Source organism: Bombus terrestris, chromosome 1, assembly GCF_910591885.1.
Source record: "Bombus terrestris chromosome 1, iyBomTerr1.2, whole genome shotgun sequence".
In the NCBI taxonomy this organism is placed as follows: Eukaryota; Metazoa; Arthropoda; class Insecta; order Hymenoptera; family Apidae; genus Bombus; species Bombus terrestris.
Genome location: NC_063269.1, coordinates 14411224 through 14476513, shown reverse-complemented (window position 1 = coordinate 14476513; position 65290 = coordinate 14411224). Strand labels below are relative to the sequence as shown.

The 65290-nt window shown below is 42.1% G+C and overlaps 2 protein-coding genes across 7 annotated transcripts in view; one reads left to right on the top strand and one right to left on the bottom strand.

Moving 5' to 3' along the window:
- LOC100645113 (NK-tumor recognition protein) overlaps positions 1–2148 on the bottom strand; it is a 21116-nt gene extending 18968 nt beyond the window's left edge. For 4 of the 6 annotated variants that reach the window (XM_003393390.4, XM_012313063.3, XM_012313067.3 and 1 more), the window contains exons 1-5: positions 1853–2148; positions 1507–1623; positions 606–721; positions 415–538; positions 157–340 (exon numbers count right to left, since the gene is read on the bottom strand). In XM_003393390.4, the coding sequence (XP_003393438.1) occupies positions 157–340; positions 415–538; positions 606–721; positions 1507–1575 (493 nt within the window). In that variant the 5' untranslated portion in view covers positions 1576–1623; positions 1853–2148. Of the gene's footprint in view, positions 1–156; positions 341–397; positions 539–605; positions 722–1506; positions 1624–1852 lie in introns of those variants that run through there. The other 2 variants (XM_048409707.1, XM_048409846.1) reach the window with 2 other exon arrangements.
- A 26224-nt stretch (positions 2149–28372) lies between these two features.
- On the top strand, positions 28373–39718 carry LOC125385143. Its single transcript, XM_048406023.1, has 4 exons — positions 28373–29006; positions 30570–32363; positions 32478–33139; positions 39461–39718. Exons 1-4 carry the CDS (start codon positions 28373–28375, stop codon positions 39716–39718), a joined length of 3348 nt encoding a protein of 1115 aa, XP_048261980.1.
- Positions 39719–65290: the final 25572 nt, after the last annotated feature.

Sequence of the window (65290 nt, the reverse complement as noted above, 5' to 3'; positions counted from 1 at the left end):
TAGTTACTAATTATATAAAAAACATATTATTGGGTTGGCAACTAAGTGATTGCGGATTTTGTCATTAGGTGGTACTGATTGCTAATCCAGTATGTGTCAAATGAAATAAATTTATGCCTTTATTAGTGCTTTTTAAATCTGATGTAGTGTAATTACCCTGAGAAGATGAGAGACAAGATTCTTTCCCTAACTCCTCTTGTTTCATTATAAGCAAATTAGATTCTAAACTATGTATTGCTTGTTCATCCTGAATTATGCTTTCCGCAGTGCAAAAATTTTTTTTATCTGTACCATTCATGCTTAATCCTATAATATCCATGTATTCATCCATGTCTGAAGCCTAAAAAAGAATCATAAATGACAAATTCATTCATTAAAAATAGCAAATTTAACGAACCAAAGAATTAGCAAAACCTGTAAGTAACCAATGTGTTCTTGCCAATCTGTAAGAACTTTTGCAAAATCTTCTTTAATACTATCAATTTTAGAAAGTGTAGAAATTTCTGAATCTGACATTTCATCCACACTCTCATTATGTCTGAAATAACATAATATACAGTAATTAAATTTAAATTTTATGATTTTTATAAAAATATTATACTCACTCATGTTCTTTTTTCCATACATTAGTAGAATTTGTAATATCAAGATGAGTTTCCATATAATCAAAATCATTTTCAACCATATGTATCAATAGGTCTTGGGGTTTTTCCATTAAATTCTGTTGAAACATGATATATATTTATTTTATATATGTTTCAAATTTTAAAAGAAATATTTATACCTGAATTGTTTTAGTAATATTAAACTTTAAATTTATAGTGTATATAATTAATTTAGTATTAATTTAATAATTGTATAGCTTAAAGAAAAATGTTTACACACATTCAAAATTGGTAGGTTCTTTAAAATCACTAAAAATAAATTTTCATTATGTAATTATTTTAATATGTTACTTTGTTTTTCTTCTTTGTATTTGTTATATTATATTATTTGCTTTTAATATAAAAAGTATAAAAGTATAATAAAATAGCAGCAAAATAATAAATGCAGATCTTTTAAATATGTCTAATAATAATCAACTAAGATTATAACAATTATACAATATATATGATTATATCTAAAAACAATTATCCATAGTATTACTCACAATTTAAAATTTCATATAACTATCTGACTCTTTAAACGGATTATAAAATAAGAAAACGTCATATATAAATTATGTCCAAAATTAATTACACATGTCTATGTATATTTATACATCCATTTTTCAAAACTTATTTAATTATTTATGAATGTCATGCAATAATAACACACTAATTTAAATAAAATATATATGAAGTTAAATTACTAACAATAAAAATATAATGCATAATTTATACCTGATTAATATTCTATAGATGTTTATTATAACATAAAATCTTTATATAAATTTACATTGTTAAAACTCAAATAAAAAATTATGCTCATATGTACTATTTAACAAAAATTTAACACATTTATTACCTGTTCCAAAGATAATGAAAAGTCTGAAAATTGTTCTTCATCGTGAAAATTTAAAAATCCAGTCTCCATGACAACAATTTTCAATGATAAACTAAAAAATTATTGTACAGCAGCAGTCTGTAATTAAAGCATTAAAAAATACAAAAAGCAGAATATTTCATGTCTTGTTTCTAAACAACCACGCGTTTATTTGAGGTTATATTCGAACAAAGTGATTCTAATTTTGCTGTACATGTATTACAATCAATGTATAAAATAATGTATAACTATTTATTATAAACCAAATATTGAAAGTCATTAAAAATTAAATTCAAAGGGAGATAATATGGAATTTACAGTTAATTACCTTTTAGAAGTGTAAAAATATTAACTATCGACAGACATCAAACTGTCAAATGAAATAATATAGAATCCTTAGCGAAAAATTTAAACACGTATGTTAGAAATATTCTATAAAACTATAATTTGTTTGTTTAATATAATATTACGTCTTGATAAAAATTTAATTTGTAATGTCTTTGATGCTACACAATCATCCTGTTTTAATTATGTTATGAGTTTCTTTGTTAGGTTCGAATCACGCTTCTTCACGCGCGTAAGTACGTATACATGACATGGCACACACATCATAAGCGCACGTGTACCAAGTACCAAACACGACCATAAACTATAAGGAAGTATATAAAGCGCCACGCCTCCCAATTACAGAAATATTACTAAATAAAACTATTAATCAATCATTCTGGTCGATCGTTATTGATATAATTTAATTTAGTATAAAATATAATATCAACTATAAAACTGTTTCATATATATAAGTATTATCTTTATATAGTATATATAAGATGAATAACGTGTCGACTATATGTTGTCTACCAATCAGTAGATAGATAACTGTGTACGTATGAAATTTTCATATATAAATATAATTTTTTCATTTAATATTGTATGCTATAAGGTATTACAAATTTTACATATTTAAAATTTTGTACTTGCATAAAAAAAATTATTATATCACATGTGGCCGATACAGTATATAAATATGTGTATGCTTCTCCCGGTTTAATTATCATGTGCATTGACGCATTAATACATAGATACTGCACATGGCATAAGAAACTGAAATTTCCTCTCAGATCCCATAGTATTATTTCTATTTCATATGAAAATAAATACTGAAATGTAGAATGTATAGAATATAAAATGAATAATGCTTTAGAATAAAACATGATAATAAGGATACTAATTTTTTATAATATTACACGCAAATAAATTTTCTTTATTACATAAATGTGGATATGAATGAAATTGGAAAATATGTTTCTTTCTATAAAAATTTACTTAACAAGATAATTTTAATTGACATGAAATAAATGTCAGTATGAAGGTAGTAATAGTATGCAACAAGAGATGAGTAGGATAATTCCGAGTTGTTACCAGACTAGTGCTACACCATGAGGCATGAAGGTAGTAGCATACTGCCCTGTTTGGTTGCAGGTTAGCATAGACAAGAACCTATCGAGTCCCATGCTACAGGAACCTATTTAATTGTACAGTTCTACAGAAAAGTTCATATTTACTTTCCTTTCTGAAATATAAGTACGAGAATAACAAAATCGTGCAATAATTATACTGATTGAAAGTTATCTCAGGAAGAGAAATCAATTGTTTATTACATTTTTTTGAAGAAAAGGAAGTATTCCATTTTGAACAATAATTGATTAGCGGAATGATGCAGTAATTTCAATATATTTTCCATACAACATTTAGATTTAACATTAACTCTTGGTACTCGGCATATCAATTATACTGGCATGAATACTTTTTCATCGTCGTATGGAACTACATATTTTTTTTCTCTAGTAAGTACGATAGCATTTGTTGAGACAAATTTAATCATTTTGCATATCAGTTTATCTAGCGGCTATTAGGTTGTTGTAAACGCTGTAAACAAATATCAAATTATCAAACATTACCGAATCGTGGAAACTCACTTTAGTCGATACGTCTTAGCTAAAATATTGGAGCGGTAAACATCTATATGACAGATTCATTTCATTTTGTTTGGTGCTTTAATTTTTTAACTAAATTTCGTTTCCGTGTACCAATCTTTTTTAATTTGTTTTGTAGCTTCTGATAGCACACTATGAATAAAGACTATGACATATCACGTGTTACACCACATGTGACATAAATATTTAATAAAATACAGTTTTTAGTGTATTTTAGAGACGAAATTCAAGTCCAGAAACAGTCTCCGGATAAGAAACTAGTCTACATTGACAATTGTTGCCAGACATGCGTTCGCAGTCAATCGTTATACGTTGGTCCCATGTTCCATGTTATCCTCCTGTGAGAAAATGAGATCTCTGATCTTATGTTTGCTACTGGCGCAAGAAAAAGCGAAAGTAGAAAATTAAAAAATGTTTGTCGAAATGACATAAAGAATTGTTCAAAAATCGAACAAAGTCCAACTTCATTTTTTTAAAGGAACTATACAGTTTGTAATAAATATAACTAATTAATAGAATGTTATTTCTTATGTATTTATGTCGAAAAACTATTAGTGTCGAACAAACAAATTTTTGGAAGAGTTGAAAAACAAATAAAATCATAAAATTCTAGATTTCTGTTAAATATTAATAGCTAAACATATCTGTAGTATCGTGGGCAAAAGGCCCAAGACAGCGGCCGAACCGTATACAAAGTGGCGAGAGCCGTGTCGTCGGTCTTTTCAAGTGGACAGTTTTGTGGAAAGAGCCTGCGTGACCCTGGCCACGGGGTTTCGGGACATGTGTTCGATGGGACGAGAAAAGACAAAGAGACGCTAAGGGTAGAGTTAGTTGAGACGCCAGCGAGAACGAATGCAAAAGGCGTGCAGTATGAGTTGAGAAGCGAGAGCGTGCGAGTGCAGATGCCGAAGACGAGAGTTGTAGAGTTGCTAGCGTTGTAGAGAGATCGAGTTGTTAGTTATAGAGTTGCGAGAGTGATTTGAACGGAATAAGACTTTTGTGTTTTAGTTCAAGTTGAACATTTATCGTTCTCTGTCCAATTAATCTTTGTTATTTTTATTTATCTTAATAAATAGTATTAGGAGAATTTTACAAACCTAAATTATCCTAATCCTATCCCTTTTACGATACTACAATTTGGGGGCTCGTCCGGGATTGAAACCAGACAGAGAACGACACGTTTAACGGAACTAATTGTGCTGAAAAAAAAGAGTTGATAATGGCAAATTGTGAAGAGGAACAGTTTTCGACTGAAGAGGTTTCGACGCTGGAGGAGCTAAGAAATAAGCTTGCAAGTCTGAATCTGCCGATATCAGGTTCGAAGTCAGTGCTGATGGCCAGGCTGAACCGAGCGTATAAGGCTGGTCAATCAACTTCGAAGGAATCGAAGCGCGATGAGGAATCGGTAAATCAGCGAAACCTAAGGAGTGGGCAGAGAGCTGAGCGCGATCAGGATGGAGACGAAGACCTCGAGAAGCTGAGGACGAAGGAGTTGAGAGCGCGCCTCGCTAGCTTGGGGTTAAAGGTCACAGGGAGAAAATCTGAACTACGCGCACGGCTACAGGCGGCCCTGGAAGGAGACAACGTATCGTCGGAAGAAGAAAGCGACGACGAAAGTGACAATGAAGAAGATGAGAGAGACGTGATAAAACACGAGGGAGGTACGCGAGCGATGTGCTCGGACCGTGATGAATATCGCCAAAAGGCAGGTACCGTCTCGGTATTAAGCTTTAAAGACGTCGAAGACGCATTAGAATTGTTTAGCGGCGACAAAGGTGAAAACGTGGAGCGATGGTTCGAATCATTCGAAGAAGTCGCGGACACGTGTATGTGGTCCGACGGCCAGAAGGTAGTCTACGCGAGGAAGCTGCTGAGGGGATCGGCGAAAATATTCGCAAGCTTCGAGTGCCATGCCAGGACTTGGCATGAGCTGAAGAAGGGACTAATCAGAGAGTTCTCCAGAAAGTCCAACAGTAGGCAAGTACACAAAAAGCTTAGTGGGACGAGAAAGAAAAGCGACGAGGCGTGCTTGGCCTACATGTATCGCATGCTGGAAATAGCCAGTCATGCCGATATAGAGGAAGAAGTCAAAGTAGAGTACATCATAGACGGGATAATAGACGAAGAAGTCCATAAATCTATGCTGTATGGTGCTGCATCCATCAAGGAGCTAAGGAAGAGGCTAATCGCGTACGAGGAGCAGAAGAGCCGAAGGACGAAGTCGGTTGCGAAGCCGGCCAGAGTTGAGAGAAACAACAGTCCCAGTCAAGGTGGAAGTGCGAGAAAGACGCGTTGCTACAATTGCGGTGATGAAGAACATGTGTGTGCAGAGTGCCCGAACAAGTCGAAGGGACCTAAATGTTTCAAGTGTAGAGAGTACGGACACATCGCATCGAAGTGCGACAATCTGAGCGAGTCCATTAAAGAGGTTGGTAGTGTGTTTCGATTGTTACCGACGAAGCGTGGTAAAGACGTGAAGATCGGAAATTTCGAACTGAGCGCGCTGATAGACACCGGTAGCGAGTTAACTTTGATGCGGTATAATCAGTATGTAAAAATCGGAGCGCCTAAGTTAAGTCGAGACATTATTGAATTTCACAGTATCGGGTCTAAGAGAAATTTTACGCTCGGCAAATTTCCGACAGATATTATTATAGACGGTGAATTGTATCATATAACGATACACGTAGTTCCGAACACTGCGATGCAACACTCGTTGTTGATAGGTACAGACTTCTTGGATACCGTCGAGATAAACATGAAGAGGGGAGATATCTACATTCATAGAATAAAAAATGAGAATTCCGATGGGTTTCCAGAGGTCCTTAAAGTAGACATAGAGACAGGAACGCGTGAAGTAGATCTATCTCGTGTTGAGAACGTGCAACATAAGCAGGCAGTTGCAGTTCCCACGAGTGCTTGTCTCAAGGATACCGTCGTAATGAACAAAATTTCGTTAGATGAATCGGTTGCGGCGAACATAACCGCAGTAGCGTCGGGTGGAAACGATACGGACGGTTGCGATCAAGTTTTTGTAGGATGCATCGAGCATCGCGCGAATTGTAGAGTTGTACAAACAAATTCTGTCGCGAATTCTACGAAGCGAACCAAAAGCAAGAATAAGGCGGCTGCAAGAGAATTTGAGGTAGTGCGAAGACGAGCTATCAACGCGACCTCTTGTCGGCGAAGGGCGTTCAACAAGAGACGCAAGAAGGCGACAATCTACAAAACAGGAGATCTGGTGGCGATCGAGAGGACGCAAGGCGGTCCTGGGTTAAAGCTGCATTCAAAGTTCCTTGGGCCGTACCGTGTGGTGAAAGTCCTGCGAAATGACCGCTACGTAGAGCAACGAGAAGGCGAACACGAGGGACCGCGCACGACTTCCACTGCAGCCGACCACATGAAGTGGTGGAACGTTGGTGTTAGTGATGATAGTGAGAACAGTGATGAGCACATCTGAGGGCAGATGTGATTTGTCAGGAATGGCCGAGTGTAGTATCGTGGGCAAAAGGCCCAAGACAGCGGCCGAACCGTATACAAAGTGGCGAGAGCCGTGTCGTCGGTCTTTTCAAGTGGACAGTTTTGTGGAAAGAGCCTGCGTGACCCTGGCCACGGGGTTTCGGGACATGTGTTCGATGGGACGAGAAAAGACAAAGAGACGCTAAGGGTAGAGTTAGTTGAGACGCCAGCGAGAACGAATGCAAAAGGCGTGCAGTATGAGTTGAGAAGCGAGAGCGTGCGAGTGCAGATGCCGAAGACGAGAGTTGTAGAGTTGCTAGCGTTGTAGAGAGATCGAGTTGTTAGTTATAGAGTTGCGAGAGTGATTTGAACGGAATAAGACTTTTGTGTTTTAGTTCAAGTTGAACATTTATCGTTCTCTGTCCAATTAATCTTTGTTATTTTTATTTATCTTAATAAATAGTATTAGGAGAATTTTACAAACCTAAATTATCCTAATCCTATCCCTTTTACGATACTACATATCTATGTATGTGTTGCATTTTATGGTAGAAAATTTTTTCGTCATTTTAATATTAATTATTTAAATTCATATGATATCCAACTCCAGAAATGGACGTATGTATTTATTACTTAAAAGTCGTTGCGTATTATGGTTGTGTGCATGCGTATTATTTCTTCGATATAACAGCTGTTGTTTCAATGGGTATCAAAATGTAATCCAAAAATACAGAACGAACCGATTGCTAATTTGCCGATGTTTCGTCGTTATATCAAAGGCGGTGAGCGTGAAGCTGTATGATCGAGAAATACAGCAAGTAAATTGCTTTTCTGCACGTTCAAGGCTGAAGAACGATGCGACACAATCCATACATACGCGATATAAATAATAAATTAGCCTCAAAAAAGACCAAATTCAACATTAAATTTTCTTGCCCGAACTTATAGAAATTATGTTTAGGAACAAATCCTATAGATTTGTCACTCAAGATTTCTGGCACGGACTTTATAAATGTTATTTTATATAGGTTGGGGTTGATAATCAAGCTGATCCACTCGGATTGGTTATCACACCTTTTATTTTCTCTCTTGTACAAAACACCAAATCACACAGCAAACGTCTAGTCTCTCCCAAAGCGTCTTAGCAATTAACACGTGGTCGACTCCTAAGACAAAAGAGCGTCGTGAGGAGTCGTACCAACATAACCCTAGTAACCTTTTAGCAACTAGCGGTCATACCAACTGAGCATCTCTCAACACTCCCCTTTGATCGCTAGTTTCCAAAAGCCCCATAGCTTTGGTAAAATACTGGGTCTTAACTCTATTTAACCCTTTGGTAAGAATGTCGGCAACATTCTCAGAACTAGATATGTAGATATAATCCAGTATCCCTTTCGACACGCAGTTCTTAACATAAAAGTAACGCACTTGAACATGTTTAGAACTCTCGGCCACTACTTCATCCTTGGACCATGAGATCGCTCCAATGTTGTCACAAAAGATTTTGCATGGACGCGGACAATATGACGATTGACCTAACTCCCTTAATAATAAGGACATCCACACAGTCTCTCTAGCTGCCTCTTGCATCGCTACAAACTCTGCCTCGCATGTCGATTGAGATATGATTGGTTGTTTCTTCGACAACCAAGACACCGCCCCACCAGCGAGTATAAAAACATAACCGCTTCTAGACTTCCTATCTATTGCACAGCCTGCAAAGTCTGAATCACAAAACACCTTTAGAGGCTGCCCTGTCCTTTGGTATACTAACTTTAAGTCTTTAGTTTTCAACAGGTACGTAAAAACACGTTTTACTGCCTTCCAGTCAGACACCGTCGGATTCGCACATCTTTGGCTTAATTTTCCTATTGCACACGCGACATCAGGACGGCTTACTGTGGCGATGTACATTATATGCCCCACAGCCTGTCCGTACAACTTATTGTCTATTGGTTCACTATCCACAACGTCTAGACCAGCCTCGCACTCCTTGGCTAGTGGTGTAGACACTCCAACCTCTTGAGTAATGTCAAACAGCTCCAACATTTGACTTATCTGCATGGATTGGTCGAACACCACGGTAGTGCTGTTTGGCTTACTCAAGTGGATGGATAGGAATTGAGTATCGCTCCCTAGCATCCTCACATCTAGTTTCTCCTTAATCCTAGTTTTGAACATGTGAATCATAGCCTCCGTACCGAATACAAGGATATCATCCACATACACAGCCACAATGAGATCCTTGGATGTATTCACGTACATGCATGGATCACTCACACATGGGTTCAGATTCATACCTCTCAAGATACAATTTATATACTTAAACCACACTCTCCCCGCTTGCTTCAAACCATATAAACTCTTTTTAAGTTTACACACATACTGAGTTCTATCCTTCCCCGGAACCTTGTAGAGATCAGGTTGCTCCATATATATGTCCTCATCCAAAGGACTGTTTAGATACGCACACTCCACATCAATGTGTTCGTAACACCACTCATTCTCCGCACACAGAGCAAGTAATATCCTTAGTGTCCTACGCTTTACTATTGGGCTAAAGGTTTCGGAATAGTCTACTCCAGGCCTTTGCCAGAATCCTCGGGCTACAAGTCTAGCTTTATGCCTATCTGGGTCTCTTTTCATGACTAACACCCACCTACAGTCTATTACATTCCTATCTAAAGGTCTCTTCACTATATCCCACACATCTTTGTTCGCTAGATTTTCTAACTCCTTCGCAATTGCATCTGTCCACTTTTGAGCATCTGGCCCTTTCAGAGCATCGTGCACATTCACTGACTCACATGAACCTTGCTTTCTACAAGCTGTCGCAACACAGGCACAACTATTGCATGTCTTTGGTTTGTGCAACCTCGCTGATCTCCTAGGTACGATTGGTGCACTTACAACCTCTTGTTGACTGTTTCCATTTGTTAGGTTATCCAGGAAGTAGTCACTGTGTCCCTCATCGTTTTCACCGTAGCTTTGAGTCTCTATATCGGTTGTATTACCTCCTCCTTGGAGTTCGAAGTCTTCAACGTCCCATATCCATTCGGTGAATCTCCTTTTGATATTCCTTGCATCCACTTTCATACGCTTATAGGGGAATACGTTTTCCTCGAACCTGACATGACAAGAAATTATTACCCTTTTGGTCTTCGGTAGGTAGATTCTATATCCCTTGACCTGTCTGTCATAGCCTACAAATATCCCTTCATCTGCCCTGCTGTCGAATTTACCTTCACCTGGGCCTTTTAGGTACCAGACCCTGCATCCGAATACCCTTAGCCTATTGATCTCCCCTTGGATGTCGCATCCCTTACCTTTCCACAGTTCTAGTGGGATCTTATCTCCAATAGCAGTGGATGGGCATAGGTTCCTGATATGGCATGCGGTGTTCACCGCTTCTCCCCACAGATAGTCAGGGAGCCCTGATTGGATTAGTAGGCATCTAGACATCTCGACCAATGTCCTGTTCGCCCGTTCTGAAACTCCATTTTGCTCAGGGTTCCTCGGAACAGTCTTTCTGTGCAAGATACCTCTCTCCTTTAAATAGTTCTCAAAGTCAACCCCTGTATACTCTCCTCCGTTATCTGTCTGAAGGGCACAGATTCTCGATTGATGTAGGGCTTCTACTTCCATCTGGTATTCCTTGAAGTACCTGAATACCTCGCTCTTCCTACTGATGATCCTAACGTACATGTACCTGGAGAAATCATCTATGAACGTTACAAAATAATTACCTCCACCTAACGATCTGCACTGGGCTCTGCCACTGACATCGCTGTGTACGATTTCTAGAGGACGTTGGCACATGTGGTGAGCTGTCTTCGGGAATGGCACCTTTGTCATCTTTCCTTTTACGCAGACTCCACATAGCTCGTCTTGTCTCTTGGACTCCTCCTTCACACTTTCTATAGGAATCTTTCTCATTGCATTTCCATGCAAGTGACCCAACCTCTCGTGCCACGACGTGATACCCTTGTATGCCCTTGCCTCAACGACCTCAATGTCTCCTTCATCCTGGCTAGCTTTCTCCTGATCATGCTCCACGGAGAGGCCTGCCATGTGCTCCTCCGCAGGTATTGTCTCCAGATAGTATACGTCGTCTCCAACCTTTGAGTTGAATACGACATCTCCGTCATCGTGTGTTCCAATGGCTTCATCCCTAGTGCACACCGTGGTGACGCCCTTTTTTTGCTAGTTGTCTAACCGAAATTAGATTTACGTCTAGCTCGGACACCCATAGAGCGTTGGATAGGGATAGCGTCCAGCCACCACAGGACTCCGCCATCTTTACGATGATTGTTCCCCTTCCCTTGACTTCCAGGTACCCCTTGCCGATTCTGATCTGTCCCGCCGCGGGCGTGAATTCTACGAATCGGTGTCTGTCCGGTGTCATGTGGTTTGAGGCGCCTGAGTCCAGGTAACTTATCATCCCCCTACTCATATGGCTGATCGAAGACAAAGCCAGAGTCGATATAAGTAGACTTATGCCTTAGACTTTGGCCTTTCTTCCGATCCTCTATCCCTCCTTTTCTCCCTCTGGTTCCTTTCCTCCTTGTCTCCCTTTTGGTCTCGGCATTGGTACGATATGTGACCCATTTTGCCACATGTGTAGAACTTCTGATCATGTGCGTCCTTTGTCTTCGGCCTGGCGCCATCTTTGTGCTGCTTGGACTTCCCTTGTTTCCGGGTCGCCATTGCGCTGCCCCTTTCGGATGATCCTTCCGCCGCATCGAGTCTCCTCTCCTCGAGTAATAAATCAGATTTTACAACACTCGCGCTCAGATCCTTATCGATTCTCGTTGTTCTGAGATAGGTTGAGTAATCTGGGTCCGCCACGAGGCCGGCTAAGAGAAAACACGCCCTAACATGGTCTTCGATTTTTATACCTACGCTGGATAATTTGTCGCATAGATCTTGTATCTTCCCGCAATACTCGGACACGTCCATGCTAGGGGTCTTCTCCATTGTTCCTAGTTCTCGCATGCATAATACAATGTCCATCGCCGTGGATCTCCCGTGGATATTTTCTAATGCCTTCCAGCACTCCCTTGCTGTTTTCCGGGTCCTGATATCCCCAAGGTATTGGGGGCGTACATGCCGGAAAATATACGCACGTGCTTTGTTGTCCATCTTTATACATTCTGGCTTCATCATTTCCGCTGGCGTAAATCTTGGCTGTACGGCATCCCAGCAGCCCAGAAAAACCAACGAAGCTTCCGTCATTGTTCTCCAGTATTCGTAATTTCCTTTCCTCAAGATTGGGTTCATCTCCCTGTCCACATCGGCCATGCTTTCTTGGTCGGACATAGTGTGCTTTCTCCTCGGATAATTTCACACAAAAGAAATTCAAAACTCAAAAATATATATCTCTCCTGCCGCAGTTTACTGCCCTAGGCCCATAACCTGTTATTTTATATAGGTTGGGGTTGATAATCAAGCTGATCCACTCGGATTGGTTATCACACCTTTTATTTTCTCTCTTGTACAAAACACCAAATCACACAGCAAACGTCTAGTCTCTCCCAAAGCGTCTTAGCAATTAACACGTGGTCGACTCCTAAGACAAAAGAGCGTCGCGAGGAGTCGTACCAACATAACCCTAGTAACCTTTTAGCAACTAGCGGTCATACCAACTGAGCATCTCTCAACAATAAACAATTTCCAAAGTTATCGAAGACAGGTATTTTTTTACATATAAGTACGATTCTAATAATCGGATCACATAACGTTTTGAAAAAATTGTAGGTATTGTAGTATCGTGGAAATTTAGGTATTAATTTTTCCTGATACTATTTATAATTTGTAATTTATTTACAATAAATTAGTTATACAGATATTAATGAGACAGAAAACGATGATTGTTTAATATGGAACTAAATGTAACAATCTTATTCTAATTCGACCACTTTCGCAACTGAACAACGCCAACAACTCAATCTTTCAGCTACGTTAGTAACTCATGCAACTGGGCAACGCTAACAATTCCACTCTTCACAACGCTAACACCTTTCGCAACTCGACAACGCTAACAACTTTACTCTCAACAACGCTAACACTTCTCGCAACTCGACAACGCTAATAACTCTACTCTTCGATTCCTCGATTAACTCTGACTTCTCGACTTACTCTCACTTCTCGATCAACCGCTCAACGCTTCTCGATCAACCGCTCAACGCTTCTCGATCAATAACTCTTTAAATTCAAATCGTCCCCCTCTATTAGCGTTATTTTTTCCTCTCTCTAATTTCGTCCTGTTAATGCTCCGCAAGAACTCACACGCAAGAAATCACAAGGTGATTTTAGTCACATAGGCTTTTTGCCCTATGTAAACTGACAACCGAAGGACAGACGATATTGTTTTGATCGATTTCTAATTAGGCTTTTTCCTCACGATACTACAGTATTAAAAATATCTATCAAATGAGACATCACATGTTAAGATTGGTTAATTCATTGAACCGTAAATAAATAAGAATAGTCCAAACTTGCACTGTTTTCGAGTCTCAATTATTCACGTAAAATCAAGAATGCGAAATTAAAACTTTATGAAAATATAGTTTGTGCCATTCTGTAAAAGTGTGCAAATTTTTTCCCCAGATGTTTATTAGCTTTTGCAGAAAGGCTATTTAACAACTAAAAACGAGTCTTCGTTGCACTCTTATCATCCCCACTACAAAGAAGTTACCCTGACGCACCGAGAAGCTCGAGGGCCTACCGCGGTCGAATATTATAACAGTATCGAATGTTAGATATCGCCGAGACAATGTATCTGAATAATTTAAAAATGAAACTTTTTTTTGATTTTTCTAACATTAAACTTTTACTAACATATTTGTGAGATCTTTCCGATTAATATGACTAAGCAAATATGCTCCAAACTGTATTGTATTTGTTACTTTATAAACAACTTGTGTTTGTGCGTGGTATTAACACTAAACTTACCGACACTTCTTATATATCTATCCTACTGTGTCCAGTTAAAATAACCGCTCCTTGAAATAAAGTTCTTGTTTTTATAATTAAACGTAAATAATAGCCAATTTGTTGCTGAATGAATTAGTATATAAACAACTTCCATAAAATGATAATGCTAATTTATTTTTATATAAATTCAATTATAAATTGGAAAAGAGGACTAAAAATGAACGGTAGTTCTATAGTTTCTTTCACTCATATACATCTTATATATATGTAGATACACATTTTTCTAAATATATAAATAATATATATCTTATTCGGCTTCACTGCAATATTTACAAATTATTTTACTCTCTATACATTTACATACATTTGCTCTATACAATATATTCTCTTAATTATAATCATTTTTAATTCTTCGTTAGTATTTGTTTCAATAATATTATAAAAATAATTTGAAAGAATGTTTACACACAGATATGAAAATAACAATGTTCATAACAATGTTCATAACAATATACATAACAATAACAATATTCATAAAGTTTAGTAAGCACAATGATTTTAATTAAATCAAAAGTTATCATTGTTATAATTACTGCTATCATTTTTAAAAATTATTTATATTATACTATTCTATATATTTGCTATTTTGCTATTGTATTTTTTTATTGTGTTTTATCATTATTTTAGCAGCATACAATTCATATGTAACAGTTATTGGAAATCGTTTCATTTTTCTATTAGATGGAGCAATTGTCAATAATCAAGCATAATCTTTTCTCTTCATAAGTATGGAGGAAATAAAAAACAAGTCATTACTTTTTAATATATTCTTTCTATTACATGTTAATATAAATTGTAGTTTAACAATATCAGTTGACTACCATTATGATTATCCTCAAGTTCACAGCGGTAACATGAAAAACATTTAATAAGACAATAGAAGATCTTTCCTATTCCTATGAAACTAAATAAATAACATGTAGACTAAATTTGTGTAATAATTTAAAATTATATTTTGAACTAAATAGCAGCATAACCTTTGATAAAAATTAAATTTTATTATATAATTTGATGAACAAATATGTCATGTAGTAAAAAGAAAGAAGAAATTGAACTATGCGTTGATAATAACTATGGTTAGTTTATCAGTAATAGATATTCATAATTATTAATGCCTTTTAAGTATTAGTTTTCAGATGACATTATGTGAATACAAAATTATTTAAATGTAGTGTGTAATATTAAGTACACATATACTTACAAGTCAATTACATATGTTAAAGAAATTGTAATGTAGAATCATATATTATAGTTCTGAGAAAGCGGTTAAAGATATCATTAACTTGTAATATTATTTATGTTAGTTTTCTTAATTTAGTATTTTCATTATTTAACAAATATCTTCGCTTTGATTGATACTTTACTTAATGAATGAATTATTTGTTCTTACTAAATAGCTTTTATTAAATTATATTTTGAAATAAAATAATTTTATTTTAACAATAAATAAAAAATTTCAAAATGAATATTGTTGAAGAGAATCCATGATATATAATATGTATTAAATATATATATTTAATACAATAATTATGAAGTAAATAGAAGAGTACATCTTTCAAAAGAGAGAGAAAGAGAATATATATATATGTTTCTTTCATTCTCTCTCTTTAAAAGATATAATCTTTTATTTCATAATTATATACTTTATATACTTATATTGGTTTAATGAGTATGAATTAATATAAATAAAATTAATATAATATTAGGATAAAAAAATTAACTTATATTTATCACATTTAAGTAAAATGTAAGTTATTTAATATTTTTCTATATGCAGATCAGTAAAATATATAATATACTTAAATATAATAAAATATAGAATTATAAATTTATTATTGTTTGTTAGTTAATATCAATATCAGTTATCGGTTTATGTTAATTGATCTGATATCTATCTTTAATAAAACATTTCATTAGTCTGTTTTAAAATTTGTTTTTATAATGAAAGGTATATATAAGTATAATATTTTAATATTTATTTTTAATTGTAAAATACTATTTATATATTAAATCAATAAACTTATGGATATATGTGATATAATAAATTCATTTTCAATATAGTGAACCATGATAACATTCATATGAAAAGAGGCTCCATACCGGATTCTCACTTTTGTTTGTGTCAAAATAATGAAGGATATTTCATTCCTACGGATTGTAATACCCTGCAATCTATTAATAATGGTACAGTAAGCACACGCTATAAAAAAGCACATTTAGAACCTTGTCAGTGCGCTGAAGAAATGGAGTGGAATTGCTTTACGCCACCTAAACCAAGTTGTAAATGGCTAAATAACTTTTGCGAGCTACGTCGCCAGTGGAGTAATCATGCTCGCCAACAAAATTGTAAATGTTGCAACTGTAAATGGAGGTATGAATGGATTGTTTTAAATGTTATATATGAAATATTGTTAAAGTATCATATACTGTAGTAGTATTTTATAATAGTTTTTAGATGACTACATCAGATTATAATTAATTCAATTATTGCATATTTCTTATATCATAAGCCTTGTCAAATACTATATATAATTATTAAAAATCAAAGATATAATACCATATACAGAGTGTCCCATTTGAAGTTTCTTACACAATTATTTCTCAAACTATATTTTATTTCAAATTGAATAAAACTTATCTTGTTTCGGGTTAGGTTTCTTATGATGGTGGTTTCTCTAGGTGGTTATGTTTCCGAGATTTCGAGGTAACCTTCGTCATCTTAGACGGAATTGTATGATTTTATTTAGATAAACGTGTAGCTTGTGGCGTAACGAATTCATCGATTTCCAGAAATGCAGGTTAAAATGACACAGTATATACATAGATGTAAATTCTATTATTTTTTTAAATCATCATTTTAAATAAATAGGTTTCTGAGCAGTATATAGTAATAAGGAAGATAGAAAATTACATGCTTGTAACATATATATAACGCTTATTATGTTTCATGCATGCACTTTGTACATTTGACTTGATTTGCAGTATAATTCCTGCAGATGTGTAGATTCCTATCACATAGAGCGATACGCCAAAAGGGATAGCGAGACTACTCATCCCAGTCGCGCTGATGTTGTGCAACGGACTTTGATAATTATTGTAATAATTTTCGATTTAAATATTCCACAAGACCGTGGGACTGTGGATTTAGCAAAGTTGATCTCGTCCTCTTGTTCCCCAGTTGCTTCATTAATTCTTTAACACTAAACTTTTAACTGTTGGTAAAATTGACCATTTTCAAATTTCTACACAAATTTAACCATATTTAAACGTTATTATATCGCTTCATAATTTATGACCTTTCATAAAATATGCATACAATGTATTTTTTGGTATTTACCTCTAGATGGTTTTTCTCTTTTCTAAGAAAAAATTGTATTCTGTTGTGCCTACCGCGGGCGGTTAATTTGATCAGCCGATAAAATATTTTAGTTACTCTTAAAATAAATGCAATCAGTACAAAGAAAAGGCTATCTAAAGATCAGATGACAGACATAATCAGTAATAACAAACAATAACAACTGTTACGCCCATAATCTTATTATAAACCATAATTCATTCCTCGATCAAGTTGGCCATCAGGTGTCAAAACATATCAATTCAGGCTCATAATAATTCTAAGGAACCGCCATAAAATTTAGCATTTTTTACGGTTAATTGTTACAAACATTTTAAAAGTCGAGAAGTTTCTTAGGGTTATTGCTCATTCCGATAAAACACGGGAAAAGCGGCTTTTTCCCATGTTCCCATGTTTTTCTCATGTCAATTCCATCCTCGAGCAATCATTGATAGAAAACGGTCAGCATCCATCAATATTTTCGTATAAATATCGCCATCACAGACCATATTTTTACTTGCTATCGTCCTTTCGACTAGAATACATTTCAGTTTATTAGTCAATCAGTTGACATCTAAACTTGTTATTTCTAAAACTCAGACAGAAAGTATCTCGAAGCGTTTTGTGTATAAAATTGTTATGAAAGAAGAAGTAAAGCATATAAAATTTGACAATAATTTTGTATTCCGTACATGTTGTTATTTTATGATAAATATTTACTCTAAAAATGTCAGGACTTTAAAAAGAAATTATAAAAGAAAAATAACGGACATAGGTGAAGACTGTTCAGTGTGCGACGAACAAGAAACTTCAGCAACTGAAACCACTATGGAAACACATGAAAAGCTATTTACAATCGAATCAAAGGTAGACAGAAATAGTGAAGAGGAGAATATTATAAATAAGCGTTCACGTCTAGGGCGAAGAAGAAAGAAGTTATCGTTGGCAGCAGAGAGTAAGACCAGGCCCGATGGAACAGTTTGGAAAAAAATAGATGCAAATCCCAAACCTTTCTTTTTTATACGTGGGTTTTTTTTTATACCGGTATTTTATCTTATCATTTATTACCGTATAAGGGATTATGTAATAAAATATACGCAAGAAGAAGCATTTAGAGTATTGGGGACTAAGTGGGAGCTAGATACAACAAAACTAGATGCATTTATTGCTCTGTTATATGCCCGTGGTGCATATCAGACAAGGAATTTAGATGTCTCATATTTGTGGAATAAAATTTGAGGAACTGAATTTTTTTCAAAAACAATGAGCAGGAATGACTTTGCTAAAATTACGAGGTTTATACGATTTGATAGAAAGAGCGAAAGAAGCCAATGTTTAAAACCAATAAATTTGCAATGGTATCTACAGTATGGGACCGATTTATAGAAAATTCACAAAATTGTTATAAACCTGGCGCATACATTACTGTTATATAAAGAATCGCAGGATAAACCATGCAATAAAACTATTAACAAGTTGAGATACTTTACTACAAAAGCTTGCCAAGTAAAATGTTGTAAAGGTTTCAAAACTACTAAAATCTGTTCAAGATGCGAGAAATATGTATACGGCAAATGTACATTTGATAATAAGATAATTTGTAAAAAATGCAGCGAAGTTATACATCTCTATATAAATAAAAGTGTAATTTTATTTGTCTATAATTGAAATTAAACAAAAGTAAATTTGGACAAAATTTTATGAAAATTCATCATTTTTTATACATTCAGTTATAAATCTACCATTATGTAAGTTAAATTATAAAACTATTACTTTTTTAATCACTGGTCATTTTGATCGGACACGGTAGAAATAGGTATACAAGAAGTGTCGGTGTTAAAAATGTCAAACTCTAAAGTTCCTTTCTTGGTCGGAATGTATTTTCATATGTGTTTCACTGTGTCAACTGATAACTTCCTGCAGAAGGAACTTTGCTATTGTGGCGACTAGTTTGATATTGGGATTATTTCGGGCCATTTCGTGAAGTAATTTACTACAAACAGCGCATGTTTGTTTCCGTTTCGGAACTTGGATAGTGGTTTCACTACGTCGAACACAACTGTTCCAAATGGAGTTCCAATACTAGAAATTCCTTGATTGATTCTCTTTTCGCCGAACAGACGTCACAACGACTGTATCATACCTCTAAATCTTGGTGGCAAATGGTGCAATAAAACTTGGTACTTTCATCAGGGTTTTATTTACGTTGAAATGTCCTGCTGCTGAAGAATCATGGTAATACTTCAAAATCTCTTCCGTGTTTATTTTAATATTACCAACAATCACGACAACGATGCCTCATGAGTCAATTCTCATCTTTGAAACAGCATGGCGTTTCGAATTTCTAAAGAATCTTAAATCTTCCAGTAATACTTTATTGCTGGAGAGGATTAGGCCGCGTCTCAACAAAGAGCCTTGTATCATTATTTTTTTCTTTTTAAAGATGAATCTTACTCTTTCATCATGTAGATGACAGTCTTTCTACTCATATAGCAGCTAAATCTAGCGAACTACTGTCTAGTTGGGGTTTTGAAGGACATTAGCTATCGTAGACCTACGTGGTTCGCCCTGAGGAGATATTTTCGTCCATACAGGTAGTGGTGAAAGTGTTCTATCGTAAATATCGTGAAAGTGTAGTATCGTAAATATAATATAATGATTTATTTACAATGAATGGATTGTACAGATGTTGGTTAAACAGAAGAGCAATTGTTGTTTAATGTGAACTAATCGCAATAACGTACTATAATCTAGACAACTTAATAGTTAATTTGCAACTCTCGTCACAACGGACCACATTTTCTCGACAACGCTAGCAACACTATCTCGATAGCGCAACTCGCACTCTCTGACTTCTCGATTTACACTCTCTGACTTCTCCACTAATACTGACTGTTCTAGCATCCCTTTGTCTTTTCTTAGGCCCGCAAAGCACGTGTTCCGCAACCACTTATGGTCAGGGTCACGTAGGCCTGTACGAAACTATTCAATTGAAGAACCAACGACACATTGATGGACCCGACGGCGGCTCGGTTCTCGCTACATTGTTTATGGTTTACCCGATATCTCTTAGGCCTTTTTGTCCACGATACTACAGTTCTATTGATACCACCACTGCCAATAATTACTTTCGGGTTATGCAGTAATTTCTCTCCGGTGTGGATATGAACCGTTCTTCAGTACGCTGTCTAGATGTAGGCAAATTCATACAAAATTTGGCCGATCCGTTTTTCTTCTTTATCAATGCTACAGAAAATGACCAGGGGTTTTGTGAATTTTCTATAACACACTGTTTCGTCATTCTTATTAATTTTTTATTAATTTTTGCATTTTCTCCCAGAGATGTCGTAGTACATGAATGATCCCGATTGGCAAATGATCTCCAGTGTCTATTTTGTGTTCCACTATTCTAATTTTTCCACCTGCCCAGAATTCCTAACGAATACGGGAATTACTCCACCTGGAATTTCTCAAGGAGTTTTGAAATTCTGAAGATGTTCAGGTATCTTCACTGTTTACTGGTTCTTCTCCTCCATCGTTTCCATTTGACAAATTGGGAACCGCAGCACATTCTTGTGTAAAATCTACTTGACAGTGATGTTTCTGAAGAAAGGTCCAAAGATCTACTTTTTAACTGTTTCTGGTATGAAAAACTCCTCTTTGGACTAATTTTCTTATTACAACTGCTAGTATTTTTTCTCAAAGATTTACATTCTCTGTTCATTATAAAAAAAAATATCTAATTTCGCCGCAACAGGACTTTACCATTCAGATATTGCCTTGTGAATCAAATTTAATGGTGAGCTCCATCGAGAAAGGTTTCGCGTCGAATCCCATCAATATTTTTCTATAACGACGCAGTCCTGTTGTATTTCCCTCATCGTTTTTTATGTTGGGGACACTGAAAAACGAAGCAGTGTGCTTCCCCGTTTCCCTAAACCTTCTTCCTTTTCCAGCAACTCTTCTGCAGGTGTCCTGGTCTCTCACAGGTCCAACAAGTTCCAGATTGGCTGTTTCTGCTTTGGAGCGAAATTCGAAAACTGAAATCAATTCTTGGTGAAGTGAAGACACTATGCGTCTCATTTTAACCGTTCGCTCAAGACGACTTCACGTTGTAGCGCGGCAATTTCGCCACATATTCTAGAGACATGTAACTCTTCGGTCCCGCTGGCATGGGATAAACAGATATCGAAACTGCAACAGATAGTATTCTATTTCTCTATACTCTATTTACATTATTTACATCGGACTTTCGGTTTGGTTCGAGGCGAGAGTAACACGCGGATGAGAGCTCTGTAGGAAAAGTGAAGTGTGAAGGGAAAAAGGAGAAGAATGCACAAAGTGATACGAAGAAGGGAAAATAAAGGGTGAGCATATGAGGGGAAAGTGACAGAAAAGCGAAAAGTAGTTAGGAACGGGAGAAAGATACAAATTAGAAAAACTAGAGGAGAAGAGGTTAGGAAGTCGGAAGCGCGGCAAACAAAGTAAGGTAGGGAAATAAAAGATGGCAACAAACAGAGGAAGACCAAGGAACATGGGTACACAGATTTCAAAAACACATTGGATAAATACAGCTTGTCAGAAAAAGAGACACCAACTAGGGAGAGAAGAATGGAGGTAATGATGGAAAAAATTGAGAAAATGGGAAGAGGATTCGAAGCAATGATAAAGGAAATAAAAGGGATATTCGAAAAGCAAGTGGAGGAGATGAAGAGGAAAATAAAAGAGGAAAGGAAAAGAAGTAAAAGAGAGAGAGAGAGAGAGAGAGAGCTAGAGAGAAAGAAGAGTGGGAAAGGGAAAAGAAAGAACTATTGGGCAGAATCAGAAGAATGGAGAAGAAGGACAGAGCAGAGGGAGAGAAAAGAAAAAAAACATAGTAATCAAAGGAGTAGATTGGAACGAAGGAAGCAATGAAGGAATAGTAAAGGAGTACCCAAAGAATTCGATTGGAAATGCAGGGCAGCAATGAGCGCAAGGAAAAAAGGAAGAGCAAAGAGGGGAATAATAACGGGTATAAATAAGGAACTGAGAGAAATAGAATACAAAGAAATAAGTGATAATATAATGGAAAGAAAAATAGTATACAATGGTAAGACATGTAGGGTAATGGTAGTTTATAATCAAGACACAAAAGAGACATGGAAAGAAATAGAGGAAAGAGTAGATGGAAGAGAAGAGGAAGTGGTGATCATCGGCGGAGACTGGAATGCGAGAACGGGAGAAGAGGGAAGGCCGATAAATGAAAATCTAGGGAAAGAAAAAAACAGGCGATCAAAAGACAAGACATTTACATGGAAGGAAGAACTCTGGTGGAGTACCTGGAAGAGAGATACTGGATGATAATCAATGGAAGAGATAAAGAAGGAGAGGAGTGGACATATATTGGGGAGAGAGGAAACTAGATTATGTGATTGGCAATCAGGAGGCGACAGAAGAAATAATCGACATGACAGTAGGAAAAAGAACAGAATCAGACCACATGCCGTTAGAAATAGAAATAGGGGGCCGGAATTACAAAAAAATGAGGAAAAGAAAGAAGAAGAGAAGGAGAAAAGGGAACGGACAAATGAAAGTATGGAAAGATAGCTGAAGGAATGTAAAGGCTGGAGTTGTAAGGCAAGAACGGTAGAGATCAAAGAGAAGATAAACGAAGCAATGCCAAAGAAGAAAGTGAAGATAAGGAAATGGGGCATGGGAGAGAAAGCGTGGTACGGCAAGGAGTGGAAAGGAAGAAAAAGAGAGATGAGAAGGAAGATGACAAAGTTTATGAAAGGAAAGTGTAGTAGAGAAACGCTTACAGAGGAAAAAAGGTGCTTAAACAGTTTATATATGTCGGAGATGAAAGAACACCGGAACCCCTCCCTGGATTCGCGGGAATACCGTAACGTTGTAACTTAGATTAAACAAATGCCGCTCCGACTATTCGAGATTTATGATTATGAGCTTGGGCTCGAGGCGACAATCAGTCGCTGAACGTAGCCGCGGTCAAAGGGATGAACGTTTTATCTAACAAAGGCACAGAGTAACTCTATACCTCTCCTTAAAAGAAATAGCCGTAGCGACACGTGGCAGTAAATACTTCAATAGTTTCTATCCCGCGGCCCGCCACACGCAGATTTTGTTCTCCGGGTAAGATGATCGCCGGGTGTCGGCATGCCTTTGTAGTGTATGTTTAGCTAACGTGAGGACCCGCTATAAGATCTTAAGATTTAGTCAAGCGAAGTCCTTCAAATAGACTTTGTTGCAACTACGGGAAGATAAGAGAAACCTATCTTCCGCGAACGATGCCCACCGTCAACAACCTCCCCTCAAGGGCGGCCAGCATCTCTTTCAAAACGCCGATATGGAGATCGACCAATTAGCAACAGCGCTAATTTCCCTCACCTTTGGAACGAAAGCATTTGTTGACGAATCCGAGGATCTCATGTCCTTAGACACACCCATTATAGTTTTCCTCGACGGCATCATCGAGACGGAGATTCATTCTTTCGTACGATCTCATCGACGAATGACAGTACCACCTTACAACCAGTGAATACCTCACATCTAGTTAACAAAGAGTTAGACTTGAACTGTGCGAGAACATACGTTTATCATCCCGTGACCGCGGATTCGTTTCGAACCTAAGGTCATTATCACTAGTGCTACGAGTGCCTAATCTTGTTGATAAGCCTGTGCTAGTAAACTCTTTATTGTATCACGGCAATGGCTAATTGTAATGAGAACTCATCAAACGCCCCTCTCCATAATCCTGACCCTAATCCGACATATATATATCGGAGATGAAAGAACACCGGAACTCCTCCTTGGATTCGCGGGAATACCATAACTCTGTAACTTAGCATAAACAAATGTCGCTCCGATTGTTCGAGATTTATGATCATGAGCTCGGGCTCGAGGCGACAATCAGTCGCCGAACGTAGCCGCGGTCAAAGGGATGAATGTTTTATCTAACAAAGGCACAGAGTAACTCTATACCTCTCCTTTAAAGAAATAGCCGTAGCGACACGTGGCAGTAAATATTTCAAAGGTTTCAGTTCCGTGGCTCGCCACACGCAGATCCTATCCTTCGGGTAAGATGATCTCCAGATGTCAATATACCTCCGCAGTATGTTTAGCTAACGTGAGGACCCGCAATAAATCTTAAGATTTAGTCAAGCAAAGTTCTTCATTTAGACAAGCAGTCTTTGTTGCAAATACGGGAAGATAGGAGAAACCTATCTTCCACGAACGATGCCCCCGTCAACAACCTCCCCTCAAGGGCGACCAGCATCTCTTTCAAAACGCCGATATGGAGATCGACCAATTAGCAACAGCGCTAATTTCCCTCACCTTTGGAACGAAAGCTTTCTTTGACGAATCCGAGGATCTCATATCCTTAGACCAACCCAATATAGTTTTCCTCGACGACATCGTCGAGACGGAGAGTCATTCTTTCGTGTGATCTCATTGACGAGTGACAGTACTATCTTACAACCAGTGAATACCTCACGTCTTGTTGTTCCATCGCTACGTATGGCCCTGATCCCACTTCTGATGTCGGATTGAAGTCAGGATTATGGAGATGGGCGTTTAATGAATTTTCATTAGAATTAGCCATTGTCGTGATACAATGGAGAGTTTATTAGCACGGGCTTATTAACAAGATTAAGCACTCGTAGCACTAGTGATAATGACCTTAGGTTCGAAACGAATCCGCGGTCACGGGATGGTAAACGTATGTTCTCGCACAGTTCAAGTCTAACTCTTTGTTAACTAGATGTGAGGTATTCACTGGTTGTAAGGTGGCACTGTCATTCGTCGATGAGATCGTACGAAAGAATGACTCTCCGTCTCGACGATGTCGTCGAGGAAAACTATATTGGGTGGGTCTAAGGATATGAGATCCTCGGATTCGTCAAAGAAAGCTTTCGTTCCAAAGGAGAGGGAAATTAGCGCTGTTGCTAATTGGTCGATCTCCATATCGGCGTTTTGAAAGAGATGCTGGCCGCCCTTGAGGGGAGGTTGTTGACGGGGGGCAACGCTCGTGGAAGATAGGTTTCTCCTATCTTCCCGTAGTTACAACAAAGTCTATTTGACGGACTTCGCTTGACTAAATCTTAAGATCTATAGCGGGTCCTCACGTTAGCTAAACATACGCCACAAAGGCATGCCGACACCCGGCGATCATCTTACCCGGAGGACAAAATCTGCGTGTGGCGGGCCGCGGGATAGAAACTATTGAAGTATTTACTGCCACGTATCGCTACGACTATTTCTTTTAAGGAGAGGTATAGAGTTACTCTGTGCCTTTGTTAGATAAAACGTTCATCCCTTTGACCGCGGCTACGTTCGGCGACTGATTGTCACCTCGAGCCCAAGCTCATGATAATAAATCTCGAATAATCGGTGCGGCATTTGTTTAATCTAAGTTACAGAGTTGCGGTATTCCCGCGAATCCAAGGAGGAGTTCCGGTGTTCTTTCATCTCCGACATATATATATATATATATATATATATATATATATATATTTATATATATTTATATATGTCGGGTTGGCGTTACAATTAGAGTTAGTGTGAAGGGCGTAAAACGAATCCCTATTGACACTAGACGTGATCATTATGCAATAGAGGAGATATTTACCAGTGCAATCACGACCATGATGGAATTGGACAAGTAATCGCGATAATTTGATACTCGAGAAGCCAATGACGATGATCCTAGGCTCAATAACGAATCCACGGTCAACGGGATGACGAACTTTACTCTTCTTTAGCGTCTAAGTTGTACTCAATGTTAATGCATGGGGCAATCACTACGTAGCCGAGAGTTACTTGAATCGTCGTCGAGATCGTATCGGAGAGTAACTCTCCGTCTCGACGATGCCGTCGAGGAAAACTATAATGGGTGGGTCTAAGGACATGAGATCTTCGGATTCGTCAAAGAAAGCTTTCGTTCCAAAGGTGAGGGAAATTAGCGCTGTTGCTAATTGGTCGATCTCCATATCGGCGTTTTGAAAGAGATGCTGGTCGCCCTTGAGGGGAGGTTGTTGACGGGGGCATCGTTCGTGGAAGATAGGTTTCTCCTATCTTCCCGTATTTGCAACAAAGACTGCTTGTCTATATGAAGGACTTTGCTTGACTAAATCTTAAGATTTATTGCGGATCCGCGCGTTAGCTTAACATATACTGCGGAGGTACGTTGACATCTGGAGATCATCTTACCCGGAGTATAGAATCTGCGTGTGGCGAGCCACGGGACGGAAACCATTGAAATATTTACTGCCGCGTGTCGCTACGACTATTTCTTTTAAGGAGAGGTATAGAGTTACTCTGTGCCTTTGTTAGATAGAACATTGATCCCTTGACCGCGGCTACGTTCGGCGGCTGGTTGTCGCCTCGAGCTCAAGCTCACAATCATAAATCTCGAACAATCGGGGTGACATTTGTTTAATCTAAATTACGACATTACGGTATTCCCGAGAATCCAAGGAGAGGTTCCAGTGTTTTTCCATCTCCGACACGGCCATTCTGACTATCACACGTCCTCAGGTGCAACTAAAAGATTGAGTCTTTCTAACATTAGGTTCGGTACAATTAGTGTTACGCCACGAGGCTTAACACAGGCTGTATTTTCTAACCGTCACTCGCGGCCCTACAATGTCTCAGTCAGATCGTCTTATCTGACCGCCGGATCATATACAATGTATCGACGAGCGCATAGCTGTTGCCAAGCAGCGAGTTCTCGAAACGTCGAATTTGGTCCGTTACGTTTTCCACGCAAGAATAGACATACGTGAGCATAGGCGCGAACGGTGGCGTGACCTAAGTATAGTGGGGGTCGTCTTAAAGATGAGACAAAGAAATCATCCAAAGTCGATCAGTTCCTTGTGACGCGTCGAACATTACACATTGAGCCAAACATTCGCTTATTCTATTAAGTATCATATCGTGCTACGTCCACCAAGAGACTAAGCTCAATTGTAAGAGCCTTGCTCTATATTGTATACATTTATATTATCTGCGTGCGATAAGGTTGTTAATTGTTGATATCTTTTCAATCGTGTAGACTAAGTGTTGGAAATATACATTATTATAATTCTGTGACTCTCAGTGTTATACCGCATCAACCACCCCGATTATCCTAACCGAAATACGGGGATCGAACTATTCGTGGTGTCGATTATTCTAATCGTAACGGGAATTTACGACTCTCGTTGACGCGTATTCTAACGACCGCGTCTCCCCGCGATAGCTCGAAGTATTACATGGTCCTTCGAGCCGGATTCAGTGTCAAGTGAAGACTGCACGCCAGTGACACCCACTACAATACAGTGCCACGTGAATCCAACACAACCAGCAGCGGAAACGTTACCACCCCAGCGAGGTCAGTAACGTTAAGGGTCGGCACTTTTGAAGAGGTATAATTCGGTGGTTGAAACGCAACCACACATCATCCTACCGCAAGGTGGACAATCGCCAACAGAAGTAAGTCCAAACGATTTCACTATCAATTACATAAAAAATAATGGCAACCGGAGACGAGCTCGCCAACTTACGTCGTCGCCGGGGCTACTGTAGCGCCCAGTTTACACGCCTCGCAAAAAAACTGGAAGACATCGAACAATCAGGCTGTCCGGACGAGATCGACTTGCTTCAAATTAAAGAACGTCTAGAAACCTTCGAGAAGGAAATCCGTGCATTACAACACCAGATCGTAACTTTAGACGAGGGAGAGATCGCGCGCGGCAGTGAGCTAGCGGAAGAATACGAAAGGCTGCAATGCCGAGTAGCCAAACAATTAATCAATACACGACGAAGTACGCCGTCACAGTCGACAAGCGGCGAATCAGCCGTCGGCCGCGAGTCCGCGTCGCTCAAACTACCGGAGGTTCGCATACCTACATTTGATGGCGCCCTCGAAGATTGGCAGTCGTTTCACGATGCCTTCTCATCAGCGATAGATAGAAATGAAAATTTAGCACCGGTTCAGAAATTTCATCATCTCCGAACAGCCCTGACTGGCTGGGCCGCGCGAAGCATACAGTCATTACCCATCACCGACGCAAATTACGCAATCGCCATGGATGCTCTTAGGGAAAAATTCGATTGCCACCGTCAGATCTGCATGTGTCACTGGGATTTGCTTTTCGACTATCCCAAAATAACTAAAGAAACACCCGAAGCTATAGACGATCTTATCGAGACAGTCAGAGTACATCTCCAAGCGTTAGAAAGACTCGGGGACCCAGTCACGTCAAACGCCATTCTCATAAAGCTTGTCACGTCGAAGTTACCTTCAGCCGTTGTTCGCGAATGGCAACATACCCTACCGGACAAGAAATTGCCGCCATATACGCATTTAGTAGATTTTCTAAAAACACGGACGAATAGCGACAGAGCGTGTTCATCATTAACCGTCAAAAAAGGGGCGTCCGATCAACACGACCGTCGGCGACAGGACGCGCCGCGAAGCTATACATTCATAACTACACATAATACGTTGTTGTGTCCGAACTGCCACGGACAACACGAATTATGGAATTGCCATGTCTTCAAAACGAAGACGCCCAAAGAACGCCTGGAAATCGCCAAAAGGGCGTCGCTCTGTACCAATTGTTTAGGCAAGGGACACGCTCTCACTCAATGCTCCGCGGGATCATGTCGCATCTGTAGACAGCGACATCACACGTATCTGCATCAAGACCAGGGGCATAGCAAAACACGAACACGTGTCGACCGAACATCGAGCGGCCGATCGTCGAGCGACCGATCATCCAGCGGTCGATCTTCGCCCAGTTCACCGTCCCCGCGTTCGTCACATCGTTCGAAACGCTCATCTTCGTCTCCCCGAGCGTCTCGCCAGTATTCTCGCCGAGATTCTCGCCGAGAGTCTCCCCGAGCGTCTCCCCGAACGTCTCCCCGAACGTCTCCCCGAGCGTCTCCCCGAACGTCTCCCCGAGTGTCTCGTCGAGATTCTCGCCAAGAGTCTCCCCGAACGTCTCCGCGAACATCCCCGAAACGCGAATCTCGGTTACCGCGATCGTCGGCATCGGGATCGACCATATCGTCCAGCCCTAAACGACATGGAAAACAATGACGTCATCAGACGAGCCTGTTAGGGACCGAACCACAGAAAACGGACTCATCGACCCCGCTCCCTTTTGAACAATTGCAACACGACTTGTTAGTCACAGCGCAGGTCAACATCTTGAATAATGAAATTCAACCAGTTCGTTGTAGAGCTCTGCTAGATACCGGCCCTAGCATGAACTTTATCACCGAAAGGCTCGCTAACTCATTAAAACTCAATCAACAGAAATGTTCGGTCCCAATCGGAGCACTCAACACGTTATCGACGACCTCGAAACGCTACATCACGGCCACGATCACCTCTATTGACGGCACATACGAACGCAACTTGACGTTTCTGATCATACCGACTATCGCGTCTTGGGTCCCAAACCAACCCGTAGATCGCTCAACGATACAGATACCTAGGAATCTCCAATTAGCCGATCCAAGATTCCATAGACCTGCTCCGATCGAAATATTGTTGAGCGCCGGACCAACACTAGCATCACTCTGTGTCGGCCAACTTGATATCAGTCAAGCAAACGGGCCCGACTTGCGTCTGCAAAAGACGAGATTCGGATGGGTCATCGGGGGGAGCTCAACCTCACAATCATTAGCATACGCATTTCACACCTCCACGACGGCTTTACAGGCGGACCTCGCCCGTTTTTGGGAAATCGACGAGGGACCGCCCACCGCAAGAATTTCGGAATCGGAACGACAGTGCGAGGAGCACTTTCGAAATCACGTTCAACGCAACAACGAAGGGCGATACGTTGTCGCTCTCCCATTCAACGAAACAACTCCTCCGCTTGGATCTTCGAAAGCCATGGCAATGAAGCGACTCACTTCCCTCTGCCGTCGATTCCAACGAGACAAACAATTCGAAGCCGACTATCACGCCGTAATACAAGAATACTTGGAATTAGGACATATGACGAAGATCACCACGGACCACTGCACGGACGACGGATATTTTCTGCCACATCACGGCGTGATCAAAGAATCCAGCCGGACTACAAAACTCCGAGTTGTGTTTGACGGATCTGCACCAACCACCACCGGAGTTTCATTAAACGACGTACTTCATACGGGACCGAAACTACAAGACGACATATTTCTTATCCTTTTAAGATTTCGTTTTCATCAGTATGTCATTACAGGCGATGTCGAAAAGATGTATCGACAATTTCTTGTGCGTCCAGAGGATCGGAAATTCCAACAAATCTTGTGGCGCAACTCGGACGGAGAAGTGGACATCTATCAACTTAACACAGTGACATTCGGGCTGTCAGCGGCCCCCTATCTAGCCATTCGGTGCCTCAAACAACTGGCAGACGACGAGGGACATCGATACCCACGAGCAGCGATGGTCTTACAGCGAGACTTCTACGTCGACGATGTTCTCACAGGAGCCGAAACAAAGAACGAGGCACAATCACTAAGAACGGAGCTCATAGAATTGCTTAAATTAGCCGGCTTAAACATCCGAAAATGGGCAGCGAACGACCGGGAACTGCTACGAGGACTTTCCGAGCAGGACATAAACGATAAGCTGCTACTAGGCGAATCGCAAACTTTCAAAACTCTGGGTGTTGTTTGGAATTCCTTTGACGATTCGATCCTATATTCCGTCAAAATCAATCCTACCGCCTCTCGAATTACGAAGAGAACAATCAGCTCCGAAATTGCCAAGATCTACGACCCTCTTGGATTACTGGCACCAGTGATCGTTCGCGCTAAGATGTTGCTCCAACGACTTGGGACTTTAAAACTTGACTGGGACGAATCTCTTCCGGCTGACGTACACACAGAGTGGAGCAAATATTATTCACAGCTACCTTTGCTAAATAACGTGAAGTTTCCACGTAAAGCTATAATCAAGACTGCAGCGGAAATTGAATTACACGGATTCTGCGACGCCAGCGAAAGGGCGTATGGGGCATGCGTCTACCTTCGCACCATCGCTCCGGATGGTCATGTTTGGACACGACTCCTCACCGCAAGGTCAAAGGTGGCTCCACTCAAATCACAAACCATTCCAAGGCTGGAACTGAGTGGAGCACTTCTTTTCGCATCATTGGCCACTACAGTCCTTCAAGCGTTACCAAGCAACATTTCTCGGACCGTTTACTGGACTGATTCTACAATCGTTTTACACTGGATTAATACATCACCCCATACGCTGAAAACCTTCGTCGCCAATCGTGTGACAGAGATTCAACAAAAGACTCACACCTCAGGTTGGCGCCACATTCCCACTACCGATAACCCTGCAGATCTCATATCTCGAGGCCAATCACCCCAAGACTTCCTGCGATCTACCATTTGGCAACATGGACCAGAATGGCTCCAACAACCTGAAAAATACTGGCCGTCGTGGAACCCAGTACCATTAGTTGAAATACCAGAGCAAAAGAAGGCAACATGTCTGTCCGTGACTCCGCCTGACCACAGTCTACTGGAGAGATATTCTTCTTGGCCCAAGCTGATAAGAATTGCCGCTCGTTGCTTCCGATGGAGGCAAAAACAGGATCGGGGGGGACCTCTAACCACACATGATTTAACCAATGCGCATAACAAATTGGTCAAATTGTTACAACTCTGTTATTTTCCAGATGAAATACGTACTCTCCGCACAGATCGAAATTCTGCAGTGAAGGGGAAGCTGCAACGACTCAATCCATTTCTGGACAAGGACGAGATATTGCGAGTCGGAGGCCGACTCAGTCATTCACCAATGCCCTTCACTCAGAAACACCCAATCATTCTACCCAAATCCTCAGTTACAGCACTCATAATCGAGCATGAACACCTCCTAAATCTCCACTCCGGAACTCAAGCTACCTTATATGCCTTAAGGAGATCTTACTGGCCTATCGACGGCCGTAGTCAAGTTTGGAGCACGCTGAAGAAGTGCGTACGTTGCTGCCGAGCCAATCCACCTCCAGTAGAGTACGTAATGGGCGACCTTCCAGCTGCACGGATAACGGAATCTCGTCCATTTACGAACGTCGGAATCGATTATTGCGGACCGTTCTACATCAAGGAACGAAAGGATCGCAACCGACGAAAAATCAAGGTATATGTAGCAATCTTCGTATGCCTTGCAGTTAAAGCAGTCCATCTCGAGCTGGTCACCGATCTCACTAGCGAGGCCTTCATTGCTGCTCTGCGAAGATTCATCGCTCGCCGAGGATTCTGTGTAACAATTTATTCTGACAACGGCACCAACTTCGTTGGCGCCAACAATGAATTACGAGAGCTCCGAAACCTCCTGCAGTCCGACGATCATAAGGTAAGGATTCAGTCCTTTTTAGCCGATCGACGAATCGAATGGCACTTCATTCCTCCCAACTCACCTCACTTCGGCGGGCTGTGGGAGGCTGCGGTGAAGTCCTTCAAACGACATCTCAGACGTGTCGCAGGTAACGAGCTCTTAACATACGAAAATTTGAACACACTGATCATTGAAATCGAGTCTATCCTCAACTCCCGTCCTCTGACTCCAATATCATCTGACCCAAACGATCTTCTTGTCCTTACTCCCGGTCACTTCCTCATCGGAGATGCATTAACAAGCTTTCGAGAACGAGATTTCCGGGACACTCCATCCAATCGTCTCTCCAGCTGGCAACATATTCAAAGGATCAAACAACATTTCTGGCGCCGTTGGCATCGAGAATACCTGAACGAGCTGAACATCCGAAATAAATGGAGCAAGGGCAGTCACGACATCCGAGTAGGCACCGTAGTAGTCCTCAGGGAGGATAACGTACCATCCATGCAATGGCCTTTTGGCCGCGTGATCAAGGTCCATCCAGGGGTCGACGGAATCATACGGACCGCCACCGTGCAGACGGCAACAACTACCCTGGATCGTGGCGTCAAAAGACTGGTCCCCTTACCCATTCACCCAGATCCAGACGAGTCCGACCACCCACACGGAGCCAAGGAGATTCGCCAGCGACGCAACTGACTCCACACCATATCATTTGATCGGTACCCTCTCAACGGGGGGAGGATGTTACGCCACGAGGCTTAACACAGGCTGTATTTTCTAACCGTCACTCGCGGCCCTACAATGTCTCAGTCAGATCGTCTTATCTGACCGCCGGATCATATACAATGTATCGACGAGCCCATAGCTGTCGCCAAGCAACGAGTTCTCGAAACATCGAATTTGGTCCGTTACGTTTTCCACGCAAGAAGAGACATACGTGATCATAGGCGCGAACGGTGGCGTGACCTAAGTATAGTGGGGGTCGTCTTAAAGATGAGACAAAGAAATCATCCAAAGTCGATCAGTTCCTTGTGACGCGTCGAACATTACACATTGAGCCAAACATTCGCTTATTCTATTAAGTATCATATCGTGCTACGTCCACCAAGAGACTAAGCTCAATTGTAAGAGCCTTGCTCTATATTGTATACATTTATATTATCTGCGTGCGATAAGGTTGTTAATTGTTGATATCTTTTCAATCGTGTAGACTAAGTGTTGGAAATATACATTATTATAATTCTGTGACTCTCAGTGTTATACCGCATCAACCACCCCGATTATCCTAACCGAAATACGGGGATCGAACTATTCGTGGTGTCGATTATTCTAATCGTAACGGGAATTTACGACTCTCGTTGACGCGTATTCTAACGACCGCGTCTCCCCGCGATAGCTCGAAGTATTACAATTAGCATTGTTTACAATTTAACTTAATGTCCAAATAAGCTGAGGGACCAGTGTAACAACAAAATTTTGTTCGGAGGTTTGACAACAAAAGGAATAGAAGAGAACATGAATTAGTAACGTTGTAATTAGTATTGGAAGTGCTAGTTGCATCCTGTGGGTTATCGGTCGGGTCATAACGGCGAAATGGACCAGTCTCGATTTCGCACCCCAATGGATCTCGTTTTTCTAGATCGCACGACCACACCAAACTTCGTAACACTATAGCTCATGGTGCGCGTGAACACATCTCTTGCCCCTTTACCGAGCTTCTTAACATACTCCGTAAGATGCTACGGTCTTTGTGCTAAGGATCTTCCGAGATCGAGGTACTCATGTCGTCGTGGTCACTGTTATTGCCGTCACTACTGACGTCCAATTCAGCAGGAACGCAACTGTCCGGCATTTTTCTTAATCTGTCATGACTATCTTTATACGATCGTTTGCGGTCTAGCGTTTTTTTCTTTTTTTTTTTTTTTTAAAGTATATCTCCTTCCAAAATCTCTGTTATTACGAATGGACCCTTGAATTTTGGCTCTAGCTTGGTTTGGTTTCTTTTCTCGTTTTTGCGCAGTACGAAATCGCCGAGGTTAAACCTAACCACTTTAGCTTTGTTTCTATCAAATCTTTCGTTGTTGTACTGGGCTTTACTCTCTATGTTCTATACAGCCTGCTGTCTTACATCGAAGATATCGACTTCCTTTTCTTTGATATTGTCGGGTAGCAATAGGTCGTACGGTCTCGCTGTTCTACCGATTAGTAGTTGTAAAGGGCTCGAATTAGTCACGCGGTTGGTGGTGCAGTTCAACGCCAGCTGTATTTCCCCAATCGCGTCTTGCCACGGCCGCCCGGTTGTTTCTACTGTCGTGAACGTATTTTCAATGTACGCATAATACGCTCTACCTGTCTATTGGCTCTACTAGCACCGGTCGCTATCAAGCGAACTTTAATTCGTTTGCTTTCGCAGAATTCTCGAAATTCTTTGCCCTTAGATCATCTTTCCTGATCTGCTATTATCCGGCTGGGACTTCCGAATAAAAATATAGCGTATTCAAGCGCTTTAATGGTGCTACGGGAATCTATCTTACGAGTACGATGCAGGTATACGAATTTAGTGAACCCGTCGATCAAAACAATGATGTACTCCTTTGAATCGCTTTTACCACTCAACTTGCCTGTTATGTCCATGTGGACCGTATGCAGGGTATGCTGGTCTTAGGTATAGGATGTAGTTCGGCCTGTATCTTACCTGAACTAGCTTTCGAAACTTGACAAGCATGACCGTTCTCAATGAATCGGCGAACGTACTTCGCCATCCCTTCGAACCAGTAATACTCGTAGAGTTTCTCGAGCGTTTTCTCCCAACCTAAGTGCATAATTGACTGGTGCACATGGTTAATAACAGACTATCTAAAACCTCTTAGGACTATAGGTAAACAGAGAGTCCTGCCTTTTCTTTGTATCCTACGGTAAAGAGTACCGGACCGTAATTCGTATGTATTCGCGATGTCTTCCGCGAGCTCATCGTTTTGCAATTCCTTGACGATGCCTAAGATTTGAGAATCACGACGTTGTTCGGCTAATAGCCAGTCTTCCGATATTTCGGCCAGATTGATTTCTTTCTCCGCAATTTTATCAATTTTACGGTGGTCTAAGTTTACGGGGTTTCGCGAGAAGAAATCTACGTGAGCCGTCCGTTTACTTTCCCGATACATAATGTCAAAAATAAAAGTCTGCAAGTAAGACCATCACCTATGGTCCCTGTCATTTAAATGTACTTTATTACTCGACGCTTTCGACGAGTCGCAATCCGTGACGACAAGAAATTCCCATCCATGTAGATAGTGACGGAAATGCTCGACTGCGTTTACGACTGCTAACGTCTGTAGTTCGTAGGAATTATACCTAGATTCTGCGAGGGTAGTTCTTTTGTTGTAATACTCTATTACTTTGCCTTTACCTTTGACTTGATGCGTCAAAATCGCCCCGTAACTCTCCGAGCTAGCGTCAGTATGTAGTTCTATCGGGTAATTGGGGTCGAATATCATTAACACCGGCGCGTCGGTCAGGGCGGAAACTCCCTGTTGTCTTATTTTCTCGTGCCTATCTGTCCAAGTTATATTTCTGTTATTTGAGATGAGCGCATACAGGGGTTTCATCACCTGTGAGAATTTAGGGATGAACTTTCGGAAGCACGAAGCTAATCCTATGAACTGCCTGAACTGTGTGACGGCTGTTGGCACAGGTAAAGAACTTAAGGTGTGTATTTTACCCGGGTTCGGACGAGCTTCTTCGTTATGAATTACATATCTCAAATAGAGCACCGATGTCTTTAGAAAAGAACAGTTCGCAATGTTAACAGAGAATCCTGCTTTTACGAGGGTATCTAATACGGTGTTCAATCTTCCTAGAGCTTGATCTATCGAGTCGGCAATAATTAGAACGTTATCGAAATAAATAACAACGTACGAATGAGCGAGGTCGCCTAGGGCCTTGCGAATGGCCCTCCGAAAGACGGACGGCGCAATTTTTTCAGTTCAAACGGCATCGTTATCTACTTATATTGCCTGTCAGGAGTAACGAACGCTGTATACTCCGCTGAATTAGGATAAATAGGAATTTGGTGAAACCCGCTGGCCATATCCAGGCTAATAAAATATCTCGCCTCTTGCAATCTCGCGACTTGATCCGCAATAAGGAGTAAGGGTACCGATCCGCGACGGTACTTTGATATAGCTCTCGGGGATCCACTCGTAATCTATCTGAGCCGTTTTCTTCTTCACGAGTTACGTAGGGCTCGCGAATGGCGAATTACTAAGCCTTATGATCTTTGCTTTAATTAAAACGCTTATTTTCTCACGTACCGCTCTTCGGTCCTCCTCGCTAAATCTATAAGGACTTCCTCGTACGGTGATGTTAGGATCAATTAATCGTATTTCTAACCGGCCTGTATTTACGCGAATACGTAGGGAACCCGTAACGAATGAATCTTTGAATTTGTCGAGAAGAGAAATTGATCGACTTTTATTATTACCATGTACATCAGTGTCAGCTTCATTAACGACGATCTCATTTGCAGTGGTTTCATTACAGACATTAATTATTTTTGTTTTACACATAGCGAGGCTATTTTGTGTAATGTTACGTCAAAACCCAGACTTAGAGTTCCGCAACTAATCGCGATATCATATTCTAGATAACTATCAGCAAGGACATGAGAAATTATCTTCGATGTAAAAATCATTAATACACACGATGAACAAATGGGAGGCGTATGTTTAATACAAGTATTTCCTACTCCTCGCATTACTAATATGTCAGGCATTCTTTTGCCAGAAATCTCGAGGCCACAGACTCTTTAATTAGTGAACGCTCGGCTCCCGAATCGGAGTAAAATGGAAACGACTCACTCAGATGATTTGATCTACCCGATGATGCTTCCAGTACGTAGAAGTCGACTCGCCACTCGTTATTGAAATTATGGTTTCCTTTCATAATCAGGTTGACAGCTGCGCCCCGTGCAGCGGGGTCGGAACGTGCGATTTTAAGGGTTAAAACGTGGTAGCGAAAACTTGTTAGGTTTCACACCCGATTTTGCACTAGCGACTGGGTTACTCGCGCACGATGGTCGTAAGTTCTAACACTGTTATAATCGGCACTGATCCCACTTCTGATGTCGGGTTGGCGTTACGATTAGAGTTAGGGTTAAGGGCGTAAAACGAATTCCTATTGACACTAGACGTGATCATTATGCAATAGAGGAGATATTTACCAGTGCAAACACGACCATGATGGAATTGGACAAGTAATAGCGATAATTTGATACTCGAGAAGCCAATGACGATGATCCTAGGCTCAATAACGAATCCACGGTCAACGGGATGACGAACTTTACTCTTCTTTAGCGTCTAAGTTGTACTCAATGTTAATGCATGGGGCAATCACTACGTAGCCGAGAGTTACTTGAATCGTCGTCGAGATCGTACCGGAGAGTAACTCTCCGTCTCGACGATGCCGTCGAGGAAAACTATAATGGGTGGGTCTAAGGACATGAGATCTTCGGATTCGTCAAAGAAAGCTTTCGTTCCAAAGGTGAGGGAAATTAGCGCTGTTGCTAATTGGTCGATCTCCATATCGGCGTTTTGAAAGAGATGCTGGCCGCCCTTGAGGGGAGGTTGTTGACGGGGGGCATCGTTCGTGGAAGATAGGTTTCTCCTATCTTCCCGTAGTTGCAACAAAGACTGCTTGTCTATATGAAGGACTTTGCTTGACTAAATCTTAAGATTTATTGCGGATCCTCACGTTAGCTTAACATATACTGCGGAGGTACGTTGACATCTGGAGATCATCTTACCCGGAGTATAGAATCTGCGTGTGGCGAGCCACGGGACGGAAACCATTGAAATATTTACTGCCGCGTGTCGCTACGACTATTTCTTTTAAGGAGAGGCATAGAGTTACTCTGTGCCTTTATTAGATAAAACATTCATCCCTTGACCGCGGCTACGTTCGGCGGCTGGTTTTGTCGCCTCGAGCCCAAGTTCACTATCATAAATCTCGAACAATCGGGGTGACATTTGTTTAATCTAAATTACGACATTACGGTATTCCCGAGAATCCAAGGAGAGGTTCCAGTGTTTTTCCATCAGGTGTAATTCCCTGATTACTGCTTTGTAGCTTTTGTCGGATTTGAGCTGGTAGGTGTGATACTCTGCATTTTTTTCCTTTAGTGATCTTGTCACTTTTATGAATGTGTCTGGGGTGTTGGTTTGCAATTTCACTTGGTCTATTTTTATCTGTTTGATAACATAGTTATCTTTCCCTGCAGTGTTGTGTAGCAGTTCAATGAGGGGGTCTATTATTTTCGCATCTATGTATATTGGTGGTGGTTTAGGAATGCCGGTTGTGTGACTTTCCGTTGGGTCCGTTGCTGTCTCTTCTAGCAGTGCGTTAAATGAATTATGCAGTTTGATATCCTGGAGCCATTGTTTTTTTCTAGTGTTTCGGTTTTCCTCCCGTTTGCGAACGGGATTACTTTGAGTTTTTTTTTGCTGGTAGTTGCCACCGTTCAGCTTTCTTCGTGGTGTGTTGGTTCGTTGTCCCCGTCGTTGGCTTGTGATATTTCCATGTTATCGTCTTTTTTTCCTGCATATGTAGAGTCTGTAGCTCTATTTATAAAATATGTTTCTCCTGTGTTTGTTATTTTTATTGGTGGAATCTGCATGATCCCACATATTGTCGATGGGCGTTTACTTTGCCGCTTTCTCTTTCCTCTTGCCGCACAATCACTGGAGCACTGTTTCGCACGTCCGTTTAGGTCGCCTGCACGGGCGGAACTGACTTAAACAGTGATGCAAACAAAGAAAGGAAAGACACGAAGAAGAAGAAATGGAGAAAATAAGGAAGATCAAACAGAACAAGAAGCATTGGAAATACATAAATAAATATATAAGAAGTAGAGAAGGTATAGATGAGGATATAAGCGAAGGAGAATGGAGAAACCACTTGATGGAAATTTTAGAAGGAACAGAGCACAAGGAGGGTAGAAAAACGGGGGGTCATGGAGAGGAAGAGAAAATAATGGAGGAGAGAGAAGATAATATAGAGAAAGAATATACTAGCTAAGAAACTTGAAGGAAAAGAAAGCAATGGGGGAAGACGGGTTAGAAAATGAGGTATGGAAGTATGCACCGAAGGAAGTGGGGGAGGCGTTATGGGAGTTGTTGAGGAAAATATGGAATGGGGAGGGGATACCAGAAGATTGGAAAAAAGGTGTAATATGCCCAATATATAAAAAGGGGGACAAGAGAATAGCGAAGAACTACAGAGGAGAGGAGATAAAGAGAGAGAAACTGAAGGAGAAAATGAGGAAAATGGGAGTTAGCGAAAAACTAACCCGAAAGATTAAAGAGATATATTCTGAAACAAAGAATATAGTGAGAGTCAAGGAACACAACACAAAAGAATTTTGGACCGTGAGGGGAGTCAGACAAAGATGCTCGTTGAGCTCGACATTATTCAATATCTACGTGACAGGACTGGAAGAAGATCTAAGGAAAGGACAAGTTGAGGGCATAGTAGTAGGAGAAAGAGTATGGTCATTAACATATGCAGACGATATTGTGCTGATGGCGGACAGTGAAGAGCAGCTAAAAGAAATGTTAATGAGGTTCAAAAAATTTTTAAAGAAAGCAGAATTAGAACTGAGCACGGAAAAGACTAAAATAGTAGCGTACGAAAAAAGAAGAAACTAAAGGAGACAAAGAAAATGGGAATGGGGAGAGCAGGAATTAGAAGAAGTGGACGAGATAAGATACCTAGGGTACATACTACAGAAAAACGGCAGCGATGAGAAACACATACAAGACAGGAAAAAGAGAGCAACGATAGCAACGAAGAAAACATGCAGCGTGAGAGAAAGAATATTCAAACAGGACTACAAAAGGAGAATGAAGATGTATAGAGCACTGGTAGAGAGCATGGCGCTGTTTGGAGCAGAGGTATGGGGCTGGAACATGGAAGAAAGACTTGATAAAGTAAAAAGAAGATATGCGAAATGGATATTAGGCTTAGATATGACAACACCTAATTACATATTAATAGAAGAATGCAAGATAATAGAAATAAAAGAAAAAGCATTAAAAAGAGTAGCAAGATATGAAGAGAAAGAAAAAGAGAAAGAAGTGAGAAAGAGAAAGGTGATATTGACCTTAGGCTCGAGGCGACAACCAGTCGCCGAACGTAGCCGCGGTCAAGGGGTGAACACTCTGTCCAACAAAGGTATGGGGTAATAGTATAGCTCTCCTTAAAGAAGAAATAGTTGTAGCGGCACTCAATAGTAAACGGTTCCAACGGTTTCTGTCTCGTGGCTCGCCACACACAGACCGTATTCTTCGGGCAAGATGATTACCAGATGTCGATGCATCTCCACAGTACATGTTCAGCTAGCCTGAGGACCCGCGATAAATCTTAGGACTTAGTTCAGTTTGCTGGTGAGTGCCAAAACGTGCAGACGTGCGTCCAGTGCCCTGTGAAGTTCACAAAACTACACGTGACGCCCATCTGTCGAAAGCGAATCCAACAAACCTAGCTAAGTGTTCACACAGCCTCTCGACTAGTTTTTTCATATTGAATTAACTAGCTCGATGATGGCTCAAACATCCCAAACAGGCTCTCCGGAGCTAAGTTATAACACCGCCGTTCTTCCTCCCCCGTGGCAAAGAGGCAATACACCTCTCTTTGCAAACGACCAACATACGAAAAAACGCAAGCTGGAAACAATCAAGACAAATGTGAACAAGAGTCAAACTAAACCACCAGCTAGCCAAGTGACCACCTACAACCACTACAGGTTCTCAATACTTGAGACTACAGAAGACTCCATGAACACAACCGAAACGGTAAATAATCTACATATCCAAAGAATTGTCCCTCCCCCGCCAATATTCATTAACGACGTCATCGACATTCAAACAATGATAAAGTCCATCGAGAAAGATATCAGCAAAGAGGACAACAAATTAAAAATTAATAATAACCACGTAAAAATTCTGCCGACCAACCCAGACGCCTATAGAAAATTAACTAAGTTGCTAAAAACCTTGAATGCAAACTTCCACACATACCAGCTCAAGCAAGAAAGACCTTTTCGTGTGGTGCTACGCAATATCTATCACTTAGTCGACCTAGATGAACTAAAGTTCGAACTTCTATAGCTTGGCCACGAGGTAACTAACATCAGCAACATAAGACATAGAGTCACAAAGAATCCACTATCGATATTTTTCATAGATATAAAACAAAAAGAAAGTAACAAAGAAATCTACAACGTTAACCGGCTGATGAACTCCATAGTTAAGATCGAACCGCCTCTTGTAATGAAAGAGATAGTGCAATGCAAAAGGTGTCAAAGGTACGGCCACACGCAGAAATACTGCAACCATAATTTCCGGTGCGTTAAATGTGCAGGTAGTCACCCCACTGACCAATGCACTAAATCCCCAGAAACCCCCGCCAAGTGCATCAAGGAGAGCATCCTGCGAACTACAAAGGATGCTTAGCCTATAAAACACTGCACAATAATAAGTACCCTAAACCCAGAGCCAAGGAGATAACCAGACCCCAAGAACCCAGACTCCAAAAATTCTCCACACCATCAATCTCCTATGTCCAGGCAGTACAAGAAAATATAAACAATACGAAAACCCACAGTGACCACTCACAAAATATTGTTCCCATCTCACGAAACACAGACAACTTCACCAGACTCGAAATTTAATCGAGAAACAAACAGAACAAATCAACAACTTACTTTCATTACTAACACTCTTCATGGATAAATTAATACGCACAGAAGCAAAATAAAACCAATGCCTATAGTTCTGTGGAACGCCAACGGTCTAGCTCAGCACAAATTTGAACTAGAACTCTTCTTAAAACAACAGCAAATCGACGTAATGCTCATATCTGAAACCCACTTCACCGATAAAAACTATCTCAAAGTAAACGGCTATAACTTCTACCATACCCAACATCCCAGTGAAAAGACGCACGGCTGCACCGGAATCATTATCAAATCCAGCATTAAGCATTACGAGCTTCCATCATTCCAGAAAGACTACCTTCAAGCCACCAGCTTAGTAATAGAAGACCGCCATGGTACAATCACTACCTCAGCAGTATACTGCCCTCCCAGACACTCGATTGCTAAAGAGAACTTCGACAGCCTCTTTGATGCTCTGGACAATAGATTCATAGCTGTAGGAGACTATAACGCCAAGCATACCCAATAGGGCAGCAGACTTATCACAGTAAAAACCTCTTGAATAGCATAATCACCAACAATCTCAATTACCTCACTACATATGAACCCACATACTAGCCGCATGACACTAACAAAATTCCTGATTTACTCGACTTCTTCATAATCAAAAATATCTCGCCCAGATATGTCCAAATCAACTCCTCGACTGAACTCTCTTCCGACTACTTCCCCGTAATAGCAACAGTTGGTTCAGCAGTAATCGAGAACCCACCTAATGGCCTTATTCATAACTAACTCACCAACAGGCAGCTCTTTAGAGAAGTCTTTAACCGCTCAACCTCTGCCTCAATCTCACTAAAAACAAAGGAAGGTATCAAAACTGCTACAGAATACTTAAACACGAGCATAATAAACGCTATCCGCTTCTCAATACCTACTAAGGCTTCTATCAGTAAACGCGAATATCCCCATTACATATTAAACAAAATCACAGAAAAGCGAAGACTAAGAAGAGTATGCCAAACCCATAGAACACCGGACGACAAACGCGAGGCTAAACAACGCAACCAGGAAGTTAACCAAAATCATTAAAAAATACAAAAATGACTGTTTCCAAAAGTACCTCATCAATTTGTCCCCCTTTCCCAACTCCAACTGCTCACTATGGAGGGCTTCCAGGATACTCACGCGTCCCCCGCAAATAATCCCACCAATTCGCTGTCCGCAAGGCGGATGGGCACGAAGCCCTATAGAAAAAGCCAACCTCTTCGCCAACTACAAATCCAACATTTTAAACCCTCAATCTTCCATTACCGCTCCGGAAATAACAGAATACCTGCATTCTCCCTTCCAAATGTCTCTCCCCATTAAACCTTTCACTTCTCTAAAGGTTACTGAATTAATCCATCGTCTGAACCCCAGGAAAGCACCGAGACATGATCAAATAAGTAACAAAGCAATTAAGGAACTACCTGTAAAAGGGATTGCACTCATTTCTTCAATCTTCAACGCAATTCTTCGCCTTGAATACTATCCCAAAACCTGGAAAACGTCACAAATTACGCTCATCCCTAATGCCGGAAAACCAATACATGAAACTAGCTCCTATCGCCCAATTAGTTTTCTACCCACTTTGTCAAAACTATTCGAAAAGTTGCTAACGAATCGACTCGTTCCACTTTTAGAGGATCTGAAATCCCTTCCAGATCATCAATTTGGTTTTCGGAAGCAGCATTCCACAATAGAGCAAATCCACCGAATAACACACAATATCAGCCAAACATTCGAAAAGAAAAAATACTGCTTAGCGGTATTCCTTGATATTCAACAGGCATTCGACAAAGTATGGCATGAACGGTTTCTTCACAAACTTAAAAAAGTCCTACCACACACTGACTACTCTATCCTACAGTCCTACCCAAGCAAAAGACAATTCATGGTTAAATACGCAGACGCCATTACCACAACTTTTCCAATAGAAGCGGGCATACCCCAAGGTAGTGTCCTCGGACCCCTTCTGTTCTCCATCTACACTGCCGATTTACCAATATCAATAGAAATAACTATAGTAACATTTGCTGACGACACAGCGCTATTAGCGTCCCACGCCAACCCGATAATAGCCTCATCCACTCTCCATCGAGGTCTCGACTCAATGGAAAAGTGGTTCCATAAATGGGGCTTCAAAATTAATGAAAAATATCCACACATGTAACCTTCACGCTGCGAAAACAAACCTACCCACAGGTCTCCATTAACAATATAACAGTTCCTAACAAGGACACAGTCAGATACCTGGGCATGACTCTGGACAGATTAACCTGGAAACAACATATCGTAGACAAATCTAAGCAACTCAGGGAAAAACTCAAAAAATTTTATTGGCTCATTGGCCGTCGCTCCAACCTAAGCACGCAGAACAAAATTACGCTCTATAAGACCGTAATAAAACCTGTTTGGACCTACGGAATCCATCTATGGGAAACAGCAAGTAATTCCAACATTGAAATACTCCAACGCTTTCAATCGAAAACGCTAAGATCCCTATTAATTGCACCCTGGTATGTTGCAAACGAAACAATCCACCGCGACCTCAAGATACCTACAGTCAAAGATGAAATATACAAACCCAGAAGCAGATATAACACAAGAGTTATAATCACCACAACCCATTAGTCACCCAACTACTAGACACGACAGACCAGATCCGCAGACTAAAAAGAAAATACCCTCTAGATTAAATCCTTAGATTCTACTAGAACCAACAATATAAAACTATTATAAGCCATGTCATTGTATCACGCCAAATGAAGTTACTGAAAATTCTCAACGAGAATTGATTGTAAATATTCTAGTAAAAGAAAGTACTTCTTGACAGACGCATCCGGATACGCCATGGGCGGCGTACTGCGTCAAGGACTAATCGGAAAAGACCTACCGATTGCGTACATCTCGAGATGAGTAAACCCTGCCGAACAAAACTAACCCACCGTAGAAAAAGAATATCTGACAATCGTTTATAGCGCAATGCACTTCCGACCGTATCTATACGGAAAAATCATAAACTTTTGGTGTGGCTGCATTCCATCGAGGATCCTACTTCAGGGATCTGGAAGTGGAGATTAATGTTGTCGGACTTTAAATTCGATATCCGATACAAGGTAGGCAGAGCGAACGCGAACACAGATGCTTTGTCTTGAAACGCCCCAGTGCTATGTTTGCCGATCAGGAAGAGAGAAGATGATTGACTGGTTCCTCTTCTAACAAGATTTCAGTTGAATACCTCAACCGAGGACTCTGCGATATTCGAGGCCGAACCATGCGGATTACCTCAGTTCTGTGATCCAGGGAAACAAAGAAAAACTTTTACCCGCAAAACATTTTACCATAGAAGAAACACTCGCAAATTATTTTGATCAGGCACCGAAAAATATCGATGAAAACTCTAACGAGAACGCATTCGATCAGGAAATAGGCGATATCGAAACGATAAGTGAGGAAAAATCTTCTGTCACGTTTTAATGAATGTTTGCTTGAACGTGAAGATGCAATTTGGAAACCAAATTCGAATTTCTAATTGGTACGGTAGTTGCTGCCACCAGAAACAGTCCAAAAACTATTTCAATTATACTCGTTTTATCTATTGAGGCTTGCGACTGAATGAAATGAATCAATAACTTGTTTCACTTAGTTAAAGCGCAGAACTATATTGAATTATTCCAAAAGTCGTGCTCTTCGCGAGAAACGAATGATATCCCAAAACTTGTCGCATTTAATTAATGCGCGGCACTATTCAAAAATTCGAAACCGTTGTATTCTCTTAATGATTTAATTTATAAATTTCATATCATATATCATATGGGTAGCGTTAACTAGCTTTCGATGCAACTGGCAAATAAATTTCACGTTTCGGCTAACCTGGTACATGCAGGAATACTGGAGCGGGATAAGATTAATGTTGTTCGAAATAAATAATTGTGTTCGATATACAAGATTTATGTAATTTAACTAGGTTATGTTAATATCAATATGCAACGATTTTTCAAATTTACTCGTTTATAATTGTTATAATAAATATTATCAATATACTAATGATTTATTCAAATTATACTCGAATATAATTGATATAATATGTATTTCATCAATATACAAATTTTTATTCGCACATTAATTTTATTATATTATAAAAATAAAAGTATCTGGTGTACAAGGATCTACTTAATTCAACTTTATTATTGACAAGTCCTATCTTTAGTCGTCTGAGTAATTAATATCACAAGAACTATAATAATCGCTGTTATATCGCGCAATACATCTGCACTCCATCCCGCTCTGCTTGACAGCCAACGGTCTACGTGCCGTCCTTCCGACCCTCAATAGGCCTAAGGACTCACCATAAACTTGAACTTCTAAATGCATTGTTCGCACATATGGTTTAAGTCAATCTGTTTGCCCGGAAAAACTTTCTAATCCTAGAAGTGTTTTCGGCTGGTTTTTAAAAAGGTCCTTAGGTTTACTACGCGCAATTAAGAATTACGGAGAAAGCGGGTAGTGGCCTCATACAAAAAACGGAGATGTACCTAACGGAAAATCCGGGTTTTCCCTTAAACAAAGACATCAACTAGCAACATTGGTAGGACGTTCCGTCCCCACTCATCACTCATTAATATTGACTAACCAATGGATATCGCAGATAGTTGCCCTCACTTAACTAACGAAAAGTGTGAGCAACGAATCCGTTTTCTTCACTCAAAAACCACACCCACGCCGAGCTTTCCTCCGTAATTGAGGAGAGCAAAGAGGGAGTCCAGTTCATTCTGTTTTTCGGTTTAGTCTAGTCAGTCTGTTCAATCATTACTTCTATTACAACTCGAGGGCCTTCATCTATCAGAGTGCCGTTTCTCAAAATCTCGTCTACGTCCTTTATATCATGCGTAACGATGTAATTCATTGGTGTATTAAGTGTTGGAAATATAAATTTTATAACCCTGTTAATCGCAGTGTTATACTACAACCATCCATATTATCCTAACCTAAATAAGGGGATCGATATATTCGTGGTGTCGATTATTACAATCGTAACGGGAATTTACGACTCCCGTTGACGCGTTTTCTCGCGACTGCGTCTCCCCGCGATAGCTCGAAAATACAATCGCTGTCATACAATACAGGCGATGTTGCTCGATACGTAAAGGAGTACGGCCCTTCTGGTTGAAACGCACGAGATTGTTCAGGTATCGTTGAATTAGAAGTCGAGAAACTAATTTCCGAGCGTTCGCTAGTTAATTTTAATTCTGATGAGCACCTGCGTCACCCTGTATGTCAGGGGGGGCCCGGTCCCATCCAATCAAACGTCCCAGATTGGAAGGACGGTCTCCGGAACCCTTAGCCCCGGCGCGCCCGCACTCATGTCGAGGCTGACAAGCCATCTGTCGAACAGGGCCCATCGAGCTCGACCCTCAACGTCGTCGCCCACCGTCTCGATCCCGCCCGACAGACCCCGCGTGTGGAGGTAAATTTCCCAACACCTCAGTGCCTGCAGTTCGAGCGGGGGGAACCCGGCGAACACCGTCGCTGCTGCCGCCGAAATGGTGCGGGAGCCCCTCACTACCCTGATGAACACCGTGTTGTGTAACCTCCTGACCTTTAGGAGACTGCGGCGGCTGGCCATCAAGTCCTCCGATCAGTTCGGAGCTCCATAGAGGACCCTCGATCGCACCACGCCGGCGTACAGACTCCGATGCCGGGCCCGCCCAGCCGAGGCAGCAGACGTCCTAATGCATTCGCCGTCACCTCGACTGATGGTGCCAGGCGCTCGAAGTGAGCACGGAAGGTCCAGTGACTGTCGAAGGTCAGGCCCAGGTATTTCATGCTGGTTCCGATCTCGATCTCAGCCCCCTCCAACCGCAGCCGATAGCCCGCTGGAGGCGTCCCGTGATCGGCCCTGCGGCAGAACCAAATTGCCTCAGATTTCTCAGGGGACACCCTCAGCCCCAATCCCTTGATCGCGGCGACCACGCGGGGCACAGCCAGTTCCGCCAGATGGACGGTTCCGTCCCACGCCGCGTCCCAAACCAGCACCAACGTGTCGTCGGCATAGCACGTCAGCGCCGAGTCCGGAGGCATCGGCACTCGAACCATCGCGTCGTACGCGATGTTCCATAGCAGTGGACCTAGCACAGAGCCCTGCAGGACCCTGCGGTACACCGCCCTCTCAATCATCCCCCCTCTACGGAGGTGTAGGCGATGCTTCGGTCCCAGAGAAATGCCCGGATTACACCCCGTAGATACGCGGGTGCCCGATGAAACTCGAGGGCCCGGCGTATCCTGTCCCAGGGGATGCTGTTGAAGGCATTGACCACGTCCAGCGACACGGCCAACGCCACGTAACCGCGCCGTTCGTCCCCGTTGACCAGGGAGCGGACACGGGCCACAGCGTCGGCCGTAGACCGTCCCCTCCGAAAACCAAACTGGCTGTCGTGCATTTCGAGAACACTGCGGGACAGGTGCGACTCGAGACGGGTCGCCACCACTCTTTCCAGTAGTTTACCAACCCCGTCCAAACGGCACACCGGTCGATAGGCAGAAGGCAAGTCCAGAGAGCGTCCCGGCTTCAGCAGCAATACCATTCGTGCCTCTTTCCACAAGACAGTGAATTCGCCCCGAGACAGACATCTGTCAAATAGACGCATTAATTTCGGGGCTAAGACCCCGGCCCCGTCCTTCCACAGGCGGGTCGGGATTCCGTCGGGGCCCGGAGCCTTCCGTGCTCCGATCCCCCCGACAGCCTCGGCCAATTCTTCCTCAGTGACTCTCGATTCCGGGCTCCAACTTCCCGCGGGATCCCGTGGCTCTTCCCCCGACGGTTGGGGTTCTTGATCCTCCTCAACCCCTGTCCGTCGCTCCCGGGAACAGGGTGCCGACAACCTCCTCTAGGAACCGGGGATCCATGCTCTCCGTTGTGTCGTCCCATGAACGAAGTTTATTCAGTACCATCTTATAAGGGCGCCCAAAGGAGTCGGCGTCGAGGCTGGCCAGAAGCACGCCCCACGCCCGCTTCTTCGTCTCCTTGATGGCACGCTGTAGGGGCCTCCGCGCTTCGCGGTGGGCCTCATACAGACGAGCCACCGTGGCTTCGTCCTCTGGTGTAAAGGCACCGAGCACGGATGCACGCCTCGCGGAGACTAGCGATCCCCTCGGACCACCAGTACACCGCGCCGCCACGGCGCGTGGCTCCGGACCGCGGCAAACATGAATCGCAGATGGCATGCAAGTCGCACCTCAGCCGGGTTGCTCCCGCCTCCACGTCCTCGTCGGTCGGAGATTCTTCCGACCAGGTGACGGCTATGGCGGCCGCCGCCATGAAGTCCTCGTCGCAGTGGGTCACCGCTCACCGCGGGAATCCTCTTCTCCTTCCCAGTGGGCGCTCGGTCGGTCCGCTTGCATTGAGCCAAGGGTCGCCCATCGCACCCCTAACCGCCACCTCCATCAAAATGTTGATGTGGTTCGAGAGGGTCTCCTCTCCCTGGGTTTGCCCACGTAAGGTCCACTATGGACTCTCCCCGCCACGCCACACACATGCTGGTCGATCCTCGGTTCATAAGCCGGAGGTCGAGCGTGGCCGTCCAGTCCTGCACGTCGCGCCCTCTTCCGTTGGTCCTACGGGAACCCCACGCCGTTGAGTGAGCGTTGAAGTCCCCGAGGACCAGTGACGGACAGGCGCCCAGGCGTCTCACACAAGCCGCGAGCCCGTCCAGGAAGTAAGCGTACTCCGTCCGGCTGGTGTTGGGCGACACGTATACTACCACCATGGCTAGGTCGCCCCATTTCGCGGCCGCGAAGCCCCGTCCCCGCTCGATCAGCGAGCAGCAAGGGCTTCCCGCACTGACGTTCCAGAATATGGCAACTGAGCCGGTTAGGTCCCCAGCACCCCGTGACGTGTCGGGGATGCTTTATGGCTCGGCCACAGCTGCCAGACCAATCCGCCGCAGCACCAAGCTCTGGAACATTAAGTCCTGGGCCTGGCGGGCGCGGTTCAGATTGCATTGCAGGAACAGTTGTCCTCCTCCTCTTCTTCCGCTTACGTAGGGGAAGGCTTCGTTTCCATAGCCTCCTCCGGGCCGTTCCCCTCGCGTTCGGTGCATCCGACTTCTCCATCCTCTTTTCTGGCTTTCCGGGGGCCAATAGGCGACGTCGTTTTCTTCCTCGTTGCCGCGTCCCAGCCATCTCCTGGAACGGTCCTTGCCCTCTGTGTCCTCTTCTTACGGACCTGCAGTTTGTAGGCCGGCGACCGCATGCGATGTGGTGCTTGCAATCCCAGGTCCGTGCACACCGGACACCTAGGTGCTGGCGCCGAGCAGTCCCTGGCACGATGTCCTTCTGCCCCGCATCGATAGCAGCGCTCCGACCTGTCGACCGCCGACTTGCAGTCCCTGCACACGTGACGCCGCTCCATGCACTTGAAGCACTGGAGCTGATGCGCCGGGAGAGGGGTAGCCCTCGCCGTTGACCAACCTATATTGATCTTACCTCCTGATCGGACGTACCTTCCTCTGTTGATTTTCCTGGCCGCTGTCAGCAGGCAGCGTAGCCACACAGACCCGAGGCCCCGAGGAGCGTAACGTATGGGTCCCACGCTGACCTCATCGTCGCGGCAGCTCCCGGCCTCGGCAACGGCGACTGCCACCTCTTCCGGGGTGACCGAGTCGTCCAGTCCGGTCATTCTTAATTCGGCTGTCTTGCGCGGCACGGTCACCTTGACGGGTAATTCCTTCAGCGTGGCCGCCATCCGTTCGGCCAGTCGGGATGCTTTACTCCCAGCGTCCTGGCCTGATATCTCTAACAGCATCCTTCCCCGGTGACTGCCTTCCTGAGTCTCGGCTCCTTGATGTCAAATTCGGAGCGCTTTGTTTCCCTCCTCACTATTGATATCGCCTCCCTGTACGTGAAGCCCGAGTCGTCCCTCACGGTGAGCAATACAGCGGTACACCATGGAGGTTGGGGAAGGCTGAGTATCTTCTTCTCGCGCGTATCCCGTCCATCGGGGGTGCGTCCCTTCCCTTTCGCGGCAGTCCGCACTCCGTCACCACCTCCCTCTCGCCGCATGGATTCTCGCCCCGCGAGGTCGTCGTGGCCGGAGACTTCAACGCAAAGTCAACCTGTTGGGGAGGATCGACCACAGACAAGCGAGGGAGAGTCTTAATGGAGGCATTAAGCGGCCACCGGGTGTTTCCAGTGAGGCTCAAGGAAAAGTACACCTTCCTCATGAACGGGAAGACGAGCTTCCCCGACATAATAAGTGTATCGAACAAGGTCAGCGAGACACACGCCGGAAGCGCGGTCTTGGACAAATACTCGGCCTCGGACCATCTGTACGTGCTCCACAGGTTTAAGGCGAGGAAGACTCGGACCGTATCGAAGTTCTACAGGTACGTGACCAAGGAGATGTCGCCGGAGGAGTTCCTGAGCAGATTCGACGACACATTGAAGAAGGAGGACCTCAACGCAGCTATCGGAGCGGATGGGGCCGAGTCCTTGCAAAAGAGCATCGAAGGTACGTGCGAAGGGATGCTAAGGAAGGCGAACTGTGCGGCGAATCGCAAGTACGCGAACTACTGGTGGAACCCGATGATCGCGGAACTTAGAGCGCAGACGCACAAAGCGCTCAGGAAGGTGACGAGAGAAAGGAAGAAGAATGCCGGCAACACCGAGCCCCTCGTGAACGCCTACAAGGAGATCCGAAGGCAGTTAAAGAAGGAGATCGCCCGCAGCAAAAAAACAGCTTGGGCAGAATACTGCAAGATACTGGAGAGCGACCCTTGGGGCAAACCCTATCGCACGGTCATGAAGAGATGTAATAGCAAGGGACCAACCAGCGACATGCCGAGCGACATGGTGAAGGCAGTCGTACAGAGGCTATTCACCATGGGACACGGACCCTCCCATTACGAGGGCCGCGAAGAGGCAGAGACCGAAGAGAAGGAGACATCAGCCTCAGCGTCGCCATCGGCGAAGGCGATGTCGTCGATGCTGCCGGAAGAATGGACACCAAAAAGGTTGCAGGAGTCGATGGCGTGCCGGGCGAGATCGCGAAGCTGATAGCGAGTCGCAGGAGCGAGCTCGTGACAAGGGCGTTCAACGGCATCACCGAATCAGGAAGGATCCCAGACTGCTGGAAGATGGCCAGAGTAATAATGCTAAGGAAACCGGGAAAGGATCTCAGTGTCCCTAACGCGTACCGGCCGATAAGCATACTCCCAGCCATGAGCCAGATCTGGGAAAAATGCTTTAAGAAGATCATCGAGAGATGCATCGGGACGGACCCGTTCCATCGGAGGCAATATGGCTTCAGAAAGAAGAGGAGGACGGTAGATGCCATCACGCAGGTGATGAAGTTTGCCAACATCTGCAAACAGAAGAACGTAATATGCGTGATGATCGCCCTGGACATTAGCAATGCCTTCAATTCGCTCAGCTGGAAGAGCATATACGAGGAATTTGACAGGAGGAAGCTGCCATGGAAGGTCAAATGGCTTATCGGCAGTTACCTATCTGAACGGAAGATCATCGTGAGCAACCAGCAAAACTGTGTGCAATACATTCCGCGTGTAAAATGCAACGAAAACAGCGTTTGAACGTCGAAATATTTCCAACAGGAGCGAAATAACGATCAGTTTTCATCAATGTCGAGTAAATGGCTACGTTTTTCGTGCTGCTGTGCTTGTTTCAACGACGAAACTGTCGTGCATAGCATACGTGGAGTAATATCGAGCAAAAATGGCGTTTAGACATCGAAATATCTCCAACAGGAGCGAAATAACAGTCAGTTTTCATTAAAATCGAGAAAATGGCTGCGATTTGCGCACAGTTGGGCTTGTATCGACTCTAAAAACGGGGAGCACTATATTCCGCGAGTAAAATGGAATGAAAATAGGGTTCAAATGTCGAAATATCTCCAACAGGACGAAATAACGTTCAGTTTTCTTCAAAATCGTGTAAATTCGGCATGTAAAGTGCGATGGAAATAGCGTTTAAACGTCGAAATATCGCCAACACAAGCGAAATAGCGCTCAGTTTTCTTCAAAATCGAGTAAATTGAAGCATTTTTCGCACAGATCTGTTTCATTCGACGATGAAACTGGCGTGCATAGTATTCAGTATGTAAAGTGCGATGGAAATAGCGTTTAAACGTCGAAATATCGCTAACAATAGCGAAATAACGCTCAGCTTTCTTCAAAATCGAGGAAAGTGTCGCATTTTTCGCACGGTCTGCTTTTATCGACGATGAAACTGGCATGCATAGCATTCGACGTGTAAAATGCGATGGAAGTAGCCTTTAAACGTCGAAATATCTCCAACAGGATCGATATAACGCTCAGTTTTCTTCAAAATGGAGTAAATGGTCGCATTTTGCGCACAGTTGGGATTGTTTCGACGCTAAAAACGGCGTGCGTAGCAATCGGCGTGTGAAATGCGATGGAAGTAGCATTTAAACGTCGAAATATCTCCAACAGGATGTATATATCGCACAGTTTTCGTCAAAATCGAGAAAATGGTCCCATTTTGCGCACAGTTGGGATTGTTTCGACGCTAGCAACGGTGTACGTAGCATTCGTCGTGTAAAATGCGATGGTAATAGAATTTAAACATCGAAATATGTCGAACACAAGCGATATAGCGCTCAGTTTTCTTCAAAAACGAGTGAATTGACGCACTTTTCGCACAGATCTGTTTCATTCGACGATGAAACTGGCGTGCATAGTATTCGGCATGTAAAGTGCGATGGAAATAGCGTTTAAACGTCGAAATATAGCCAACACAAGCGAAATAGCGCTCAGTTTTCTTCAAAATCGAGTAAATGGTCGCATTTTTCGCACAGATCTGTTTCATTCGACGATGAAACTGGCGTGCATAGTATTCGGCGTGTAAAGTGCGATGGAAATAGCGTTTAAACGTCGAAATATCGCCAACACAAGCGAAATAGCGCTCTGTTTTCTTCAAAATCGAGTAAATTGCCGTATTTTTCGCACAGATCTGTTTCATTCGACGATGAAACTGGCGTGCATATCATTCGGCATGTAAAGTGCGATGGAAATAGCGTTTAAACGTCGAAATATCTCCAATAGGCTGGATATAACGCACAGTTTTCGTCAAAATCGAGTAAATGGTCGTATTTTTCGCACAGTTGGGCATGTTTCGACTCTAAAAACGGCGTTTATAGCATTCGGCTTGTAAAATCCGGTGGATATAGCGTTTAAACGTCAAACTATCCCCAACAGGAGCGAAAGAACAATCAGTTTTCGTCAAAATCGTGTAAAAGTTTGCATTCCTCACATAGTTTGAATTGTTTGGTCGTTAAGAACGACGTGTACAGCATTCCGCGTGTAAAATGCAATGGAAAAAGCGTTTAATCGTCGAAATATCCCCAACAATAGTGAAATAACGCTCAGTTTTCGTCGAAATCGTTTAAATGGTCTAATTTTTCGCTCAGGTATGCTTGTTTCGACGTTGAAACTGCCGTGCACTACATTCGGCGTTCAAAATGCAATGAAAATATCGTTTAATCCTCGAAATATTTCCAACAGGAGAGAAACAATGCTTAGTGTTATTCAGAGGCGTGTAAATGGTCGCATTTTTCGCACAGGTGTTATTGTTTCAACGATGAATGAATGCATAGTATTCGGCGTGTAAAATGCAATGGAAACAGCGTTTAAACGTGCAAATATCTCCAACAGGAGCGAAATAACAATCAGTTTTCGTCAAAATCGTGTAAAAGGTCACATTTTTCGCAAAGTTGGGCTTGTTTCGAAAACAAAGCAGGCCTGCACTACATTCGGCGTTTAAAATACAATGAAAATATCGTTTAATCGTAGAAATATTTTCAACAGGAGCGAAATAACGCTCAGTTTTATTCAAAGTTGTGTAAATGGTCTCATTTTTCGCACAGTAGGGCTTGTTTCGACAATGAAACTCGCGTGCATAGCATTCGGCGTGTAAAATGCGATGGAAATAGCGTTTAAACGTCGGAATATCTCCAACAGGATGCATATAACGCTCAGTTTGTTGTGAAAATCGAGTAAATGATCGCATGTTCCTTACAGTTGGGCATGTTTCGACTCTAAAAACGGCGTGCGTAGCAATCGGCGTGTGAAATGCAATGAAAATATCGATTAATCGTCGAAATATTTCCAACAGGAGCGAAATAACGCACAGTTTTCTTCTACATCGAGCAAATGGTCGCATTTTTCGCACGGTCTGTTTACACTCGACGATGAAACTGGCGTGCGTAGCATTCGGCGTGTAAAATGCAATGGAAGTAGCGTTTAAACGTCGAAATATCTCCAACAGAATCGATATAACGCACAGTTTTCGTCAAAATCGAGTAAATGGTCGTATTTTGCGTACAGTTGGGCATGTTTCGACTCTAAAAACGGCGTGCATAGCATTCGGCGTGTAATATCCGGTGGAAATATCGTTCAAACGTCGAAATATGTCCAACAAAACCGAAATAACGCTCAGCTTTCTTCAAAATCGAGATCATGATCGCATTTTTCGCACAGGTCTGTTTCATTCGACGATGAAACTGGTGTGCATAGTATTCGGCGTGTAAAATGCGATGGAAATAGCGTTTAAATGGTGATGTTTCTCCAACAATAGCGAAATAACGCACAGTTTTCTTCAAAATCGAGCAAATTGTCGCATTTTTCGCACGGTCTGCTTCTATCGACGATGAAACTGGCGTGCGTAGCATTCGGCGTGTAAGATGCGATGGAAGTAGCGTTTAAACGTCGAAATATCTCCAACAAAAGCGAAATAACTCTCAGTGTGTCGTCAAAATCGAGTAAATGGTCGCATTTTGCGTACAGTTGGGCATGTTTCGACGCTAAAAACGGCGTGCGTATCATTGGGCGTGTAAAATGCGATGGAAATAACGATTAAACAACGAAATATCTCCAACAAAAGCGAAATAACTCTCAGTGTGTCGTCAAAATCGAGTAAATGGTCGCATTTTGCGTACAGTTGGGCATGTTTCGACCCTATAAACGGCGTGCATAGCATTCGGCCTGTAATATCCGGTGGAAATATCGTTCAAACGTCGAAATATCGCCAACAATAGCGAAATAACGCTCAGTCTGTCGCCAAAATCGAGTAAATGGTCGCATTTTGCGTACATTTGGGCATGTTTCGACTCTATAAACGGCGTGCATAGCATTTGGCGTGTAAAATGCTATGGAGAAAGCGTTTAAACGGTGAAGTATCTCCAACAATAGCGAAATAACGCTCAGTTTGTCGTCAAAATCGAATAAATTGTCGCATTTTTCGCACAGGTTTGCTTCTTTCGACGCCAAAAACAGCGTGCATAGCATTCGACGTGTAATATGCAATGGAAGTAGCGTTTACACGTCAAAATATCTCCAACAGGAGCTATATAACGCACAGTTTTCTTCAAAATCGAGGAAATTGTCGCATTCTTCGCACGGTCTGCTTTTATCGACGATGAAATTGGCGTGCATAGCATCCGGCGTGTAAAATGCGATGGAAATAGCGTTTAAACGTCGAAATATCTCCAACAGGATCGATATAACGCTCAATTTTCTTCAAAGTGGAGTAAATGGTCGCACTTTGCGCACACTTGTGATTGTTTCGACAATAAAAGCGGCGTGCGTAGCAATCGGCGTATAAAATGCTATGGAAATAGCGTTTAAACGGCGAAATATCTGCAACAAAAGCGAAATAACTCTCAGTGTGTCGTCAAAATCGAGTAAATGGTCGCATTTTGCGTACAGTTGGGCATGTTTCGACGCTAAAAACGGCGTGCGTAGCAATCGGCGTGTAAAATGCGATGGAAATAGCGATTAAACGTTAAAATATCTCCAATAGGCTGGATATAACGCACAGTTTTCTTCAAAATCGAGCAAATGGTCGCATTTTTCGCACAGGTCTGCTTCATTCGACGATGCAACTGGCATACATAGCATTCGGAATGTAAAATGCGATGGAAATAGCGTTTAAACGTCGGAATATCGCCAACAATAGCGAAATAACGCTCAGCTTTCTTCAAAATCGTGTAAATGATTGCATTTTTCGCACAGGTCTGCTTCTTTCGACGCCAAAAACGGCGTGCATAGCATTCGACGTGTAAAATGCAATGGAAGTAGCATTTAAACGTCGAAATATCTCCAACAGGAGCGATATAACGCACTGTTTTCTTCAAAATCGTGGAAATGGTCGCATTTTTCGCACAGGTCTGCTTCTTTCGACGATGAAACTGGCGTACGTCGCACTCGGCGTGTGAAATAAAATGGAAATAGCGTATAAACGTCAAAATATCTCCAACAAAGCGAAATAACGCTCAGTGTGTCGTCAAAATCGAGTAAATGGTCGTATTTTGCGTGCAGTTGTGCATGTTTCGATGCTAAAAGCAGCGTGCGTAGCATTCGGCGTGTAAAATGCGATGGAAGTAGCGTTTAAACGGCGAAATATCTCCAACAGGAGCGAAATAACGCACAGTTTTCGACAATGTCGAGTATATGTTCGCATATTGCGCACAGTTGGGCTTGTTTCGACTATAAAAACGGCGTGCATAATATTCGGCATGTAAAGGGCGATGGAAATAGCGTTTAAACGTGCAAATATCTCCAACAGGAGCGAAATAACAATCAGTTTTCGTCAAAATCGTGTAAAAGGTCACATTTTTCGCAAAGTTGGGCTTGTTTCGAAAACAAAGCAGGCCTGCACTACATTCGGCGTTTAAAATACAATGAAAATATCGTTTAATCGTCGAAATATTTTCAACAGGAGCGAAATAACGCTCAGTTTTATTCAAAGTTGTGTAAATGGTCTCATTTTTCGCACAGTAGGGCTTGTTTCGACAATGAAACTCGCGTGCATAGCATTCGGCGTGTAAAATGCGATGGAAATAGCGTTTAAACGTCGGAATATCTCCAACAGGATGCATATAACGCTCAGTTTGTTGTGAAAATCGAGTAAATGATCGCATATTCCTTACAGTTGGGCATGTTTCGACGCTAAAAACGGCGTGCGTAGCAATCGGCGTGTAAAATACAATGAAAATATCGATTAATCGTCGAAATATTTCCAACAGGAGCGAAATAACGCACAGTTTTCTTCAAAGTCGTGCAAATGGTCGCATTTTTCGCACGGTCTGCTTCTATCGACGATGAAACTGGCGTGCGTAGCATTCGGCGTGTAAAATGCAATGGAAGTAGCGTTTAAACGTCGAAATATCTCCAACAGAATCGATATAACGCACAGTTTTCGTCAAAATCGAGTAAATGGTCGTATTTTGCGCACAGTTGGGCATGTTTCCAGGCCAAAAACGGCGTGCATAGCATTCGGCGTGTAAAATGCGATGGAAATAGCGTTTAAATGTCGAAATATCTCCAACAGGACGGATATAACGCTCAGTTTGTTGTGAAAATCGAGTAAATGATCGCATGTTCCTTACAGTTGGGCTTGTTTCGACTATAAAAACGGCGTGCATAATATTCGGCATGTAAAGGCCGATGGAAATAGCGTTTAAACGTCGAAATATCTCCAACAAAGCGAAATAGCGCTCAGTGTGTCGTCAAAATCGAGGAAATGGTCCCACTTTGCGCACAGTTGTGCTTGATTCAACTCTAAAAACGGCGTGCGTAGCATGCGCCGTGTAAACTGCTGTGGAAATAGGTTTAAACGGCGAAATATCTCCAACAATAGCGAAGTAACGCTGAGTTTGTCGTCAAAATCGAGTAAATTGTCGCATTTTTCGCGCAGGTCTGCTTCATTCGACGATGCAACTGGCATACATAGCATTCGGAATGTAAAATGCGATGGAAATAGCGTTTAAACGTCGAAATATCTCCAACAGGACGGATATAACGCACAGTTTTCTTCAAAATCGTGTAAATGGTCGCATTTTTCGCACAGGTCTGCTTCTTTCGACGATGAAACTGGCGTGCATAGCACTCGGCGTGTGTTAATAAAATGGAAATAGCGTATAAACGTCGAAATATCTCCAAAAAAGCGAAATAACGCTCAGTGTGTCGTCAAAATCGAGTAAATGGTCGCATTCTGCGCACAGGTGGGATTGTTTCGACGCTAAAAACGGCGTGCGTAGCATTCAGCGTGTAAAATGCGATGGAAATAGCATTTAAACATCGAAATATGTCGAACACAAGCGAAATAGCGCTCAGTTTTCTTCAAAATCGAGTAAATTGACGCATTTTTCGCGCAGATCTGTTTCATTCGACTATGGAACTGGCGTGCATAGTTTTCGGCATGTAAAGTGCAATGGAAATAGCGTTTAAACGTCGAAATATCTACAATAAAGCGAAATAACTCTCAGTGTGTCGTCAAAATCGAGTAAATGGTCGTATTTTGTATGCAGTTGTGCATGTTTCGAGGCTAAAAGCGGCGTGCGTAGCATTCGGCGTGTAAAATGCGATGGAAATAGCGTGTAAACGTCGAAATGTCTCCACCGGAGCGAAATAACGCTCCGTTTTCGACAAGATCGCGTATATGTTCGCATTTTGCGCACAGTTGGGATTGTTTCGACTCTAAAAACGGCGCGCGTAGCATTCGGCGTGTAAACTGCTCTGGAAATAGCGTTTAAACGGCGAAATATCTCCAACAATAACGAAATAACGCTCAGTTTGTCGTCAAAATCGAGAAACTTGTCGCATTTTTCGCACAGGTCTGCTTCTTTCGACGATGCAACTGGCATACATAGCATTCGGAAAGTAAAATGCGATGGAAATAGCGTGTAAACGTCGAAATATCTCCAACAGAAGCGAAATAACGCTCCGTTTTCGACAAGATCGCGTATATGTTCGCACTTTGCGCACAGTTGGGATTGTTTCGACGCTAAAAGCGGCGTGCGTAGCAATCGGCGTGTAAAATGCTATGGAAATAGCGTTTAAACGTCGAAATATCTCCAACAGGATCGATATAACGCTCAATTTTCTTCAAAATGGAGTAAATGGTCGCACTTTGCGCACAGTTGGGATTGTTTCGACGCTAAAAGCGGCGTGCGTAGCATTCGGCGTATAAAATGCTATGGAAATAGCGTTTAAACGTCGGAATATCTCCAACAGGATGCATATAACGCTCAGTTTGTTGTCAAAATCGAGAAACTTGTCGCATTTTTCGCACAGGTCTGCTTCTTTCGACGATGCAACTGGCGTACATGGCATTCGGAAAGTAGAATGCGATGGAAATAGCGTTTAAATGTCGAAATATCTCCAACAGGAGCGATATAACGCACAGTTTTCGTCAAAATCGAGTATATGGTCGCATTTTTCGCACAGATCTTTATGTTTCGACGATGAAACTGGCGTGCATAGCATTCGGCGTGTAAAATGCGATGGAAATAGCGTTTAAACGGCGAAATATCTCCAACAGGAGCGAAATAACGCACAGTTTTCTTCGAAATCGAGAATATGGTCGCATTTTTCGCACGGTCTGCTTCTATCGACGATGAAACTGGCGTGCGTAGCATTCGGCGAGTAAAATGCAATGGAAGTAGCGTTTAAACGTCGAAATATCTCCAACAGAATCGATATAACGCACAGTTTTCGTCAAAATCGAGTAAATGGTCGTATTTTGCGTAGAGTTGGGCATGTTTCGACTCTAAAAACGGCGTGCATAGCATTCGGCGTGTAATATCCGGTGGAAATATCGTTCAAACGTCGAAATAAGTCCAACAAAACCGAAATAACGCTCAGCTTTCTTCAAAATCGAGTAAATTGTCGCATTTTTCGCACAGGTCTGTTTCATTCGACGATGAAACTGGTGTGCATAGTATTCGGCGTGTAAAATGCGATGGAAATAGCGTTTAAATGGTGATGTTTCTCCAACAATAGCGAAATAACGTACAGTTTTCTTCAAAATCGAGCAAATAGTCGCATTTTTCGCACGGTCTGCTTCTATCGACGATGAAACTGGCGTGCGTAGCATTCGGCGTGTAAAGTGCGATGGAAGTAGCGTTTAAACATCGAAATATCTCCAACAAAAGCGAAATAACGCTTAGTTTTCTTCGAAATCGAGTTAATGGTCCCATTTTGCGTACAGTTGGGCATGTTTCGACGCTAAAAGCGGCGTGCGTAGCAATCGGCGTGTAAAATGCAATGGAAATAGAGTTTAAACTTCGAAATACCTCCAACAAAAGCGAAATAACTCTCAGTGTGTTGTCAAAATCGAGTAAATGGTCGCATTTTGCGTACAGTTGGGCATGTTTCGACTCTAAAACCGACGTGCATAGCATTCGGCCTGTAATATCCGGTGGAAATATCGTTCAAACGTCGAAATATCGCCAACAATAGCGAAATAACGCTCAGTCTGTCGCCAAAATCGAGTAAATGGTAGCATTTTGCTTACATTTGGGCATATTTCGACTCTATAAACGGCGTGCATAGTATTTGGCGTGTAAAATGCTATGTAGATGGCGTTTAAACGGTGAAGTATCTCCAACAATAGCGAAATAACGCTCAGTTTGTCGTCAAAATCGAATAAATTGTCGCATTTTTCGCACAGGTGTGCTTCTTTCGACGCCAAAAACAGCGTGCATAGCATTCGGCATGTAAAATGCGATGGAAATAGCGTTTAAACGTCGAAATATCCCCAACAGGATCGATATAACGCTCAATTTTCTTCAAAGTGGAGTAAATGGTCGCACTTTGCGCACAGTTGTGATTGTTTCGACGCTAAAAGCGGCGTGCGTAGCAATCGGCGTGTAAAATGCTATGGAAATAGCGTTTAAACGGCGAAATATCTGCAACAAAAGCGAAATAACGCTTAGTTTTCTTCAAAATCGAGTAAATGGTCGCATTTTGCGTACAGTTGGGCATGTTTCGACGCTAAAAACGGCGTGCGTAGCAATCGGCGTGTAAAATGCGATGGAAATAGCGATTAAACGTTAAAATATCTCCAACAGGAGCTATATAACGCACAGTTTTCTTCAAAATCGAGCAAATGGTCGCATTTTTCGCACAGGTCTGCCTCATTCGACGATGCAACTGGCATACGTAGCATTCGGTATGTAAAATGCGATGGAAATAGCGTTTAAACGTCGGAATATCGCCAACAATAGCGAAATAACGCTCAGCTTTCTTCAAAATCGTTTAAATGATTGCATTTTTCGCACAGGTCTGCTTCTTTCGTCGCCAAAAACGGCGTGCATAGCATTCGACGTGTAAATGATTGCATTCTTCGCACAGGTCTGCTTCTTTCGACGCCAAAAACGGCGTGCATAGCATTCGACGTGTAAAATGCAATGGAAGTAGCATTTAAACGTCGAAATATCTCCAACAGGAGCGATATAACGCACAGTTTTCTTCAAAATCGAGCAAATGGTCGCATTTTTCGCACAGGTCTGCTTCTTTCGACGATGAAACTGGCGTACGTCGCACTCGGCGTGTGAAATAAAATGGAAATAGCGTATAAACGTCGAAATATCTCCAACAAAGCGAAATAACGCTCAGTGTGTCGCCAAAATCGAGTAAATGGTCGTATTTTGCGTGCAGTTGTGCATGTTTCGACGCTAAAAGCGGCGTGCGTAGCAATCGGCGTGTAAAATGCGATGGAAATAGCGATTTAACGTTAAAATATCTCCAACAGGAGCTATATAACGCACAGTTTTCTTCAAAATCGAGAAGATGGTCGCATTTATCGCACAGGTCTGCTTCATTCGACGATGAAACTGGCGTACGTAGCACTCGGCGTGTAAACTGAAATGGAAATAGCGTATAAACGTCGAAATATCGCCAACAATAGCGAAATAACGCACAGTTTGTCGTCAAAGTCGAGTAAATTGTCGCATTTTTCGCGCAGGTCAGCTTCATTCGACGATGCAACTGGCATACATAGCATTAGGAATGTAAGATGCGATGGAAATAGCGTATAAACGCCGAAATATCTCCAACAGGATCGATATAACACCCAATTTTCTTCAAAATGGAGTAAATGGTCGCACTTTGCGCACAGTTGGGATTGTGTCGACGCTAGAAACGGCGTACGTAGCAATCGGCGTATAAAATGCTATGGAAATAGCGTATAAACGGCGAAATATCTCCAACAATAGCGAAATAACGCTCAGTTTGTAGTCAAAATCGAGTAAATTGTGGCATTTTTCGCGCAGGTCTGCTTCATTCGACGATGCAACTGGCATACATAGCATTCGGAAAGTAAAATGCGATGGAAATAGCGTTTAAACGTCGAAATATCGCCAATAATGCGAAATAACGCTCAGCTTTCTTCATAATCGAGGAAATTGTCGCATTTTTCGCTCGGTCTGCTTTTATCGACGATGAAACTGGCGTGCATATCATTCGCCGTGTAAAATGCGATGGAAATAGCGTTTAAACGTCGAAATATCTCCAACAAAAGCGAAATAGCGCTCAGTTTTCTTCAAAATCGAGTAAATGATCGCATTTTTCGTACAGGTCTGCTTCTTTCAACGCCAAAAACGGCGTGCATAGCATTCGACGTGTAAAATGCAATGGAAGTAGCATTTAAACGTCGAAATATCTCCAACAGGATCGATATAACGCTTAGTTTTCTTCAAAATGGAGTAAATGGTCGCATTTTTCGTACAGGTCTGCTTCTTTCAACGCCAAAAACGGCGTGCATAGCATTCGGCGTGTAAAGTGCGATGGAAATAGCATTTAAACGTCGAAATATCTCCAACACAAGCGAAATAGCGCTCAGTTTTCTCAAAATCGAGCAAATGGACGCATTTTTCGCACAGGTCTGCTTCATTCGACGATGCAACTGGCATACATAGCTTTCGGAAAGTAAAATATGATGGAAATAGCGTGTAAACGTCGAAATATCGCTCCAATATCGCCAACAGGAGTGAAATAACACTGAAATAACGCTCCGTTTTCGACAAGATCGAGTATATGTTCGCATTTTGCGCACAGTTAGGCTTGTTTCGACGCTAACAACGGCGCGCGTAGCAATCGGTGTGTAAAATACATTGAAAATAGCGTTTAAACGTCGAAATATCTCCAACAGGAGCGATATAACGCACAGTTTTCTTCAAAATCGAGCAAATGGTCGAATTTTTCGCACAGGTCTGCTTCATTCGACGATGCAACTGGCATACATAGCATTCGGAAAGTAAAATGCGATGGAAATAGCGTTTAAACGTCGAAATATCGCCAACAATAGCGAAATAACGCTCAGCTTTCTTCATAATCGAGGAAATTGTCGCATTTTTCGCTCGGTCTGCTTTTATCGACGATGAAACTGGCGTGCACAGTTTTCGGCGTGTAAAATGCGATGGAAATAGCGTTTAAACGTCGAAATATCTCCAACAAAAGCGAAATAACGCTCAGTGTGTCGTCAAAATCGTGTAAATGGTCGCAATTTGCTCACAGTTGGGATTGTTTCGACGCTAGAAACGGCGTACGTAACATTCGGCGTGTAAAATGCAATGGAAGTAGCGTTTAAGCGTCGAAATATCTCCAACAGGATCGATACAACGCACAGTTTTCTTCAAAATGGAGTAAACGGTCGCATTTTCCGCACAGTTGGGATTGTTTCGACGCTAAAAACGGAATGCGTAGCATTCGGCTTGTAATGTGCGATGGAAATAGCCTTTAAACGTCGAAATATCTTCAACGCAAGCGAAATAGTGCTCAGTTTCCTTCAACATCTTGGAAATGATCGCATTTTTCGCACAGGTCTGCTTCTTTCAACGCCGAAAACTGGCGTGCATTGCATTGGGCGTGTAAAATGCAATGGAAATAGCGTTTAAACGTCGAAATATCTCCAACAAAAGCGAAATAACGCTTAGTTTTCTTCAAAATTGAGTAAATGATCGCATTTTTCGTACAGGTCTGCTTCTTTCAACGCCAAAAACGGCGTGCATAGCATTCGGCGTGTAAAGTGCGATGGAAATAGCATTTAAACGTCGAAATATCTCCAACAAA

Coding starts and splice junctions, on each gene's coding strand:
- LOC125385143 (XM_048406023.1), top strand. CDS start 28,373: ATGGATGCTCTTAGGGAAAAATTCGATTGCCACCGTCAGATCTGCATG. Junction 29,007..30,569: donor GCATCAAGACCAGGGGCATA/GCAAAACACGAA, acceptor TTGTGCGTCCAG/AGGATCGGAAATTCCAACAA. Junction 33,140..39,460: donor TAGTCCTCAGGGAGGATAAC/GTACCATCCATG, acceptor AAACAAAGAAAG/GAAAGACACGAAGAAGAAGA.